Below are 72,089 nucleotides of genomic sequence, written 5' to 3' on the forward strand. Positions count from 1 at the left end.
CCATTAACAGGCATCGCCTGGGAAATATCGGTGAGTTCTCCTTTCCAACTAGATACGACTTCTTGGTGGAGCCGTATCAACAAGTTTCTACTTGGGGAAAGGGGGAACGAGCTTTACGTTTCAGAGTCATGGATTTCATCTGAACTAGGAGTGGCGTAAGTGGTCGAGTGGCGCCGGCCCAGCCTTATTATATTGGCCCAAATGGCCTGGAAGTTCCGCTAAGGCGGTCCATTCCTTAGGAGTTCAGTGTTCGGTTGACAAGTAAATCCGACAGGTTCTCCTCTACATGTAGAAAATGGTGGGGTTGCACTACTACGACTGATCATCGTAAGTGGTCTTCCTGGCGCGGCAAACTCCCGTAATGAGTTCATCATCCAATTGGATATTTCTGCAAAACTACCCATAGCACTTCGATAGAAAGGCTACGGTTGGGCGATTGTTGAGTGTTGGCAAGGTCAAGTTTTTAAAATGATGTTTGCATCAAATGAAGTATCTCGTAACTTCATTTTATTTTGATGATATTTTAAAGATTTAATCTATTCAAATCTGGTCTTGTAGTCTCATCTATGTGATGAACTTTGGAAACTAATTATAACTTGAATGGTGGTAGTTCAAGTAGTATTTGGAAAAGATATAAGTATATTGGAGTATCTTGTAACTTCATCTTTTAAACTTATATCTAGTAAATGATTATCTTATGCATGACAAAGATTTTCAGAAAAATGTTGAGACAAGGTTAGATATATGAGATCACCTTGCAACGATATTTTTATACAGTTATACACTGGAACTCTGTGTGTATTATGCATGGAAGAGGACTTCCAATATTTTGAAAAGTATATATGTATATATATACTGAATATTTTGCGACTTCATCACATTAAGATATCATCTTGGTTCATTTCTTTTGACCAAGACCTTCATGAGTACTATGAGAAGGCTCATATATTGTTAATCATTATACATATTATTTTGGTGGGCTTGCTGCTCACCCTTGCTTTCTTCTTTCATCACACAACATCAGATAGACAAGATGAACAGGACCAAGCTCCCAATTCGCGAGCGGATAGGAAACGTTCCGCAGCTTTCTATAGGCGTTGATGTCGCTGTAGCTGAGGTAGGAACTACCAATAGGCTAGGCTTTCAATTTTTGATGTATCAGATTATGTATATTTATGAATTGTAATAATGGCAAAGAAATGTAAATTTATTCAGAAACCTGTTTAAGGTGTATTGGCATATAATTGTGGAATAAAACGACTTGTGATTATTTTTGGATATTCATCTCTGAGACTATAACTTGTGGTGTGTGTGTTTATTGTGGGGTCACAGTACAGAGTAGTTGATTATTTATTAAGAGTGGGTGTTATTAAGGGAAATGGAACTCGTGACAACCCGGATCCCCGACCCCGGATTTGGGGGTGTTATAGAAGTGGTATCAGAGCTAAGCGTTATAAACCTCAGAGATGATGTGACGTTAAGATAATAAGTTCACTAAGATAATAAGAACTCTTGCCAAGTTCATAGTCGGACTACCTAACGTAGTACTGACAGTTAAAACCCTTATGGGAACCCTTATAAATATCGTGATAGTAGCGCAGTTCGTTATCGTACATGGTAGCGGGACTCCGAACCCTGAGGTTGAGGAGCAACAGCGCGATGATGTTTTATTACTAATTGGAGATCGGATTGTGGATCCGATAGAGTGTCCTAATGCAGGACCGGATGATGTTGATATTGAGGATGTAGCGGTTGAGGATGTTGTCCTAGAAGGGATAGTTGTTGAGGAGGATCCCGTGGAGGATCCTGACAAGAATGAATAAAGGACCACTCAGGAATTGATGACCATGGTTAGGGAAACTACCAGAGGTAGGATTGGTCGGTCACTACCGGAGGTTCGTTCAAGTTTGTAAAGATAGTAGCCCCCTTTAACGCGGCTTACTCGTAAGATTGAGAAGTTCGAATGGACAGAGAAATGCGAGAACAGCTTTCAAGAACTGAAGCAAAGGTTGGTGACGGCCCCTATGCTGGCGTTGCCGGATGGAAAAGGAGATTCTGTAAAGTGTAGTGACGCTTCGCACAAGGGCTTAGGGTGCGTGCTTATGCAGCACGGTAAGGTAATCGCGTACATGTCAAGACAATTAAGGGAATATAAAATTCGATATCCCCATCCATGAGCTTAGGCTCGTGGCAATAGTTTTGCCCTAAAGATTGGAAGCACTACTTGTATCGAGAGAAGTGCGAGATTTACACAAGCCATAAGTGCTCTAGTGCATTTTCGCGTAGAAAGAGCTCAACATGCGCCAGAGAAGGTGGTTAGAGCTAATCAAGGATTACGACTATGAGATTCTTTATCATTCGGGGGAAAGCCAATGTGGTGGCTGATGCCCTTAGTAAAAAAGGAGAGACTCAAGATGATAATGTCTTTGAGAGAGTTTATAAGAGATTTTGAGAAAATGGAAATAGAAGTGAAGGTAACCGGAGCCGGTACCGAAAAGCTGTTTGAGATTGCAATACAGACTGAATTATCGGAAAAGAACATATTGTGCCAGAAAAAGTGATGAATGAAGACAGAGAGCCAACAAATAGATATGAGATTAATACCGAGAAAGATGATAAGGGAATAATGAGGTATCCCTATAGAATTTGGGTTCCAAATGTTCAAGAGCTTAAAGATGAGATCTTAGATGAAAGTCATAGTTCAAGGAATAAGATTAAGGGCAAACCCTGAATGTGATAGTCAGGGAGGACGCCATCAAGATAGAAGGAACCCATAACATAATGAAGTGGAAAATGAGGATTTTAACGTATAAGATAACCCCGAGTATGGGAGAAGGATGAAACATTTCATACCAAGGAAACAGAAAGTCGAGTAAGGAAAGGAGACCGAGACGGTACTCCTATACGGCAATTCATGGACCTGTCTAAAAAGAACTTAGACTATTATCCCCAACCACCACCTTGAGGAAACAATGCGGTAGGAAATTCTTTCATGACCTTTAAGTCGCTAAGCTCTCAGAGTTCCAAGGAACAAGCTGACCCAGTCGAGGCAAGAGCATGGCTAAAGGAAATATAGGAATCATTTGAGATTCTAAATGATTGACGAATCACAAAAGACTGTTTTTATCACTTACCCTCCTAAGAGAGAGACCACCCGCTGGTGAAAGGCCAAGGAAGGCACGAAGCAAGAGATTATAATAAACTGATTAAAGTTCAATCAATTGTTTCGAGAAAGTAATTCCCAAGGTTATGGAGATAGCGTAAAAGCTTTAGAGCCAGAACAAAGGCAGACGAGTATGATGAATTAGGAATCTAAGTTGTAAAAGTTATCAAGATTCATTTTGAGGACACGAATCCGGAATGACGGGATGTTTGAAATCAATGCTTATGTTGTGATTGGTTCGTGAAATAATGATAAGAGAAAGGAAAATAAAAAGAAACTGAAGTGGAAAGGAATATAAAGGCAATAGAGTTTGAGAAATGATAAGGGAGTTGGGTATGAGGAAACCTTAAAGACTCGTAGCAATAGAAATAGGAAAGTATGTAATCATTGGTATGAGGGTGATTCACCATGAGTTAAAGTTGATGGTTGAAGGCATAAGAGATGCATATATTTTATCCCCTTTAAGTTGGGAGGATTCGAGGAAACATTGAGATAGTTCGAAGGATAAACAATGAGACACGGATAGACTGAGGAGACAAGAAAGTAAGAAATTAAGAAAATTGGATGAAGGAAGTGACCTTCAAGAAGGTGAAGTGTAAGACCGGTGGCATGATACCCAGAAAGGGAGACGCCAGATATGAAAGATATCCCAACATTGAGGTGACTGTTGAGATAAACAACAAAAGTAAATAAGGAATTATTAAGAAGAGGTTCACGTTGAACACGACCAATATCTTCCAGAACATCCTTGTTATCATTACCAAATTAGGCAAGAAAAGCGGATAACCATTGTTATCTTATGGAGGCCATATTGATTGACCCCATTTTGAATACAGATGTTATTGTGAAATTAGACATATACTATCGAGGTGGGAATGATTGAATAAGACACCCTTATCAGGGATATATGACTTGATTTATCCATGGAAGGATGCAGGTACCTTTTAAAGGTGGAATTAAGGATAGAACATTGGTAACTTAAAATGAATCCTAGGGGAATGCATAAAGGTTGGCATGTCACCCCTAATAGGGACAGAATGAGTTTTGACAGTATGATTGGGAAAGGGTTAAGGTAACAACAACCTTTAAGGATCAATGGAGAATTTTTTTTCCAGAAGTATATAGACTATGATCCTGGTATTAATAAATGGTATCTTGATATGCCCTGTGCCTAGGGTGTACCTGATGAAGGATTTAAGGATAACCTTAGAGGTTTTACAAGGAAAAAGGTAATATTCAAAATTCTCAAGAATAGAAATATGGATAAAGGAAATATGACATAATTATAATGATGCCAAGTGGGGCACGTGTTAAACCACGAAAAGGTATGGATCGAACCAGTAATGGTCGAAATTGTTCAGGGCAATTAGGACTTAAGATAAAAAGATGTTCTAATTATGATTGAGGGTCAGTTGTGACAGTGATTAACCTCTAAAGACTGAGGCAATAACTTATGGAAAAATGGTGATATTTTTTTTTACCCATCTGATTTTAAGGAAAACATCTTCACTCAAGCAGTGATCGGAAATAGGGTAGAAAATTAGTGAAAGTGGTTAAGACGACATTGATTGTAAGGAAATATTACTATCAGGAAAGGCCAAAGAGGTGGCCGACACTTTAAATGTAAGAGGATAATTATAGGCGCTCGTGCGAGAGGGATACAGTGATGATGGTTAAAGCTATGATGGTTGTATTTTGGGTTGGAAGATTGTCATTCCTTCTGATGACTGTGCAATACCCAACCGTAATAGTAGTTGGTAAAGGTTTAATTCGTGTAATCGCGATGAGCGGGCTATCTATCTCAGAAGATACTATCTTGAGATAAGCCAGGACCATATTTCAAAAAGGACTAAACAAACCTTTGAGTTAAGTCTTCTATTGAAGGCATATGATTAAGAATAGTATTAACCTGCTATCGTTGCATTGATGGAAACTCTTCTGCAATTTTATCTGCTTCATGTCTTGTATGTATGACAGGATCAGGAGTGTTCTTCATGAATCAGGAAGGGTGATTATGTTACCTCCTTAGAAGGATTTGATACGACGTGTATGGACTCCGTATGGTTAGATATTAAGATTTCATGGAACGTGAATGACGACAGTAGGTCAGTAGTGGACCATAGTAAGGCAGCAATGATTCTGCGAGTATTGAGCTGAATACAACCGTGAGAGTTGTATTGGAATGGGTGTTGAGATTGAGTACCACTAATCGGGTCATGGTAGTGTATAAGTTATCATTGATAGACTAATTAAGTAGAGTATCTACCTAGTGAATAGTTATTCTTTCTTATCAATAGAGAGTCGTATTATTATACGAGGAAGGTTGCGGTGCAAGCATAGAATTCTAGTAACGATGATGTATAGAATGAGATCCCAGATTCGATTTTCGATGTCGAGGGAGTTTCAAAGGTGATTGTGTATAAGCTCGAGGAAGAGCATGGGTCCATAGAAGTATGGACGGAATAGCAAATATATAGGCATGTGAAATATGATGCTATAATGCTTGATGTTGATATATATACACATATGTTTTGTTCTCCTATGACAAACCTCTATAATTCAGAGGTAGGTTCCAAGCCAGATATTTTGTGGCAGTATATTTTTTTCATATATACAATTCTCTTCAATTTGTTCTTTTCTCTTCTTTTCATTTTATATAAGTTGAGAAGAACAACCCTTCCAGAAGGGGAGGTATTGCCGAATGACTATCTATCTGTGTGATAGAAGCCGAGTAGGATACCAGCTATTATTTAATTGCTTGTCAAGTACTAAAGGCTGGCCACCTTCTGTACTAACTATGCGATATAACAAGTGTTCATGATCATAGTGATCTCTCAATAAATTCTTTTACTTCTATATGAAGGACCAAGCTTTCAATGATGGAAGCAGCTAAAGGAAGTAGTATCAGTACGGTGGTATTTCGATTCTAACGCGTTCGTGATACTAAGGTTGACGTGGTTATTAAAAGGTTATAGAACGCTAACGAGCAAAAGTATAACCAGTATAATAGTAGGAACGGAAGGTATTAGCGATTATGAACTGGAAAAGAATGGGTAATGAGACGCCAAAGCTATAGTGCTAGAAGCTGTGATAAAATTCCATGCGATAGACTTGAAAGAATTTGGAATGATCACTTAACACGGATTGAGTTTTCTTACGATAATAGATCATATGTCAGTATTGAGATATCGCCTTATGAGATCCTTGAGGGAAGACAATGTCGATCTCCCTTATGTTAGGATGAAGTTGTAGAGCGCAAGATGTTCGGACCCGCAGTAGTCCAAAGGATCAAGGACATAATAGATTTTAATCAGAGGACGTCTGGTAGTAGCCCAAGATGGGAACATGAAGTATGTTGATTTGACACGAAAGGACAAGGAATAGGAAGTGGGGGACCTAGTATTGTTATAGGTATTCCCTTGGAAAGGAAGGATGAGGTTCGGAAAGAAAGGGAAGCTAAGTCCACGAATTGTTGGACCCTTGGATATATTAAGACATATTGGGAAGATAGCATATGAGCTAGCCCTACCCCCGAATATGTAGCAAGTTCATAATGTGTTCCACGTATCAATGTTAAGAAAATGTAATTCGGATGCCAGATAAATAGGGGCATATGAGCGCATAGGCATGCGACCAGACATAACCTATAGAGAGCAACCAGAAAGGGTTATAGATCAAAAAGGGACAAGTGCTTAGGAGAAGGGTTATCAAACTAGTCAGAGTTTGGTGGTAGAACCATAATGTGGGAAATTGACTAGAGAGTTAGAAGGCACAATGCTAGAAAAGCATCCCCAACTGTTTTCTATCTGATTCCGGGACGGAATCCTTTTAAGGAGGGGAGACTGTAATAACTCCCAAAATTTTGAACTTTTTGTAACCCTTGTGAATAGTGTTTTAGCTGAATGAGAAAACTTTTCATGCCACACTATGTAGGGGTTCTGATATGGATATTCTGAGATTTTATTAGTACTTTATATGGGATATAAGTGTATGTAAAGATCGTCAGAATCCAAATCCGAACACTTTGATTTTTCCCGGATATCCAATAGATACGGAAAGAATTGAGTATAAGGTAACAGGATAAAAGGATTTAAATTAAAGGATTATAATAGAGGATCATAAAAAGGAATATAATGTATTGAGAAAGGTTAAGAGAACCTAAGTAATAAGATCCCGGGTATGATCCCTCAAACGATAAACGAAAACGAAAGTTAAGCGAACTGTATAACAGATCAGCGGTCATTAGGCAAACAATTAGGAAGTTAATCAAAGGGATTAGAGAGGATGATGTCACCCAACCAATGAGAAGAGGACAAGGAGGGGAGGATGACATCATGAGGATGACACAAGCATGACATGGGAAGGAAGGAGATGTGGTGGCTTTTTAACCACACAAAATCAAGGGCAACTAGGTAATTTACTAAAACAAACACAAAAATCAAACCAACCAAGCCAAGCAAATCATTTTTCATCAAAATCAAAAAGAAACCAAGGCATTGTTCTTCATGCTCTCGGCCAAAACAGAACCAGCACACTAAAACTGCTGTATCTCCTTCATTTCTCACTCAAATATTGTGTTCTATAGCTCATTGGAAAGGTATTGAGATGGCCTACAACTCTTGTTCACAAGTCTCGTCCAAATAATCATGGTAAGACTCTCATTTTTACAGTTCTTTAAATCGGACTTTTAGAAACTTCAAAGCCTAACTTTGTGTTCTTGATTTCTTTGGAAAGATCAAGCTTGTAGGAGGCTCCCTAAGGCTTCCTAGCAACTTAACACCTCCCAAGGAAGGTATAAACTTCAAACCCTAGCCTTTACTTTATTTGTTAGTAAGCTTAATGGTTGGTTTTGTGAAATGAGAAGCATGGATTGTGATTATTAGTAGTTTGGTTTGATTTGGAAGTGTTTTGGTAATTGAAGCTTGATTATAGTTCATAGGTCTTGATTGTGGTTGTTTGAGTTGAAAACCTTGGAGATTATGGACTGATGTGGTATGGTTTAGGTAAAGTTTTGTTGTATTGATGGTTATGAGTTGGTTGGTGGTTAATTGGAGTAGTTTAAACATTGGTAATCGCGTAAACATAGCCGTCGTAATGTCCGATTTACTTTAGACTGCTTTTGTTCATAACATTAGGACCCGAGAACCCCCTGCTAGATTATGACCATTGCCATTTCTAGATAGCTCATGTTACGAGCTTCGTTTTGATATGTAGTTCGTTCGATTCCGATGCACGGTTTAGGAGAAACGACCGTTTCAAGTAACGGCATTTCGCGAACGAAACTTTTCCCCTCACCTTACTTTGAAACATATGATTAAAGACCAAAAAGGGTTAATTAATGTATGAAGCAATTATGGTAAGAGTGTTAGGCAGTTGGTAAGACACTCGCGAAGGAATCACCTTAAAACTCGTAATGGTTAAATTATTAAAAATGGTGGAGCCGAGGGTACTCGAGTGACTTAAGAGAATCAGTAAGCGCAAAGCGAGCGTTAGAGTCTAAGTTGGTTAATGTATAGATTTACAAGTGACTTTGGCTTAATTCCAACTTACTTGTTGTTTATAGGTTACCAGACTCGTCCTGAGCCATTCGTAACCCCCAGTCGCTCAGGCTAGTTTTCTACCCGTTATACTGTTGTTGTGATGTAAATATATGTATATGCATTATCTTGTGATAAGTGCATGATTGTTATTAGCAAATTTTGCGATATATTGGAGCATGCTGATATGGTATATATGCATGTCTGTTTCGTAATCTTGATATATATCTGTTGATTCAATTGATTCAGTTGATAATACCTATGCTAGAGGATAGCGGTAATTTGCATATACCCTTAGTATAGGGACCCAAAGGTGAAAATATTTTCTAAAACCGGGAGTCGAGGATCCCGAGTAGGTTTTGTATATATGGATATAAATATATATATATATATACTTATATATATATATGGTCATAGTTTTCAAAACTATTAATCGAATAAGGTTTATTCGATAACTTTAGCTTTATTTTATTATTGAATATTATTTCGAATATTATTCGAAGGAGTATGACTCCTTTATATTAAATGAATATTATTTTGAATATTCATTCGAGGACTTATGACTCCTTTTATTTTATTATCTGAATATTATTTGAATATTCATTCGAGGGCTTATGACTCAGTTTATATTATTTAATGAATATTATTTGAATATTCATTTGAGGATCTATGACTCCGATTATTTGCTGAGATATATTCTTTATTTTATTAAAGAATAAGGTGTCAATAATCAAACTTATTTTCGATTATTCAAATAAAGATAGTACTTTCATATAAGTATATCTTTGGTTATTTGATATCCATTTCAAGTATAAGTTTTAATACTTCCACTTCAATTATTTTTATAAAGATTATTCTTTATGGGAATATTATTTAAATAATAATATTCAGTCATTTTCTAAATATTCTGGGGACTGATTTACTTCATTAAATCAGCTTTACTCCAAACACTCTATAAAGTGTTTTCGAGTCTTCAAAATGATTTTTAAAAGTTAGAGCGGATCCCAAAACTCATTTTTATATTTAAGATCTTCCTTTTTAAGGGGATTTAAATACTCGCTCAAAACCTGAGGGATCCGGCTCTGTGGTGTGTTTTATATTCGCAACAAGGTTGCTGCTTTGATAAATGAATTGATTACTTACCCAACACTCGGGAAGTAAAATTCTTGGAACAAGTTAATCCATTAACAGGCATCGCCTGGGAAATATCGGTGAGTTCTCCTTTCCAACTAGATACGACTTCTTGGTGGAGCCGTATCAACAAGTTTCTACTTGGGGAAAGGGGGAACGAGCTTTACGTTTCAGAGTCATGGATTTCATCTGAACTAGGAGTGGCGTAAGTGGTCGAGTGGCGCCGGCCCAGCCTTATTATATTGGCCCAAATGGCCTGGAAGTTCCGCTAAGGCGGTCCATTCCTTAGGAGTTCAGTGTTCGGTTGACAAGTAAATCCGACAGGTTCTCCTCTACATGTAGAAAATGGTGGGGTTGCACTACTACGACTGATCATCGTAAGTGGTCTTCCTGGCGCGGCAAACTCCCGTAATGAGTTCATCATCCAATTGGATATTTCTGCAAAACTACCCAGAGCACTTCGATAGAAAGGCTACGGTTGGGCGATTGTTGAGTGTTGGCAAGGTCAAGTTTTTAAAATGATGTTTGCATCAAATGAAGTATCTCGTAACTTCATTTTATTTTGATGATATTTTAAAAATTTAATCTATTCAAATCTGGTCTTGTAGTCTCATCTATGTGATGAACTTTGGAAACTAATTATAACTTGAATGGTGGTAGTTCAAGTAGTATTTGGAAAAGATATAAGTATATTGGAGTATCTTGTAACTTCATCTTTTAAACTTATATCTAGTAAATGATTATCTTATGCATGACAAAGATTTTCAGAAAAATGTTGAGACAAGGTTAGATATATGAGATCACCTTGCAACGATATTTTTATACAGTTATACACTGGAACTCTGTGTGTATTATGCATGGAAGAGGACTTCCAATATTTTGAAAAGTATATATGTATATATATACTGAATATTTTGCGACTTCATCGCATTAAGATATCATCTTGGTTCATTTCTTTTGACCAAGACCTTCATGAGTACTATGAGAAGGCTCATATATTGTTAATCATTATACATATTATTTTGGTGGGCTTGCTGCTCACCCTTGCTTTCTTCTTTCATCACACAACATCAGATAGACAAGATGAACAGGACCAAGCTCCCAATTCGCGAGCGGATAGGAAACGTTCCGCAGCTTCCTATAGGCGTTGATGTCGCTGTAGCTGAGGTAGGAACTACCAATAGGCTAGGCTTTCAACTTTTGATGTATCAGATTATGTATATTTATGAATTGTAATAATGGCAAAGAAATGTAAATTTATTCAGAAACCTGTTTAAGGTGTATTGGCATATAATTGTGGAATAAAACGACTTGTGATTATTTTTGGATATTCATCTCTGAGACTATAACTTGTGGTGTGTGTGTTTATTGTGGGGTCACAGTACAGAGTAGTTGATTATTTATTAAGAGTGGGTGTTATTAAGGGAAATGGAACTCGTGACAACCCGGATCCCCGACCCCGGATTTGGGGGTGTTACAAGAACCATGGGAAAATTTTGAAGATAAGATAAAGTGGATAACCTGCAAAAAATGGTGGAAAATGCAGTTGACATGAAATAATGAGATGCAATAAATGACCTACATTATTGTATGATTGGACATGTCAACATTTATGTCATTATTGTCAAAGCATGTGAACTTTAATAGATGATATAATGTTTGCATGTAATACAATCATGCAGAAGAAATAACGTGCAAGTCAGTAATGTATGATTGGGAAAGTCATGGTTATTTGAATATTTAAAATATTGTCAAATCAAGTAATTATCAAGTTTTTTATGTTATAAATATAGTGTGTTGTCATCACTGGCACAATGTAGTAATTGAAGATTAATGAGTTACACACTTGGTGATATTAACCGAGCAATTGGTAGGAAATGGTTTTGTGATAACGAGTTTAGGTACCCAATGGATCCGAATGAATGTTACGCAAGAAGTTTAGTAAGCACGATGCATAGGGAGTGGGAACTACGTTATGACGAAGAATAATAAGTCTAAGTTAGCTGTGAAGTGCACGAAGACGGGCTGTAATTGGAGGTTAATGGCTTCGAAAAAGAAGATACATGGATGTTTTGAGATAACTGTTATTAAAGATCAACATGTTTGCATGGTTAATCATCCGTTGCAGGATCACAGAAAATTATCTTCAAGAATGATTTCCAAGATTGTCAAACCAATTTTAAGTTATTTTTTACATAATTCCGTACTAATGTTAGTTGTAAAATGTTAAATATGTTATTTCTTTATATTGCGGGATTAATTTTAGATGTATTTAGTGATTGCCTATCACAAGTCATAGAGACTCCTGAAATAGCAATCAAAATGATCTTGCCATTTGTCATCAACAAATACAATCACCAAGTTAATTACAACAAAGCATGGAGAGGGAAGCAAATAGCAATTGAGGAAGTATATGGAAGCTAGGCTACAACATATGAAAGTCTTCAAATGTTCTTCACAACAATCTTAACAGCTAATCCCGGATCTGCTGTTGAGATTGATGTTGTTCCTCATTATGAAGAATAGGGTTTGCACGCGTATATTTTGGTGTCTCAAAGCAATGATAGATGGGTGGAAACATGCACGACCAGTCATTTTAATTGACGGAACCTTCTTTTAGGGAAAATATAGAGGGAAGATACTTGTTGCTATGAGTGTCGATTCAAACAACTGTAACAACCCAAATCTGGGGTCAAGATTTGGTGTCACTAAACAATCTTTACATGAAATACAATAATATTCAATTAACCCCTTGAATCTGGATCGTTTACAGGTTATGGTATGAAATAAGAATCTAACCTTCTACAATTCACATCAATTACAATACCAGTGCAAATACCTTTATGCTAATGTCCTTGTCATATTTTTCTAACATCTTCGTTCTCTCGCAACGGAGATTTCTCTAACTTCTGCTGTCTAACGAAAGCTATTCACTTTTATCCTTATCTGCTTCTGAAAGAATAAAAATTTACAAAGCAAGAGTGAGCCAAAAATGCCCAGCAAGTATATAATTTGAGTTTCAAACATTAATATCAAAGGAAAATTTCCGGACAAAAATCTTTAACTAATTTAACAATTCTATTTATTTAAAGGAGTTGAATGAATAAACATTGGCTGTTACCAGCCTTTGATTATAAATCCGAAATTGACAAGCGATTCCCAGATTTATCTCCTGAATCAGGGTTTTGTCCGGTTTTTGGAATCATAAAACTTTCGAGAGAGAATATCGTTAATGGAGATCAACAACAAATTAGACTGGACACTAGTTTGCACCTATATCCTGCTGATCAGCCATGATACAGTGCAAATCTATATCTCCCTATATAGATCCAGTCAGGTCCCCAGGCTCTACGACCCATCTCAAGGTGCCGGTCATGTCCCGGTCCTTAGGATTAAGTAAAACTTAATCCCACACATCATCATTATCCATCCCATGGAGTATTTGATGTCAAATCATTTTGAATTCAAAACATCCCAATTCAGGGTTCGCAAATAACCCAAAAGAATGGGTATTTGCTCAAGAGAGCAATCGAATTATAAGAACAATAATGAAAATAACATGCATAATAAGAGTAATTGCAGTGAAATATAAAACATTTAACTATTCAGAACTTAGAATAGGAAGGAAGAAATATTTACAGTATTTTAAAAGAAAGTTCAGGAATACTTGCCTCAATAAGCTTTAACCGCTATTACTAGTTGACTTTGGTTCAATTTGAATGTTCAGCTTTTATCGTCAAACTACTATCCCATTTAGATATGATCTAAACACTCAGGTTCTTCGATTGGAATTCATTGATCTTGACGTCTAATCACTAGATCATTCCTAGTCCGATGTCGATACTCGGGTTTTCCGTCTAGTACCTACAGAGTTGAAATACCCTAATTCAGATAATCGCTTAAGCTCAACTTAATACCACTATCACTTCTACCTATGTGATTTCATAACCCAACTTATATTTATATGTATTCTTAAAATACACATAGCAACTAGGGTTCACATTTTCCAAACTCGGTTCGGTATTTATTTTTGGAAAATACGTATACTTATCATTTTGAAAAACAAGTAATCGATTATTTATAAATTATTCTGTCTCAACCGCAATTAAGTTCGTATAATATAACTATATATAGTTATTCGACGTCTCCGATAATTATAGGTTAAGTTCCCGTATTTTTGGAATTAATTTCCCGAAAATTGGGCAGCGTCTCCTTTGTTTATCGGCCTACCCATCGAAATCAAATCGACGTCAAATTCATAACAACAATCCAATCACAACCAATTACACAAATCCCAAATTCCGATTCGGTTAATTACTATCATTACTTGTATTTTACATTTTTATTCGTATTTTTATTTCACAATTAATTTTACCAACTAATTTTATTTAATTAATAACGTAGGACTCGGATAAAAATCATCTTCACCCAACGTCGGGTCGCCGAGGCTCATCGCCGACGGCGGTAAAATTCGTCGGTGCCCGATAAATTCGGGTTTCCAAACGAATTCCACCGATTAATTATTATAATCCCACCCGAATTTACTTAAATCACGAAACATTAATCAATTAATTCCTGCAGAATTAAAATTATAAAATTTAATCAATTCGAACAACACTGTATCAAGCAACATCATCGAAGCCAAACATGACTCAGGCAGGGTCACCGGAAAATACACCGGTGGCCGTAAAATTGCAACAACAGCAGCCGCAACCACACGCACACACACAGGATTCACACACGCACACGACTCACACACGCGCAACACGCGCACAAAAATGAATCACACACACACACAAAACGCGCACACACACACACATAACCACGTATACATACAAATAACCACACGAAATACACACACGCGGCCTTTGGCCGGAAAAGCCAAGACAAAGGCGAACAAAAGGCAAGAAAACGGCGGAGTAGCTTACCCGAGAGAGAACATACGAACATGAAGCAAAGAAGGGGAGAGCAGGAGGGAGAAAACAGAGATGAGAGGAGAGGAGAAATTGTGAGAGAGAAAAGAAAATCGAGAGAGAGATCAGGGAGAGGTCGAGAGAGATTAGCGAGAGAGATGAAGAGAGGCGGCCGAGTGGAAGAACAGGGGGTGGGGGTTAGGTGTTGTTTATATTTTTTTTTCTTTTTTTTATTCTATTCCCCATTGTTATGGATAAAAAACCAAGGTTATTACTTGCTGTATTTAATACTAAGATTCGGGAGCTCAAGGCCTTTAATGGCTGCTCTCGTGTTTCGTAGCTTAATTCTGCCTTTACGAGATGCCTACGTATCTCTGTGAATTAGAGAATCAAGCCAAAAAACATAGTTCTGATTGGTGGGGGTGAGACCCCTTATATAGATGTTGGGAGTCCTTGAATTGGACTTGGTATAGGAGACTTGGTGGGCAAGTCTCATAGTTAGAATGGACTTTGGAGTCCTAGATAGTAGGAAATTGATTCCTTATCCTTTTAGGTCCCCTTGAGGCTAATCTCCAAGGATTTATATTCTTATCGGGACTCTTTTCAACATCTGTTTTGTCCCTTATTAATTAATTACGAAATTAATTAATAATCAGGGCTTTTGGGCCTTTTTTATTCCATCAGGCCTGATCTGGTCCATCAGGCTTAACCTTTCTGGTCTGAGTATCATATATCTTTTTATTGGGTCTAGCAGCCCACAGCTTGTACAATTAATGAAGTATTTAATAATACAATCATAATTTATTTATCCCTATCATTTGCCCCCCAACTTTTGGAAAACATCGATTAGGTTTCGCAGAAGTTAAGTCTATTCGTTCCCTTACAGGGTTTCATTTTTCCGTAAAGTGTGGAGCGACCTACACATTTACAATGAATTTTCCCTTTTATTCAGGAATTATCTTAATTTCCAGGAATTTTTCCCTTATTTCCGGGATTCTTCCCTTATTTTCTGGATTTTTCCCTAATTTTCTGGGATTTTCCCTAATTTTCTGGGATTTTTCCCTAATTTTCTGGAAATATTAACATTTTTCAGAAAATATTTAAGGAATTTTCTTATTTTTTTTTTTAAATAATCAGAAAAACAGAATTTTTGTTGCTCAATACATCCTAGGCGTTGTTGATCCACGCCTAGGAGACAGTTTCCTAACAACGTCTAGGAAAACTTGCGTCCTGGGCGTTGTTGGAGGCTGATGCTTCCTGGGCGTTGTTGATCCACGCCTAGGAGACGGTTTCCTAACAACGTCTAGGAAACTTGCGTCCTGGGCGTTGTTTAAGACAGATGCTTTCATAGATCCTAGACGTTGTGCACCCACGCCTAGGAGACAGTTTTCTAACAACGTCTAGGAAACTTGCGTCCTGGGCGTTGTTGAAGACAGATGCTTTCATAGATCCTAGACGTTGTGCACCCACGCCTAGGAGATAGTTTTCTAACAACGTCTAGGAAACTTGCGTCCTGGGCGTTGTTGAATACAGATGCTTTCATAGATCCTAGACGTTGTGCACCCACGCCTAGGAGACAGTTTTCTAACAACGTCTAGGGACGATGTATCCTGAGCGTTGTTGAATACAGATGCTTCCTGGGCGTTGTTGTACCACGCCTAGGAGCCACACTTCTAACAACGGCTAGGGACGATGTATCCTGAGCGTTGTTGAGGCTGTTCGAGCCTTGATTCATTCATTGAACTTTGATTTTAAATCTTTTCAAAATTCAAATCTTATGGGCTTCCCGCCTTTTTCTTAGGCCCAGGCCCGTTTGTGCATCTTTGAGCTCCTCTATATAAGAGGTGGAGTGTGAGTTCATTTCTCACACTTCACTTTCACAAAAATTTCTAAATTTCAACTCTGCAATTAGTCTCTCAAGAATCGCCACCTCCAAGCGATTTCCGGCTTTCTACTCCGCCGCTTTTCTGGGCTTATTTTGAAGATTCCGTTTGAATCTTCATCTTCTTTACTTACTTTCAAGAGCTTCCTGGGTTTTTGTCTTCATCCATGGCGGATTCCGATTCATCTCACTCCCATGTCCCCCAAGCTGTTGCCCGTCCCTCTAGGGCCAGCCGAGGTAAAAAATCTCTTGTACATTCCTCAGTTATTTCTCTTAGGGATCTTTTAACCGAATTTGGGCAAGCCTTTCCTAACATGTTATACTTAGATGCATATAATTATCCTTCTAGATTTGGTCCAGATCAAGTAGGTACCATAGCCCGCCTTTTTGGCATTTCCCACCCTTATAGGGCCGAGGCTCCAGGCCCAAATGATAGGGCCTGCTACCCAAAACCTGGGGCCATTCGGGTCTATAAAGAAACCTTCTATGCTGGTTTTCGCCTACCTCCTCATCCTTTTGTTTTTCGCCTTTTGGCTGAGGCCCGAGTCTGTCCGACCCAACTCACACCCAACTCTTGGCGTTTTATTCACTGTTATATGGCCCAATCTCGTAAACACGGTTTTGAGCCAAATGTTTGTGTCTTTCGTTATTTATTTAAATTTGTAAATGCTTCTGAGGACCAAGGATGGGTCAAAATAGTTCATAGATCCTTAGCTCGTTCCTGCTTTATTTCTGGCACCAATCCCGACTCGTATCCAACATGGAAAAGTGAGTGGTTTTATATATTTCTGGATTCCGAGGAGGGTTGGGACCATTTTTTCAGGCCCAACTTCTCAAAAAGTATAGACGGGTCTTTAAGAGACCTAAAATTGGGGATAGATGAGGATGCGGCCATCAAGGCCATTACTGCTGATAACTTGCACCATTGCGCTCTCATCCTTTCAGAGGGTAATTTGCAAGGTGTAGGTCTAAGTGACCTTGGTCCCGAGGGTTTTCTTTCCCCTTTTTGTTCCATTTCCTCCATTCTCTATTTGTCCTTTTTCTTATGTGCTCGTATTTGCCTGCAGCTAGGGCCGCTTTGGACACGATCTTCAAGAAGCGGGAGGCCCGTGCCGCCAAGGGCTCTGCTGTTGAGAGCCACCACGACAAGCGGGTTAGGATTGGTGAGGGCCCTTCAGTCACGGTTCAGGAGGCCGTCCCTACTTTTTTATCCCAGAGGCCTCCTAGCCTTGATGAAGATAACTCTCCCTTCACCGTCACTTGGGGCCTTCAGAGGAGGGACACGGTGGTAGGGAGTTCCGAGGCTACCGCCGTTTGGTCTCAGAGTGTGATCACGCCTCGTGACAGGGCTGAGATCGTCGAGTCTTCTGATGACCTACAGATTGAACGTCTGGGTGCTCAGGCCATGGCTTCTGTAAGCCTCTTCCTTTTTTAACTGTTTTTTTTTTGCTTATTATTACTTACTTACTACATGTTCATGCAGATGAATACCTATCTCCAGGCTGCCCTTCACAATTTGAAGGATGTGAGGACCAGCCTAACTATTGCTGAGAGGGACAGGGATAGGTACCTCAAGGCTTCCGAGGCCAACTTCACTCGTTTTCGTGAGGTAGAGAAGGAGCTGGCGGACGAGAAGGAGAAAGTTCGTAAGCTGGAGCTGGATGCTCAAAGGGCCAGAGCTGAGGTGATAGCTGAGTATAAGGCATCTCAGGACTTTCAGGATGTCCTAAATGCTGAGTACGATGCTAACTTCCCGGAGACCTTTTCTAGCTGTTGGGAGCAGATAGTAGAGGAGATTGGGAAGAAGATTCCGGAGGTGACTCTTACTGCCTATCCAGTCCCTGATATTCCTGGGAAAGAGCCTCTTCTTGATGACATCCCTCTTTCTCCTATTCTTGCTTCTTCTGCTGAGGCCGAAGCTGTTTCTCCTCGAGGTGCTGATCATGTTCCAGTTCCTTCTTCTGCTGCCAATGAAGGAAACATCGATGATGACTTCTTCAAGGATCTTTGAGTATTTTGTTTTTCTTGTTTGGCCCATTGTGGCTTTCTATGTATTGACTTAATCGCATTCAGAACTTATTACCCTTCGGGGCTTGTATTCTATATGTTACTTTTCTTGCCTTTTTCTGTTTTATCTTTACAATCTTAATATGCATTTGAACCTTAAACATCCTTAGATAGAAATAATTTCAAACTCTTTAATATGAAGTCTGGTTTTCCAAAACCTTACATAGCATGGGTTCGACCCTAATCAACAATAACTAGACAATGTAAATTCTACTGGAATATAAAATCCTATGCAAGCAAAGCTTCAAGGTGCTTTTAAACCTACTTGTCAATGACAAGTGAGAATCGTACTTCTCCTATCTTACACATAGTAAACCTTCAGGTTTTGTGCGTGCCAGGTCCTCGGGACTTCAAAACCTTCCATAGTTTCCAGCTTGTAGGTTCCTCTACCCTGAACGCTCTTGACTCTGTACGGCCCTTCCCAATTCGGGGCAAGCTTTCCTTTCTGTCCAACACCAGAAGCCTCTATTTTTCTCAAGACTAGATCTCCTTGTTTAAAAAATCTCTCTTTAACCCTTAGGTTGTAATAGAATGAAGCCTTTTTCTGATATTCTACTATCTTTGCATGTGCCTCATCTCGCACTTCATCGATTAAATCCAGGGCTAACTTCTGCCCTTCTTCATTTTCTTTTTCATCAAAAGCCTGAATCCTTGGAGAGGAATGTGATATCTCCACGGGAACTACTGCTTCTGCCCCATATGCCAACATGAAAGGAGTTGCATCTGTCGTGACTCTACAGGTAGTTCTATAGGCCCATAATATGGAAAGTATCTCATCCACCCAATTATTTCTTGACTTTTCGATCCTCTTCTTTAGTCCATCCAGGATTATCCGATTTGCTACCTCCGCTTGCCCATTGGCTTGCGGGTGAGCCACAGAGGTGAACCGTAACTCAATTTCATTTTCTTCGCAATACTTCTTGAATTCCTCGTTGTTGAATTGTGTTCCATTGTCAGTGACGAGGATACGGGGAATTCCATATCGGCACATAATATTCTCCCACAGGAATTATGCAACCTGCTTAGTTGTGATTTTGGCCAAAGGTTTGGCTTCGATCCACTTGGTGAAATAATCAATGGCTACAATCAGAAACTTCCTTTGTGCTGTGGCCATAGGAAAAGGCCCTAGAATATCCATCCCCCACATAGCAAAGGGAATAGGTGAGTTGATAGAGGTCAGCATCTCGGGGGGTTGTCTGGCGACTGGTGCATGCTTCTGACAGCGATCACACTTCTTTACATATTCTTTGGCATCAGCCATCATTTCTGGCCAATAGAAACCTAAACGAGTTATCTTATGAGCCAAGGCCCTGCCCCCCAAGTGTTGTCCACAAACACCTTCATGCACTTCTTCAAGAGCTAAGCGTGCCTCATCGGGCCTGAGGCACCTCAAGTAAGGAACCACGAATGATCTTTTATATAAGATCCCATCTATCAAAGAGTACCTTAGTGCACGAACAGTTAACTTCCGTGCCTCAATCGCATCGCTTGGCAACCAACCGGTCTGAATGTGAGCCTTGATGGGATCAATCCATGACGTTCCCAAGCCTACGGGAGCCACAAGCTTAACATCTATGCTTCGTGTCTTCAAAACACGGAAGTACACACTTCCTGAACTTTCTTCAATCTCAGATGAAGCAAACTTTGATAGCGCATCCGCTTTAGCATTTTCTTCCCTTGGAATGTGTTCAACATGGCATTCATTAAATTGGGTCATCACAGCCCTTACTAGGTGAACATACTTAGCCATCGTATCATCCCTTGCCTCAAATTCTCCCTTTACCTGGGATATGATCAACTTCGAGTCTCCACGGACCTTTAAATTTTTGACTCTAAGTGTCCCAGCTAGACCAAGGCCAGCAATCAGGGCTTCATACTCTGCCTCATTGTTTGTGGTTGGGAAGTCTAGTTTCATGGCATACTCAATTAAGAATCCATCTGGGCTTTGCAAAACCAACCCTGCTCCACTGGAATTTGTTTTTGATGCTCCATCAAAATAGAGAACCCAATATTCTTTCTCCTTGTCCCCATTGTCGACTCCCTTGTCTTGAGGTATGGTATCTTCCTGCCCCCCGACTTCTTGGTTGGGTATGGTACATTCCACCACGAAGTCAGCTAGTGCCTGGGCTTTTATGGCCGTACGTGGCTTATACTTGAGATCGAACTCTCCCAACTCTATTGCCCACTTAATCAGTCTCCCACTTGCCTTGGGACTGTGAATGATATTTCTCAGTGGCTGATTTGTTAGCACTTCAATTTGGTGAGCTTGAAAATAAGGACGCAGCTTTCTTGAAGCCATTACCAAGGCTAAAGCGAATTTCTCAATGGCTGAATAATTCAACTCAGCACCATGCAAAATTTTGCTGACATAGTATACGGGTTTCTGGACTTTCAGTTCCTCCTTAACCAACACGGCGCTCAAGGCGCTCTCTGAAACAGCCAAGTACAAAAATAAAACTTCATTCAGAACTGGCTTGGCCAACAACGGGGCCTGGCCCATATAATTCTTTAACTCTTCAAATGCCTTCTGATTTTCCTCATTCCATACAAAGTCTTTGATGTTCTTCAGTGACTTGAAAAATGACAAGCACTTGTCTCCTGACTTGGAGATGAATCGTCCTAACGCAGCAACCCTTCTTGTGAGCTTCTGAACATCCTTGACAGTTTTGGGGGGTTCCATGTCCAGGATCGCTTTTATTTTATCGGGATTTGCCTCAATTCCCCTCTTCGAGACCATCAATCCCAAGAATTTTCCAGATCCTACTCCGAAAGCACACTTCGTCGGATTCAACATCATCTTGTGGTACCTCAGAACCTCAAAAGCTTCCCTTAAATGGGCTATATGATCAGTCTTTACTAGACTCTTGACTAACATGTCATCAACATAGACTTCCATAGTCTTACCAATAAGATCCTTAAAAATTCTATTCACCAACCTTTGATAGGTGGCTCCTGCATTCTTGAGACCAAATGCCATAACAAGATAACAATAAACACCAAAGTCAGTGATAAATGATACCTTTGGAATGTCATCCTTATGCATTTTGATCTGGTTGTATCCGCTAAACCCATCCATGAAACTCAGCATCTCATGTCCAGCGGTAGCATCAATCAAAGTATCAATTCTAGGCAGCGGAAAACAGTCTTTGGGGCATGCATCATTCAGATCGGTGAAGTCTATACACATCCTCCACTTTCCATTAGCCTTCTTCACCGTTACAGGGTTTGCTAACCACTCCGGAAATTGAATCTCCTCAATGAATCCAGCCTCTAAGAGCTTTTCCACTTCCTGCTTTATAGCCTCTTGTCTTTCCGGGGCAAAATTTCTTTTCTTTTGTTTCACTGTCTTCCGGCTTGGATCTACGTTTAGCTTGTGAGTAATTAACTCCGGGTCTATGCCTGGCATATCAGCTGCTGACCATGCAAACACATCACTATTTTCTTGCAAAAATTTCACTAACTTCCCTTTAAGGGGCTCCTCTAATGTGGCTCCAATGAAAGTCGTCCTCTCAGGATTCTCGGGGTATAAAGGAACCGAGACCAATTCTTCTGCTGGCCTTCCTCTATTCTCATCATTTTCTCGAACATCCATATCTTCAATAGGAAGAACCTGCCCCCCGACTCCATCTGCCCTCAAAGAGGCCACATAACAGCTTCTAGCCATTTTTTGATCTCCTCTCTCTTCTCCAATCCCGTTTCGGGTGGGAAACTTCATGACTGAATGGTAGGAAGAGGGGACTGCCTTGAAGGCATGTATCCCTGTTCTCCCCATGATAGCATTATAAGTTGAACTAGCCTTTACCACTACGAAATCCAGCATCTGCGTTGCTTGCCTTGGCTCCGTACCTATGGTGGTTGGCAACTTGATTATCCCTTCCACAGGACATTCTACTCCAGCAAATCCATATATCGGCATGTCGGTTGGTGTTAACTGGGAGTCGTTATACCCCATCCTTAGAAAGGTGTCGTGGAGCAAGATATCCACAAAAGCACCATTATCCACAAGGACCCTCTTAACCGGGCTATTTCCTATTATTGGTGTTATGACCAGCGGGTCGTCATGGGGAAACTTCACACCCTCTAGGTCAGAATCATCAAAAGCCAATGTTACTTCTGTCCTGGCCCTCTTCGGGGCTTCTCCAACAATATGCATAACCTCTCTAGTATATGCCTTTCTGGAATTTTTGGACAATCCAGCAGCAGTTGGACCTCCAAAGATCGTGTTTATCACAGGCCCTCGAGGTCTCGGCCCTCCATAAATGGTGTTTATAACTGGTCCTCTAGGCTGGGGGTTTCGCCCCTGATCGTCTTGGTCCCTCCTACGATCTTCAAAGTTCTTCCTTCCATTATTATTTCTGTCCCCTCCATCTCCAGTATACTTGTTCAATCTTCCTTTTCGAATCAAAAATTCAATTTCATCTTTCAATTGCCTACACTCATCGGTGTCATGGCCAACATCTTTGTGAAACCTGCAATACTTGCCCTTATCTAGCTTGGCGGGATCAGCCTTCAAGGGCTTAGGCCAGCGAATATCTCTGTCTTTCTCAATCTCCATCAAAATCTGACTTCTGGGAGCATTCAACTTAGCGTATTCAGTGAACTTTTGGCCAGGTCCTCCCTTCTTGGGGGTTGAATCAGGGTTTTGTTCGGTTCTAGGATATTTGTCCTTAGCAATATACTCCAAATCAGTTTTTCGTTTCTTGCCTCCAGTGGGCTCATTACTTACTACGGTCTTCCTCATACTTTCTTCAACCTTGATATACTTCCCTGCCCTCTCTTGGAGCTGCAACATGCTCTCAGGGGGTCGTTTGGCCAAAGACATCTTGAAAAACTCATGCCTAGTTCCTTGTTGCAGTGCTATCATGGCTACCTTATCATCAAGGTCTGGGACTTTTAAAGCCTCCTTTGTAAAACGATTCAGGTAATCTCTTAAGGATTCCTTAGCTCCCTGCACAAGACTCATAAGAGATGCTGAACTTTTCTCATGGACTCTTCCACTGATGAATTGCTTAATAAAAGCCTGACTTAATTCTCTGAATGATCCAATAGAATTTGGGGGTAGGCGACTGTACCATCTTTGAGCCATACCCGACAGGGTTTGAGGGAAGGCCCGACATTTTATAGCATCATTCACGGGTTGCAGCAGCAGTGCATTAGAGAATGTCCTAACATGATTAGCGGGGTCTCCCGTGCCATCATAGGCTTTGATAGTGGGCATCTTAAATTTCCTTGAGATATGGGCATTCATTATCTCTTCTGTGAAGGGTGGAGTTGGATCATCAGGATCTCCAAGGGGAAGGAGATTGCTCGGATCAGTTCTTGGGACAGCAGCCCTTCTTCTTACCGGACCATCCAGGTCTATGATAGGAGGAGGATTTCTCCCCTAGGAGGTATGTGGGGTCTGGTGGCTTGGTGAGCCTCCAAATCACGCCTCAGCCTTTGGATTTCAGCCTCATGAGCCCTGATCTTTTCCTGCACTTCTTGGGGATTCGCCCCTGGGGTGCTTTGGGGGCGTTGCCTTCCATCGGCTATTGGCTTTTTTCCAGGACGCCTCCTTCTCGGGGCCACTTCATCATTATACAGTATTTGGAAAAGATATAAGTATATTGGAGTATCTTGTAACTTCATCTTTTAAACTTATATCTAGTAAATGATTATCTTATGCATGACAAAGATTTTCAGAAAAATGTTGAGACAAGGTTAGATATATGAGATCACCTTGCAACGATATTTTTATACAGTTATACACTGGAACTCTGTGTGTATTATGCATGGAAGAGGACTTCCAATATTTTGAAAAGTATATATGTATATATATACTGAATATTTTGCGACTTCATCGCATTAAGATATCATCTTGGTTCATTTCTTTTGACCAAAACCTTCATGAGTACTATGAGAAGGCTCATATATTGTTAATCATTATACATATTATTTTGGTGGGCTTGCTGCTCACCCTTGCTTTCTTCTTTCATCACACAACATCAGATAGACAAGATGAACAGGACCAAGCTCCCAATTCGCGAGCGGATAGGAAACGTTCCGCAGCTTCCTATAGGCGTTGATGTCGCTGTAGCTGAGGTAGGAACTACCAATAGGCTAGGCTTTCAACTTTTGATGTATCAGATTATGTATATTTATGAATTGTAATAATGGCAAAGAAATGTAAATTTATTCAGAAACCTGTTTAAGGTGTATTGGCATATAATTGTGGAATAAAACGACTTGTGATTATTTTTGGATATTCATCTCTGAGACTATAACTTGTGGTGTGTGTGTTTATTGTGGGGTCACAGTACAGAGTAGTTGATTATTTATTAAGAGTGGGTGTTATTAAGGGAAATGGAACTCGTGACAACCCGGATCCCCGACCCCGGATTTGGGGGTGTTACAAGAACCATGGGAAAATTTTGAAGATAAGATAAAGTGGATAACCTGCAAAAAATGGTGGAAAATGCAGTTGACATGAAATAATGAGATGCAATAAATGACCTACATTATTGTATGATTGGACATGTCAACATTTATGTCATTATTGTCAAAGCATGTGAACTTTAATAGATGATATAATGTTTGCATGTAATACAATCATGCAGAAGAAATAACGTGCAAGTCAGTAATGTATGATTGGGAAAGTCATGGTTATTTGAATATTTAAAATATTGTCAAATCAAGTAATTATCAAGTTTTTTATGTTATAAATATAGTGTGTTGTCATCACTGGCACAATGTAGTAATTGAAGATTAATGAGTTACACACTTGGTGATATTAACCGAGCAATTGGTAGGAAATGGTTTTGTGATAACGAGTTTAGGTACCCAATGGATCCGAATGAATGTTACGCAAGAAGTTTAGTAAGCACGATGCATAGGGAGTGGGAGCTACGTTATGACGAAGAATAATAAGTCTAAGTTAGCTGTGAAGTGCACGAAGACAGGCTGTAATTGGAGGTTAATGGCTTCGAAAAAGAAGATACATGGATGTTTTGAGATAACTGTTATTAAAGATCAACATGTTTGCATGGTTAATCATCCATTGCAGGATCACAGAAAATTATCTTCAAGAATGATTTCCAAGATTGTCAAACCAATTTTAAGTTATTTTTTACATAATTCCGTACTAATGTTAGTTGTAAAATGTTAAATATGTTATTTCTTTATATTACGGGATTAATTTTAGATGTATTTAGTGATTGCCTATCACAAGTCATAGAGACTCCTGAAATAGCAATCAAAATGATCTTGCCATTTGTCATCAACAAATACAATCACCAAGTTAATTACAACAAAGCATGGAGAGGGAAGCAAATAGCAATTGAGGAAGTATATGGAAGCTAGGCTACAACATATGAAAGTCTTCCAATGTTCTTCACAGCAATCTTAACAGCTAATCCCGGATCTGCTGTTGAGATTGATGTTGTTCCTCATTATGAAGAATAGGGTTTGCACGCGTATATTTTGGTGTCTCAAAGCAATGATAGATGGGTGGAAACATGCACGACCAGTCATTTTAATTGACGGAACCTTCTTTAAGGGAAAATATAGAGGGAAGATACTTGTTGCTATGAGTGTCGATTCAAACAACTGTAACAACCCAAATCTGGGGTCAAGATTTGGTGTCACTAAACAATCTTTACATGAAATACAATAATATTCAATTAACCCCTTGAATCTGGATCGTTTACAGGTTATGGTATGAAACAAGAATCTAACCTTCTACAATTCACATCAACTGCAATACCAGTGCAAATACCTTTATGCTAATGTCCTTGTCATATTTTTCTAACATCTTCGTTCTCTCGCAACGGAGATTTCTCTAACTTCTGCTGTCTAACGAAAGCTATTCACTTTTATCCTTATCTGCTTCTGAAAGAATAAAAATTTACAAAGCAAGAGTGAGCCAAAAATGCCCAGCAAGTATATAATTTGAGTTTCAAACATTAATATCAAAGGAAAATTTCCGGACAAAAATCTTTAACTAATTTAACAATTCTATTTATTTAAAGGAGTTGAACGAATAAACATTGGCTGTTACCAGCCTTTGATTATAAATCTGAAATTGACAAGCGATTCCCAGATTTATCTCCTGAATCAGGGTTTTGTCCGGTTTTTGGAATCATAAAACTTTCGAGAGAGAATATCGTTAATGGAGATCAACAACAAATTAGACTGGACACTAGTTCGCACCTATATCCTGCTGATCAGCCAGGATACAGTGCAAATCTATATCTCCCTATATAGATCCAGTCAGGTCCCCAGGCTCTACGACCCATCTCAAGGCGCCGGTCATGTCCCGGTCCTTAGGATTAAGTAAAACTTAATCCCACACATCATCATTATCCATCCCATGGAGTATTTGATGTCAAATCATTTTGAATTCAAAACATCCCAATTCAGGTTTCGCAAATAACCCAAAAGAATGGGTATTTGCTCAAGAGAGCAATCGAATTATAAGAACAATAATGAAAATAACATGCATAATAAGAGTAATTGCAGTGAAATATAAAACATTTAACTATTCAGAACTTAGAATAGGAAGGAAGAAATATTTACAGTATTTTAAAAGAAAGTTCAGGAATACTTGCCTCGATAAGCTTTAACCGCTATTACTAGTTGACTTTGGTTCAATTTGAATGTTCAGCTTTTATCGTCAAACTACTATCCCATTTAGATATGATCTAAACACTCAGGTTCTTCGATTGGAATTCATTGATCTCGACGTCTAATCACTAGATCATTCCTAGTCCGATGTCGATACTCGGGTTTTCCGTCTAGTACCTACAGAGTTGAAATACCCTAATTCAGATAATCGCTTAAGCTCAACTTAATACCACTATCACTTCTACCTATGTGATTTCATAACCCAACTTATATTTATATGTATTCTTAAAATACACATAGCAACTAGGGTTCACATTTTCCAAACTCGGTTCGGTATTTATTTTTGGAAAATACGTATACTTATCATTTTGAAAAACAAGTAATCGATTATTTATAAATTATTCTGTCTCAACCGCAATTAAGTTCGTATAATATAACTATATATAGTTATTCGACGTCTCCGATAATTATAGGTTAAGTTCCCGTATTTTTGGAATTAATTTCCCGAAAATTGGGCAGCGTCTCCTTTGTTTATCGGCCTACCCATCGAAATCAAATCGACGTCAAATTCATAACAACAATCCAATCACAACCAATTACACAAATCCCAAATTCCGATTCGGTTAATTACTATCATTACTTGTATTTTACATTTTTATTCGTATTTTTATTTCACAATTAATTTTACCAACTAATTTTATTTAATTAATAACGTAGGACTCGGATAAAAATCATCTTCACCCAACGTCGGGTCGCCGAGGCTCATCGCCGACGGCGGTAAAATTCGTCGGTGCCCGATAAATTCGGGTTTCCAAACGAATTCCACCGATTAATTATTATAATCCCACCCGAATTTACTTAAATCACGAAACATTAATCAATTAATTCCTGCAGAATTAAAATTATAAAATTTAATCAATTCGAACAACACTGTATCAAGCAACATCATCGAAGCCAAACATGACTCAGGCAGGGTCACCGGAAAATACACCGGTGGCCGTAAAATTGCAACAACAGCAGCCGCAACCACACGCACACACACAGGATTCACACACGCACACGACTCACACACGCGCAACACGCGCACAAAAATGAATCACACACACACACAAAACGCGCACACACACACACATAACCACGTATACATACAAATAACCACACGAAATACACACACGCGGCCTTTGGCCGGAAAAGCCAAGACAAAGGCGAACAAAAGGCAAGAAAACGGCGGAGTAGCTTACCCGAGAGAGAACATACGAACATGAAGCAAAGAAGGGGAGAGCAGGAGGGAGAAAACAGAGATGAGAGGAGAGGAGAAATTGTGAGAGAGAAAAGAAAATCGAGAGAGAGATCAGGGAGAGGTCGAGAGAGATTAGCGAGAGAGATGAAGAGAGGCGGCCGAGTGGAAGAACAGGAGGTGGGGGTTAGGTGTTGTTTATATTTTTTTTTTCTTTTTTTTATTCTATTCCCCATTGTTATGGATAAAAAACCAAGGTTATTACTTGCTGTATTTAATACTAAGATTCGGGAGCTCAAGGCCTTTAATGGCTGCTCTCGTGTTTCGTAGCTTAATTCTGCCTTTACGAGATGCCTACGTATCTCTGTGAATTAGAGAATCAAGCCAAAAAACGTAGTTCTGATTGGTGGGGGTGAGACCCCTTATATAGATGTTGGGAGTCCTTGAATTGGACTTGGTATAGGAGACTTGGTGGGCAAGTCTCATAGTTAGAATGGACTTTGGAGTCCTAGATAGTAGGAAATTGATTCCTTATCCTTTTAGGTCCCCTTGAGGCTAATCTCCAAGGATTTATATTCTTATCGGGACTCTTTTCAACATCTGTTTTGTCCCTTATTAATTAATTACGAAATTAATTAATAATCAGGGCTTTTGGGCCTTTTTTATTCCATCAGGCCTGATCTGGTCCTTCAGGCTTAACCTTTCTGGTCTGAGTATCATATATCTTTTTATTGGGTCTAGCAGCCCACAGCTTGTACAATTAATGCAGTATTTAATAATACAATCATAATTTATTTATCCCTATCATTTGCCCCCCAACTTTTGGGAAACATCGATTAGGTTTCGCAGAAGTTAAGTCTATTCGTTCCCTTACAGGGTTTCATTTTTCCGTAAAGTGTGGAGCGACCTACACATTTACAATGAATTTTCCCTTTTATTCAGGAATTATCTTAATTTCCAGGAATTTTTCCCTTATTTCCGGGATTCTTCCCTTATTTTCTGGATTTTTCCCTAATTTTCTGGGATTTTCCCTAATTTTCTGGGATTTTTCCCTAATTTTCTGGAAATATTAACATTTTTCAGAAAATATTTAAGGAATTTTCTTATTTTTTTTTTAAATAATCAGAAAAACAGAATTTTTGTTGCTCAATACATCCTAGGCGTTGTTGATCCACGCCTAGGAGACAGTTTCCTAACAACGTCTAGGAAAACTTGCGTCCTGGGCGTTGTTGGAGGCTGATGCTTCCTGGACGTTGTTGATCCACGCCTAGGAGACGGTTTCCTAACAACGTCTAGGAAACTTGCATCCTGGGCGTTGTTTAAGACAGATGCTTTCATAGATCCTAGACGTTGTGCACCCACGCCTAGGAGACAGTTTTCTAACAACGTCTAGGAAACTTGCGTCCTGGGCGTTGTTGAAGACAGATGCTTTCATAGATCCTAGATGTTGTGCACCCACGCCTAGGAGACAGTTTTCTAACAACGTCTAGGAAACTTGCGTCCTAGGCGTTGTTGAATACAGATGCTTTCATAGATCCTAGACGTTGTGCACCCACGCCTAGGAGACAGTTTTCTAACAACGTCTAGGGACGATGTATCCTGAGCGTTGTTGAATACAGATGCTTCATGGGCGTTGTTGTACCACGCCTAGGAGCCACACTTCTAACAACGGCTAGGGACGATGTATCCTGAGCGTTGTTGAGGCTGTTCGAGCCTTGATTCATTCATTGAACTTTGATTTAAATCTTTTCAAAATTCAAATCTTATGGGCTTCCCTCCTTTTTCTTAGGCCCAGGCCCGTTTGTGCATCTTTGAGCTCCTCTATATAAGAGGTGGAGTGTGAGTTCATTTCTCACACTTCACTTTCACAAAAATTTCTAAATTTCAACTCTGCAATTAGTCTCTCAAGAATCGCCACCTCCAAGCGATTTCCGGCTTTCTACTCCGCCGCTTTTCTGGGCTTATTTTGAAGATTCCGTTTGAATCTTCATCTTCTTTACTTACTTTCAAGAGCTTCCTGGGTTTTTGTCTTCATCCATGGCGGATTCCGATTCATCTCACTTCCATGTCCCCCAAGCTGTTGCCCGTCCCTCTAGGGCCAGCCGAGGTAAAAAATCTCTTGTACATTCCTCAGTTATTTCTCTTAGGGATCTTTTAACCGAATTTGGGCAAGCCTTTCCTAACATGTTACACTTAGATGCATATAATTATCCTTCTAGATTTGGTCCAGATCAAGTAGGTACCATAGCCCGCCTTTTTGGCATTTCCCACCCTTATAGGGCCGAGGCTCCAGGCCCAAATGATAGGGCCTGCTACCCAAAACCTGGGGCCATTCGGGTCTATAAGGAAACCTTCTATGCTGGTTTTCGCCTACCTCCTCATCCTTTTGTTTTTCGCCTTTTGGCTGAGGCCCGAGTCTGTCCGACCCAACTCACACCCAACTCTTGGCGTTTTATTCACTGTTATATGGCCCAATCTCGTAAACACGGTTTTGAGCCAAATGTTTGTGTCTTTCGTTATTTATTTAAATTTGTAAATGCTTCTGAGGACCAAGGATGGGTCAAAATAGTTCATAGATCCTTGGCTCGTTCCTGCTTTATTTCTGGCACCAATCCCGACTCGTATCCAACATGGAAAAGTGAGTGGTTTTATATATTTCTGGATTCCGAGGAGGGTTGGGACCATTTTTTCAGGCCCAACTTCTCAAAAAGTATAGACGAGTCTTTAAGAGACCTAAAATTGGGGATAGATGAGGATGCGGCCATCAAGGCCATTACTGCTGATAACTTGCACCATTGCGCTCTCATCCTTTCAAAGGGTAATTTGCAAGGTGTAGGTCTAAGTGACCTTGGTCCCGAGGGTATTTCTTTCCCCTTTTTGTTCCATTTCCTCCATTCTCTATTTGTCCTTTTTCTTATGTGCTCGTATTTGCCTGCAGCTAGGGCCGCTTTGGACACGATCTTCAAGAAGCGGGAGGCCCGTGCCGCCAAGGGCTCTGCTGTTGAGAGCCACCGCGACAAGCGGGTTAGGATTGGTGACGGCCCTTCAGTCACGGTTCAGGAGGCCGTCCCTACTTTTTTATCCCAGAGGCCTCCTAGCCTTGATGAAGATAACTCTCCCTTCACCGTCACTTGGGGCCTTCAGAGGAGGGACACGGTGGTAGGGAGTTCCGAGGCTGCCGCCGTTTGGTCTCAAAGTGTGATCACGCCTCGTGACAGGGCTGAGATCGTCGAGTCTTCTGATGACCTACAGATTGAACGTCTGGGTGCTCAGGCCGTGGCTTCTTTAAGCCTCTTCCTTTTTTAACTATTTTTTTTTGCTTATTATTACTTACTTACTACATGTTCATGCAGATGAATACCTATCTCCAGGCTGCCCTTCACAATTTGAAGGATGTGAGGACCAACCTAACTATTGCTGAGAGGGACAGGGATAGGTACCTCAAGGCTTCCGAGGCCAACTTCACTCGTTTTCGTGAGGTAGAGAAGGAGCTGGCGGACGAGAAGGAGAAAGTTCGTAAGCTGGAGCTGGATGCTCAAAGGGCCCGAGCTGAGGTGATAGCTGAGTATAAGGCATCTCAGGACTTTCAGGATGTCCTAAATGCTGAGTACGATGCTAACTTCCCGGAGACCTTTTCTAGCTGTTGGGAGCAGATAGTAGAGGAGATTGGGAAGAAGATTCCGGAGGTGACTCTTACTGCCTATCCAGTCCCTGATATTCCTGGGAAAGAGCCTCTTCTTGATGACATCCCTCTTTCTCCTATTCTTGCTTCTTCTGCTGAGGCCGAAGCTGTTTCTCCTCGAGGTGCTGATCATGTTCCAGTTCCTTCTTCTGCTGCCAATGAAGGAAACATCGATGATGACTTCTTCAAGGATCTTTGAGTATTTTGTTTTTCTTGTTTGGCCCATTGTGGCTTTCTATGTATTGACTTAATCGCATTCAGAACTTATTACCCTTCGGGGCTTGTATTCTATATGTTGCTTTTCTTGCCTTTTTCTGTTTTATCTTTACAATCTTAATATGCATTTGAACCTTAAACATCCTTAGATAGAAATAATTTCAAACTCTTTAATATGAAGTCTGGTTTTCCAAAACCTTACATAGCATGGGTTCGACCCTAATCAACAATAACTAGACAATGTAAATTCTACTGGAATATAAAATCCTATGCAAGCAAAGCTTCAAGGTGCTTTTAAACCTACTTGTCAATGACAAGTGAGAATCGTACTTCTCCTATCTTACACATAGTAAACCTTCAGGTTTTGTGCGTGCCAGGTCCTCGGGACTTCAAAACCTTCCATAGTTTCCAGCTTGTAGGTTCCTCTACCCTGAACGCTCTTGACTCTGTACGGCCCTTCCCAATTCGGGGCAAGCTTTCCTTTCTGTCCAACACCAGAAGCCTCTATTTTTCTCAAGACTAGATCTCCTTGTTTAAAAAATCTCTCTTTAACCCTTAGGTTGTAATAGAATGAAGCCTTTTTCTGATATTCTACTATCTTTGCATGTGCCTCATCTCGCACTTCATCGATTAAATCCAGGGCTAACTTCTGCCCTTCTTCATTTTCTTTTTCATCAAAAGCCTGAATCCTTGGAGAGGAATGTGATATCTCCACGGGAACTACTGCTTCTGCCCCATATGCCAACATGAAAGGAGTTGCATCTGTCGTGACTCTATAGGTAGTTCTATAGGCCCATAATATGGAAAGTATCTCATCCACCCAATTATTTCTTGACTTTTCGATCCTCTTCTTTAGTCCATCCAGGATTATCCGATTTGCTACCTCCGCTTGCCCATTGGCTTGCGGGTGAGCCACAGAGGTGAACCGTAACTCAATTTCATTTTCTTCGCAATACTTCTTGAATTCCTCGTTGTTGAATTGTGTTCCATTGTCAGTGACGAGGATACGGGGAATTCCATATCGGCACATAATATTCTCCCACAGGAATTGTGCAACCTGCTTAGTTGTGATTTTGGCCAAAGGTTTGGCTTCGATCCACTTGGTGAAATAATCAATGGCTACAATCAGAAACTTCCTTTGTGCTGTGGCCATAGGAAAAGGCCCTAGAATATCCATCCCCCACATAGCAAAGGGAATAGGTGAGTTGATAGAGGTCAGCATCTCGGGGGGTTGTCTGGCGACTGGTGCATGCTTCTGACAGCGATCACACTTCTTTACATATTCTTTGGCATCAGCCATCATTTCTGGCCAATAGAAACCTAAACGAGTTATCTTATGAGCCAAGGCCCTGCCCCCCAAGTGTTGTCCACAAACACCTTCATGCACTTCTTCAAGAGCTAAGCGTGCCTCATCGGGCCTGAGGCACCTCAAGTAAGGAACCACGAAAGATCTTTTATATAAGATCCCATCTATCAAAGAGTACCTTAGTGCTCGAACAGTTAACTTCCGTGCCTCAATCGCATCGCTTGGCAACCAACCGGTCTGAATGTGAGCCTTGATGGGATCAATCCATGACGTTCCCAAGCCTACGGGAGCCATAAGCTTAACATCTATGCTTCGTGTCTTCAAAACACGGAAGTACACACTTCCTGAACTTTCTTCAATCTCAGATGAAGCAAACTTTGATAGCACATCCGCTTTAGCATTTTCTTCCCTTGGAATGTGTTCAACATGGCATTCATTAAATTGGGTCATCACAGCCCTTACTAGGCGAACATACTTAGCCATCGTATCATCCCTTGCCTCAAATTCTCCCTTTACCTGGGATATGATCAACTTCGAGTCTCCACGGACCTTTAAATTTTTGACTCTAAGTGTCCCAGCTAGACCAAGGCCAGCAATCAGGGCTTCATACTCTGCCTCATTATTTGTGGTTGGGAAGTCTAGTTTCATGGCATACTCAATTAAGAATCCATCTGGGCTTTGCAAAACCAACCCTGCTCCACTGGAATTTGTTTTTGATGCTCCATCAAAATAGAGAACCCAATATTCTTTCTCCTTGTCCCCATTGTCGACTCCCTTGTCTTGAGGTATGGTATCTTCCTGCCCCCCGACTTCTTGGTTGGGTATGGTACATTCCACCACGAAGTCAGCTAGTGCCTGGGCTTTTATGGCCGTACGTGGCTTATACTTGAGATCGAACTCTCCCAACTCTATTGCCCACTTAATCAGTCTCCCACTTGCCTTGGGACTGTGAATGATATTTCTCAGTGGCTGATTTGTTAGCACTTCAATTTGGTGAGCTTGAAAATAAGGACGCAGCTTTCTTGAAGCCATTACCAAGGCTAAAGCGAATTTCTCAATGGCTGAATAATTCAACTCAGCACCATGCAAAATTTTGCTGACATAGTATACGGGTTTCTGGACTTTCAGTTCCTCCTTAACCAACACGGCGCTCAAGGCGCTCTCTGAAACAGCCAAGTACAAAAATAAAACTTCATTCAGAACTGGCTTGGCCAACAACGGGGCCTGGCCCATATAATTCTTTAACTCTTCAAATGCCTTCTGATTTTCCTCATTCCATACAAAGTCTTTGATGTTCTTCAGTGACTTGAAAAATGACAAGCACTTGTCTCCTGACTTGGAGATGAATCGTCCTAACGCAGCAACCCTTCCTGTGAGCTTCTGAACATCCTTGACAGTTTTGGGGGGTTCCATGTCCAGGATCGCCTTTATTTTATCGGGATTTGCCTCAATTCCCCTCTTCGAGACCATCAATCCCAAGAATTTTCCAGATCCTACTCCGAAAGCACACTTCGTCGGATTCAACATCATCTTGTGGTACCTCAGAACCTCAAAAGCTTCCCTTAAATGGGCTATATGATCAGTCTTTACTAGACTCTTGACTAACATGTCATCAACATAGACTTCCATAGTCTTACCAATAAGATCCTTAAAAATTCTATTCACCAACCTTTGATAGGTGGCTCCTGCATTCTTGAGACCAAACGCCATAACAAGATAACAATAAACACCAAAGTCAGTGATAAATGATACCTTTGGAATGTCATCCTTATGCATTTTGATCTGGTTGTATCCGCTAAACCCATCCATGAAACTCAGCATCTCATGTCCAGCGGTAGCATCAATCAAAGTATCAATTCTAGGCAGCGGAAAACAGTCTTTGGGGCATGCATCATTCAGATCGGTGAAGTCTATACACATCCTCCACTTTCCATTAGCCTTCTTCACCGTTACAGGGTTTGCTAACCACTCCGGAAATTGAATCTCCTCAATGAATCCAGCCTCTAAGAGCTTTTCCACTTCCTGCTTTATAGCCTCTTGTCTTTCCGGGGCAAAATTTCTTTTCTTTTGTTTCACTGTCTTCCGGCTTGGATCTACGTTTAGCTTGTGAGTAATTAACTCCGGGTCTATGCCTGGCATATCAGCTGCTGACCATGCAAACACATCACTATTTTCTTGCAAAAATTTCACTAACTTCCCTTTAAGGGGCTCCTCTAATGTGGCTCCAATGAAAGTCGTCCTCTCAGGATTCTCGGGGTATAAAGGAACCGAGACCAATTCTTCTGCTGGCCTTCCTCTATTCTCATCATTTTCTCGAACATCCATATCTTCAATACGAAGAACCTGCCCCCCGACTCCATCTGCCCTCAAAGAGGCCACATAACAGCTTCTAGCCATTTTTTGATCTCCTCTCTCTTCTCCAATCCCGTTTCGGGTGGGAAACTTCATGACTGAATGGTAGGAAGAGGGGACTGCCTTGAAAGCATGTATCCCTGTTCTCCCCATGATAGCATTATAAGTTGAACTAGCCTTTACCACTACGAAATCCAGCATCTGCGTTGCTTGCCTTGGCTCCGTACCTATGGTGGTTGGCAACTTGATTATCCCTTCCACAGGACATTCTACTCCAGCAAATCCATATATCGGCATGTCGGTTGGTGTTAACTGGGAGTCGTTATACCCCATCCTTAGAAAGGTGTCGTGGAGCAAGATATCCACAGAAGCACCATTATCCACAAGGACCCTCTTAACCGGGCTATTTCCTATTATTGGTGTTATGACCAGCGGGTCGTCATGGGGAAACTTCACACCCTCTAGGTCGGAATCATCAAAAGCCAATGTTACTTCTGTCCTGGCCCTCTTCGGGGCTTCTCCAACAATATGCATAACCTCTCTAGTATATGCCTTTCTGGAATTTTTGGACAATCCAGCAGCAGTTGGACCTCCAAAGATCGTGTTTATCACAGGCCCTCGAGGTCTCGGCCCTCCATAAATGGTGTTTATAACTGGTCCTCTAGGCTGGGGGTTTCGCCCCTGATCGTCTTGGTCCCTCCTACGATCTTCAAAGTTCTTCCTTCCATTATTATTTCTGTCCCCTCCATCTCCAGTATACTTGTTCAATCTTCCTTTTCGAATCAAAAACTCAATTTCATCTTTCAATTGCCTACACTCATCGGTGTCATGGCCAACATCTTTGTGAAACCTGCAATACTTGCCCTTATCTAGCTTGGCGGGATCAGCCTTCAAGGGCTTAGGCCAGCGAATATCTCTGTCTTTCTCAATCTCCATCAAAATCTGACTTCTGGGAGCATTCAACTTAGCGTATTCAGTGAACTTTTGGCCAGGTCCTCCCTTCTTGGGGTTGAATCAGGGTTTTGTTCGGTTCTAGGATATTTGTCCTTAGCAATATACTCCAAATCAGTTTTTCGTTTCTTGCCTCCAGTGGGCTCATTACTTACTACGGTCTTCCTCATACTTTCTTCAACCTTGATATACTTCCCTGCCCTCTCTTGGAGCTGCAACATGCTCTCAGGGGGTCGTTTGGCCAAAGACATCTTGAAAAACTCATCCCTAGTTCCTTGTTGCAGTGCTATCATGGCTACCTTATCATCAAGGTCTGGGACTTTTAAAGCCTCCTTTGTAAAACGATTCAGGTAATCTCTTAAGGATTCCTTAGCTCCCTGCACAAGACTCATAAGAGATGCTGAACTTTTCTCATGGACTCTTCCACTGATGAATTGCTTAATAAAAGCCTGACTTAATTCTCTGAATGATCCAATAGAATTTGGGGGTAGGCGACTGTACCATCTTTGAGCCATACCCGACAGGGTTTGAGGGAAGGCCTGACATTTTATAGCATCATTCACGGGTTGCAGCAGCAGTGCATTAGAGAATGTCCTAACATGATTAGCGGGGTCTCCCGTGCCATCATAGGCTTTGATAGTGGGCATCTTAAATTTCCTTGAGATATGGGCATTCATTATCTCTTCTGTGAAGGGTGGAGTTGGATCATCAGGATCTCCAAGGGGAAGGAGATTGCTCGGATCAGTTCTTGGGACAGCAGCCCTTCTTCTTACCGGACCATCCAGGTCTATGATAGGAGGAGGATTTCTCCCCCTAGGAGGTATGTGGGGTCTGGTGGCTTGGTGAGCCTCCAAATCATGCCTCATCCTTTGGATTTCAGCCTCATGAGCCCTGATCTTTTCCTGCACTTCTTGGGGATTCGCCCCTGGGGTGCTTTGGGGGCGTTGCCTTCCATCGGCTATTGGCTTTTTTCCAGGACGCCTCCTTCTCGGGGCCACTTCATCATTATACAGTATTTGGAAAAGATATAAGTATATTGGAGTATCTTGTAACTTCATCTTTTAAACTTATATCTAGTAAATGATTATCTTATGCATGACAAAGATTTTCAGAAAAATGTTGAGACAAGGTTAGATATATGAGATCACCTTGCAACGATATTTTTATACAGTTATACACTGGAACTCTGTGTGTATTATGCATGGAAGAGGACTTCCAATATTTTGAAAAGTATATATGTATATATATACTGAATATTTTGCGACTTCATCGCATTAAGATATCATCTTGGTTCATTTCTTTTGACCAAGACCTTCATGAGTACTATGAGAAGGCTCATATATTGTTAATCATTATACATATTATTTTGGTGGGCTTGCTGCTCACCCTTGCTTTCTTCTTTCATCACACAACATCAGATAGACAAGATGAACAGGACCAAGCTCCCAATTCGCGAGCGGATAGGAAACGTTCCGCAGCTTCCTATAGGCGTTGATGTCGCTGTAGCTGAGGTAGGAACTACCAATAGGCTAGGCTTTCAACTTTTGATGTATCAGATTATGTATATTTATGAATTGTAATAATGGCAAAGAAATGTAAATTTATTCAGAAACCTGTTTAAGGTGTATTGGCATATAATTGTGGAATAAAACGACTTGTGATTATTTTTGGATATTCATCTCTGAGACTATAACTTGTGGTGTGTGTGTTTATTGTGGGGTCACAGTACAGAGTAGTTGATTATTTATTAAGAGTGGGTGTTATTAAGGGAAATGGAACTCGTGACAACCCGGATCCCCGACCCCGGATTTGGGGGTGTTACAAGAACCATGGGAAAATTTTGAAGATAAGATAAAGTGGATAACCTGCAAAAAATGGTGGAAAATGCAGTTGACATGAAATAATGAGATGCAATAAATGACCTACATTATTGTATGATTGGACATGTCAACATTTATGTCATTATTGTCAAAGCATGTGAACTTTAATAGATGATATAATGTTTGCATGTAATACAATCATGCAGAAGAAATAACGTGCAAGTCAGTAATGTATGATTGGGAAAGTCATGGTTATTTGAATATTTAAAATATTGTCAAATCAAGTAATTATCAAGTTTTTTATGTTATAAATATAGTGTGTTGTCATCACTGGCACAATGTAGTAATTGAAGATTAATGAGTTACACACTTGGTGATATTAACCGAGCAATTGGTAGGAAATGGTTTTGTGATAACGAGTTTAGGTACCCAATGGATCCGAATGAATGTTACGCAAGAAGTTTAGTAAGCACGATGCATAGGGAGTGGGAACTACGTTATGACGAAGAATAATAAGTCTAAGTTAGCTGTGAAGTGCACGAAGACGGGCTGTAATTGGAGGTTAATGGCTTCGAAAAAGAAGATACATGGATGTTTTGAGATAACTGTTATTAAAGATCAACATGTTTGCATGGTTAATCATCCGTTGCAGGATCACAGAAAATTATCTTCAAGAATGATTTCCAAGATTGTCAAACCAATTTTAAGTTATTTTTTACATAATTCCGTACTAATGTTAGTTGTAAAATGTTAAATATGTTATTTCTTTATATCACGGGATTAATTTTAGATGAATTTAGTGATCGCCTATCACAAGTCATAGAGACTCCTGAAATAGCAATCAAAATGATCTTGCCATTTGTCATCAGCAAATACAATCACCAAGTTAATTACAACAAAGCATGGAGAGGGAAGCAAATAGCAATTGAGGAAGTATATGGAAGCTAGGCTACAACATATGAAAGTCTTCCAATGTTCTTCACAGCAATCTTAACAGCTAATCCCGGATCTGCTGTTGAGATTGATGTTGTTCCTCATTATGAAGAATAGGGTTTGCACGCGTATATTTTGGTGTCTCAAAGCAATGATAGATGGGTGGAAACATGCACGACCAGTCATTTTAATTGACGGAACCTTCTTTAAGGGAAAATATAGAGGGAAGATACTTGTTGCTATGAGTGTCGATTCAAACAACTGTAACAACCCAAATCTGGGGTCAAGATTTGGTGTCACTAAACAATCTTTACATGAAATACAATAATATTCAATTAACCCCTTGAATCTGGATCGTTTACAGGTTATGGTATGAAACAAGAATCTAACCTTCTACAATTCACATCAACTACAATACCAGTGCAAATACCTTTATGCTAATGTCCTTGTCATATTTTTCTAACATCTTCGTTCTCTCGCAACGGAGATTTCTCTAACTTCTGCTGTCTAACGAAAGCTATTCACTTTTATCCTTATCTGCTTCATCATCCGAAGATTCGGAGTCTCTCTCAGTGTATGGACCAGAAAATTCCCGATCCTCAGGGATAGGATCCAAACCTCGTATGTAGGGGGGCGACCGCCCTCATGCTTCGCTTCGCCCAGCATATCCGCTTCCTCCAACCTCAGGGTGAAGGGGCATCCCATAAGGGGGGTTAGTAGTAACAACAGTTGAATATTCATACCCGACGGGTCGAGAATTCACAGGTATATGTACTTGCTGAACTTGAGGATTCGTACCTTGAATAGTCGTGGGAGTTGTCCCTTGTGGCTGAGGATGAGTTGCCCCTGTCTGGGCTTCCCCCTGAGTAGATGCATAAGTTGAATGGGGAGGAACCTCCACGGTTGATGAAATCACCTGGGTTGTCTCTGATGGTGTTCCTTCCTCTAGAGCTCCAATTGTTCTCCGTGTTCTCGCCATGGTTGTTGTTGCGTTCCCCACAGTCGGCGCCAAATGTTATGGATAAAAAACCAAGGTTATTACTTGCTGTATTTAATACTAAGATTCGGGAGCTCAAGGCCTTTAATGGCTGCTCTCGTGTTTCGTAGCTTAATTCTGCCTTTACGAGATGCCTACGTATCTCTGTGAATTAGAGAATCAAGCCAAAAAACGTAGTTCTGATTGGTGGGGGTGAGACCCCTTATATAGATGTTGGGAGTCCTTGAATTGGACTTGGTATAGGAGACTTGGTGGGCAAGTCTCATAGTTAGAATGGACTTTGGAGTCCTAGATAGTAGGAAATTGATTCCTTATCCTTTTAGGTCCCCTTGAGGCTAATCTCCAAGGATTTATATTCTTATCGGGACTCTTTTCAACATCTGTTTTGTCCCTTATTAATTAATTACAAAATTAATTAATAATCAGGGCTTTTGGGCCTTTTTTATTCCATCAGGCCTGATCTGGTCCATCAGGCTTAACCTTTCTGGTCTGAGTATCATATATCTTTTTATTGGGTCTAGCAGCCCACAGCTTGTACAATTAATGCAGTATTTAATAATACAATCATAATTTATTTATCCCTATCACCCATATTATTCCTTTTTTGTACCGTAATTTAAGAATTAAATGAGGGTTTAATGGGTAAAATATTTCGAAATTTACGAAAATAATTTCTTTAAAATTCTGAACTAATTAGGAGTTGATAAAATCAAATTTGCAATTTTTTTAAATCATTTTTATAACGCACATTGGACCCGCATTTTACAATTTAACAGTTAAATAAACGCCAGAAAATTGCTGAAATAATTTTAAAATTCTCGAAATATTTAAAAGTTAATAAAATAAAAATTTCATAATTTTTGAAATATTCTAGAATTAAATACTGATTTTACAATTAAGTGCAATTCAGAAAATCATAATATATTGATTCCTAAATTTTTTAAATTCCCAAAAATAATTAATAGAATTATAAAGCAACAAAAATAATTTTAGAGATTATTTTAGCATTTATAAGAATAAATATTCACTAAAATCATTTTAAAAGCAAAACAATTCGTACAACTCAATAATTAACTATACAATTAATCTTTGTACCCAACAGATCACACATAATTTGTAATAAAGCAAAGTATAGCTGACAGACTCATCAAGTATTTTATTTATTTAATAATTCGATAATTATATTTACAGATCACATCCAAAAATAGGTTACTTAGCCGCTAAGTAACTATGTTGGATATATTTGAGATGTCATGTCTAAAATGTTTCATGTTTAGTTTTCAGATCTTAACAAACAGGAAATATCAGTTCTTATTGGAATCAGGACTTACTGGAAGTCAGGACTTAAGGATATCAAGACTTAGATTATCAGAAGATAATATCAGAAGATGGATATCAGAACTTAAGTACTGGAGGACTAACAGTTAAGGAAGGAAGCTGATTTACGGGAAAGAAGATCGAGACTAATTTAGAAGAAGATATGCATGGAAAGAGTTAGAGGACTAGAAGAATTGTATAAGATATCTGATTGATATATTTTAGGAGACAGAATTATATTCCATATCAATTAGAAGTTATCTTGTAACTGTGTGTCTATATAAACACAGACATAGGTTTATACTATATGTGTTACGATCATCGAGAAGATCATACATTGTAACCTAGCAGCTCTCGTGATATTTGTTCATCACTGAGAGAGGACAATTCCATTGTAATAGAGTTTATTATATCGAATACATTTGTTTTCTGTTACTTGTGTTCTAAATCGATTTGATTATATTCTACACTGTATTCAACCCTCTTCTTCAGTGTTGTGTGACCTAACAAGTGGTATCAGAGCCTATCTGTTAACACACATATAGTAAAGATCCAAAACAATCATGTCTGAAGAAGCAGAAAATCCAACCAAGCCCGCCAAAACTGAAGAAACTCCAAAGACTCAAACCCACAGTCGATATGAGACTATTAGGGTTCCCATGCTGAGACCTTCTAAGTATCCCATATGGAAAGTGAAGATGGCTATGTTTATGGAAGCTACAGATCTAGAATACCTTGACAGAATTTATGAAGGACCGCATAAGCCAACCAAGCTCTCTGTTGTAGTTGCAGATCAGCCAGCAAAGACCATACCAAAGGAGAAAAGTGAATACACGGCTAAAGATATCTCATCTATTGTCAAGTATGCAAAGGTAAGGCATTTGCTGCATAGTGCCATTGATAATGTCATGTCAAACCGGGTAATTCAATGCAAGACTACAAAGGAGATATGGGATGCTTTGGAAACAAGGTGTCAAGGAACTGAAGCAATCAAGAAAAACAGGAGGACTATACTTACTCAAGAGTATGAGCACTTTGACTCAAAAAGTGATGAGTCATTACCTGACTTATATGACAGGTTTGTCAAACTCTTGAATGAGGTGGACAAGGAATATGATATTGAAGATTCAAATCTAAAATTCCTTTTAGCTCTTCCTAAAAGTTGGGATTTGAAACCTACTATTATAAGAGACAACTATGTTCTTGATGAAACTACTCTTGATGAAATTTATGGTATGCTCAAGACTTATGAAATTGAGATGGATCAAAGAAGCAAGAGACATGGGAGAAAGTCAAGGACAGTTGCTCTTAAGGCTGAGGAGGAATTCCCCAAAGTGGTTGTCTCAAATAAAGGCAAAGGAAAGGCTCTCATCATAAAATCTGATTCAGAATCATCAAGTTCTGATGATGATGATTCGGAAACTGAAAGTCTACCTGAAGTAGATGCTGATGAGGAGATGATAAAGCTGTGTGCTCTTATGGTGAAGGGTAACACAAAGATTGCCTATAGGAAATTCAGAAAGGGAAAGAAGTTTTTCAGGATAGGTAGAAGTTCTGATAAGAAGGGCTTCAGAAAATCTGAAGGCACAGGAGGAAAGTCTAACAGAGGAGATTACTCAAATGTCAAATGCTACAATTATGGTGAGAAAGGCCACATATCTCCTGACTGCAAGAAAGGAAAGATTGACAAAGGCAAGGCTCTTGTCACAAAGAAGAAAAGTTGGACAAACACTTCGGATTCTGAAGATGAGGAGAACGATGCCTTGATGGCAAATGATGATAGCAATTCTGATGCTGCTGAGTTAAAGGTACCTCAAATAACTTATGCCTTTCATACTGATGATATTACTGAGTTGAGATTATATCTTAAAACCATGTTTATTAGTTATAGAGATCAAACTTTAACATGTGAAAGATTAACTTCTGAAAATCTTGCTTTTAAAAAGAGGAATAATTATTTAGGAAAAGAGTTAGTCATGTTCCAGCAAACTCAGAAAGAAAGAGATGATGCCTTTTATGTTAGAGATGAATTGCTGAAAATGAATAAATCTCTAAAAACTGAGTTAGAAAAGGACAGAGAGATTATTAGAAAAGGAGAGAGAGATTATCAGGACTTGGACTAACTCTGGTAGAGCAATTTAGGATATACTAAGTAGTGGAAATTGGAAAGAGGGCTTAGGTTATGGAGATGATAAAAATCAAAAAGGAACTAAACAAGTTAAGCCAATTATTGTTAAATAGACTACTAAGCCAAAGGTAAATCCTGTTAAATTTGTAGCTAAAACTGTAAAGTCTGATTCTGAAAAGATGAAAGATATTGAGACATAAGTGATAATAGAGTCAACTTCTGACAAATTAGAACAGGATAAACCAATTGAAGTTAACATAGGCTTAATGACAAAGAAGCAGCTTAAACATAAGCTAAAAGAAATTACCAGTGTGAACAAGGTAAAGGAAGCTAGGAAAAATAGGAATGGAAAGGAAGGTGTGAATAAAAGCAACAATTATATGCCTGTTCCTAATGCTCCTAGAAAGAAATGCTATAACTGTGGAAACTCTAACCATCTTGCTTCTTTTTGCAGGAAGAATAAGAATATAAACTCTTTACCTCCTAAGTCAGAAGTTAAGAGTCAGTCTATTAGGTTTAAGCCACAAAATCCTTGTTTTCATTGTGGTTGTATATGGCATTCCATTTATACTTGTAAGGAATATCATAGTTTGTACTATGATTATTATCAGATAAAACCTTCTTTGAAGAAAGTTACTTTAATTCCTTCTAGTGTAAAGTATGATGCAAAGTCTGATACTGTAAAATCTGATAAGAAAAATATTAGCATAAACTCTGATGTTAAATCCGCTACAAATGTTAACAAACTTAATAAGGCCAAAGGATCCAAGCAAGTCTGGGTCCTTAAAACTAACCATTAGTGGTCTTTGTGATTGCAGGGCAACAAAAAGAACATCCTAGTTATGGATGGTGGATGTTCAGGACATATGACTGGAAATAAAGCCCTGCTATCAGACTTTGTGGAGAAAGCTAGCCCAGGAGTTTCTTATGGAGATGGCAACATTGGAAAAACTCTGGGATATGGCAAGATCAATTTTGGGAAATTCATCATTGAATCAGTAGCTCTAGTCTTAGGAATTAAACACAATCTGTTGAGTATAAGTTAAATATGTGACAGAGGTTATCATATGGATTTCTTTGAAGAACATTGTGAAGTTATAAGTAATTCTACAGGAAAAGTGGTTCTGAAAGGTTACAGGCATAGTAACATTTATGAAGCCAGACTTTCAACAAGTACTGATGGTTGTGCTATCTGTCTATTGAGTAGAGCATCAATTGAAGAAAGCTGGAATTGGCACAAGAAACTCTCTCATTTAAATTTCAGCAGTATAAATGAGCTTGTAAAGAAAGATCTTGTGAGAGGACTACCAAAAACAGTATTTTCTCCTAATAGCCTTTGTGATTCATGTCAGAAGGCAAAAAAAAAGAAAATCTTCTTTTAAGAGCAAAACTGAGTCATCAATTCTTGAGCCTTATCACCTACTACATGTTGATCTATTTGGTCCAGTCAATGTAATGTCTATTGCAAAGAAGGAATATGCTATGGTTATAGTGGATGAGTTCACAAGGTACACTTGGATGTACTTCTTGCACAAGAAGAATGAAACTGCATTTACTCTAACTGATCATGTCAGACAGCTGGATAAGTTGGTCAAAGATTATGTTAAAATAATAAGGAGTGATAATGGCACTGAGTTCAAGAATTCGATTATGGAAGAGTTCTGCAAAGAGCATGGAATCAAGTAGGAATTTTCTGCACCTGGAACTCCACAGCAAAATGGAGTTGTAGAAAGAAAGAACAGGACTCTGATTGAAGCTACACAAACTATGCTTATTTTATTCAAAATGCTACACTCATAAACAAGCATGGAAAAACACCATATGAGATGGTGAAGAAAAAGAAGCCAAATCTGAAATACTTTCATATATTTGGTTGCAAGTGTTTTGTTCTTAAGACTCATCCTGAACAGCTGTCAAAATTTGATCTAAAAGCTGATGAAGGAATCTTTGTTGGATATCCACTTTCCACAAAAGCCTTCAGAGTCTACAATTTAAGAAAAAGGGTTGTCATGGAATCTATCAATGTCTCTTTTGATGATAAGAAGATTAATGGACTTGAAGATTTCGATGATCATGATCAGCTGAGATTTGAGAACGAAGATTTAAATTCTGATTCTGGAAATTCTGATGACTTAAATCCTGATCCTGTAAGTTCTACTGGATTATGTTCTGATGTCATTGAAACTGTGGTAACAACTCCAAAGGAAAATGGACCTGTCCAGGGGGAGAAAGCTGAAGATCCTACCACATCTCAAGACTCTCGAGAAGCATCAGAACCTGTCACTGACTCTTCAAGTTCTGATTCATCTAGTTCTAATGAGCCAAGTACTCATAATTCTGGAAGCTGTGATTCTTCAACACCTGAAAAATCAAAATCAAATTGTGAAGTCTCAGAGAGCATAACTACAGGGGGAGCATCAGAAAATGCTAATGGAGATATCATGGATCATGGGGGAGGATCCAGTTCTAGAGATCAACTTCCATCTGCAAGGAAATGGACTAAAGCACACACACCTGATTTAATCATTGGAGATCCTGAAGCAGGTGTCAGAACTAGAACTCCAACTTCAAATGAATGTCTCTATCATTCCTTTCTATCTCAGACTAAACCAAAGAAAGTGGAAGAAGCTCTTCAAGATGCTGATTGGGTGCAAGCAATGCATGAAGAGTTAAATGAATTTGAAAGAAATAAAGTCTTCACCCTAGTGCCAAGACCAAAGAACAGATCTGTTGTAAGCACAAAATAGGTATTCAGAAATAAAACTGACTGTGATGGCATAATTACAAAGAACAAAGCAAGACTGGTTGCTAAAGGCTACTCTCAACAATAGGGTATTGATTATGATGAAACATTTGCACCAATTGCTAGATTAGAAGTCATAAGGATATTTTTGGCTTATGCTGCTCACAAGAAGTTTAAAGTCTTTCAAATGGATGTGAAAAGTGCTTTTCTCAATGGAGAATTGGAAGAAGAGGTATATGTTGAACAACCTCCAGGCTTTGTAGATCCTAAATTTCCCAATCATGTCTACAGGCTTGATAAAGCCCTTTATGGCCTTAAGCAAGCTCCAAGAGCATGGTATGAGATTTTAGCTCAATTCCTTCTGGAAAGTGGATTTCACAGAGGCATAATTGACAAGACTTTATTCTACCTCAACCATGGAAACGACTTGCTTTTGGTACAGATATATGTTGATGATATCATATTTGGTTCTACAAATTCCAAACTTTTTGAGAAGTTTGCAAAGCTAATGCAGTTAAGATATCAAATGAGTATGATGGGAGAACTCAGCTATTTTCTGGGCCTTCAAGTCAAGCAAAATGATGAAGGCACTTTTATCTGTCAATCCAAGTACACCGGAAATTTACTGAAGAAATTTGAAATGCAAGATTGTTCAACTGCATCCACTCCCATGGCCACTGCAACCAAGTTCGATAAGGATACTGGTAAATCAGTAGATATTACTAACTACAGAAGTATGATTGGCTCCTTACTCCGTGGCGCCCTCCAAACCCGGGTCAGAAGTTTGGGGTCCATAATACAAACACAATATATTAACCCGTATAAGAAATATTATTTATAATGACCCTGCTTCACAAAACCACGGATCACAACAGGTTAAAGTATGAAAATAAGCCATAACCTTAATTTATTACATCGTACCAAATCCCAACTAATTTAACTTACAAATGATAATAAAATCATTTTTACAATCTAACTATCTCTTTACCGGATGAAACTTCTGCTAGCTCGATCCAACTCGACTGGAACCTTAGCTCGCACTTTGGACTGAGGAACTTCACTATCATCCATATTCTTTTCAACTGTAAAATATATAAAAGAATCGCAAGGGTGAGCTAACGAGCTCAGCAAGTCATGATAACGATAACTGAAGTTAAATAATGATCAAATGAGATGATTCAAAGGAATCAAGTTTCTTTTTAACTAATCCTTAGAATTGGATATTCATTTTAAGTTTTAAAAACCAAGGTTAGGCTGTTGATCAGTCATGCACTAACCCCGAGCAAGCACACAACACTGCTCTAATTACTGGATCCAAGTACACATTGGCCTAACTTGACCATTGGTATGGTCTGACCACGAATCTGGTCCACATATATATAAAAACTATCCAATCCTAAAGCAGTTCAATAGGATAAACGATATAGTTCAATAAAGCAAGTTCATAATCAATGATAGTTAAACACTTGAATAAAAAGATAAGGAGGCTTATGGATATCTCAAGGGAATTTCAGGGTATGTATAAAAAATGGTTTTCAATTTGTACCAGCATCCGGTATTAGGTCAGAAATGATTTTTCAAAGTATAGTTCTTTGATGGTATAAAGAATGGTTGCAGTATAAAAGTTTCTGTATTTTCAAACAATTTTCTTCCAGTGTTTGCTAGTTATATATTTGGGGTGTAGTATCATATTTGTGTAGTTTGGTGTCTGGGGATCAACAAAAGATGGTTTATAAAGAATAAAGCTTATGCCTCAAGATCAAGACAAATCAGGGTACAAGGTTAAATGGTTTAAAGCACTTGCATTATAAAACAGGAGTTATGTTTAATAATAGCCACATGTTATGAAATAGTTCAAAAATATTGGTAATATATCTTGAAGAAAAGTTCAGAAATACTTGCCTTACAAGGCTTTACAACTATTACTGATCAACTCTGAGCCGTTCTGCTGCTCATGCTCTAACGTCCAACCACTAGATCCCATTGGATTCGACTTCGATATTCAGGTCCTTCTGTTGAAACTCTACTGAGATCGTCAACTGACCACTAAGTTATCTTTTAGTCCATCGTCCACTTTCAGATTTCCGACTATAACCTACAGGGTCGAAATACCTTACGTTAGATGTCTAGGTATGCTTGACATATCCTCGATACTAATTCTTACCCAACGATATTCAAATCCAACTCGTAACACATACAGTATTGCAATACAGGCATCAGTTAGGGTTCACGTTCTCGAAAATCGATTCAGTATTTGTTTTCAGAAAGTATGTATACTTGTTATCGTATGAAATTAGGGTTATTAGTTTTAGCAAAATGTTTCACTACAAGGTACAATTCAGGTTTTATATAAAACTTACGTTTATGTATATACTTATACTCGCTCGACGTCCCGAGTACGTGCCCGTATTTTCGTAGTTCGATTTCCCAAAAATCGGGCAGCGTCTCCTTTGTTTATCGAAATATCCGTCGAATATAATCGACGTCAACCCAATGACAATTAAGTTCACAACAACCACCAATTAAACTCAACAATCAATCCAATCACAATTTATTCACTAACTTACGTACCTAGCTTTTAATATATATAAAAAAAATCACATTCTCGTTTCAAAAATGATTTTACGAACGAATTTATTTATCTTAAAATATTAAGACTCAGAATAAAGATCACAGTCCACCGTCGGCTCGCCGAGGCTTATCGCCGACGGTGGCAAAATTCGTTGGTGCCTGATTATTTTCGGGTTTTCTCACGAATTTCACCGATTAAATATGATAATATTTCCTGCACGGAAAAATATTTCACAAATATCCCTCAATTAATTTTCCTGCAGAAATAGATAAAACCGAATTAAACTAACAGAACCAACAACACATACTCAACAGCAATACGCACACACGCGCGTGTACATCACACGCACACCCAAAACCGAAAAAGTAATACAGCAACAGCCGAAAATCAGAGAAACGCAGGCGGCACAACAATACACATACGGTACCACACACATAACAAACCCCCCCCCATTCGACTGATATATACACACAACATGTATATATACATACAGATATAATCAAGTAAAACGGAACTAAGAAAAGTCGGAACCAATCGAAAATAGAAAAGAAAACATAGGCGACACCAACAACAGTTCACACTACCACCACCAAAATCCACATCGATATGCTCAGCCTCGCCGGAGAGAAAACACGGTGGTGAGGGGCTAATCGGCAGACACAGGGGCGGAGCATAGGCGGAGTGCGGCGGGGAAGGAGAAACAGTCGGGGTAGTGGGGTGAAAAGAGAACGAAGGGGTGTTAAGAAATAAATAAAAAAAATTTGCTTTTGGAAAATGTAGCTGTACTGATTTGCATAAAAATTCAACACGTAGCTTCCTAATTCACAGTTATCTGCCACGTAGCTTTTGAGATGATTATGAAGATTTAAAGACCGTTTGTTGCTCTGAAATTCGAGGTTACCGGGTCGAGATGCACATAGAAATATTTCCAAAAGTTACGAAAATAGTTTTAAAATATTATAAATATCTCGGAGTTCACAAAAACATAAATTTCATAATTTAAAATAACTTCTGAAATGCAGTATATATCCGTATTTCACATTTAACGAACCGAGGTGTACTTAAAACAGATTCAGAAAATCATGAAAATAGTCTTAAAATATTACAAAAATCCCGAAGTTAATAAAAACATGAATTTTGGGATTTTAAACGATTTTTAAAATGCACTTTATATCCGCTTTTATCAATGAAGCGAAACAACAAGCGCGTGAAATTAATCCCGAAAATTTCCGAAATAATTTTAAAATTCTCGAAATATTCCAAACTTAAATAAATATGAGTTTCATAATTTTTGAAGATGAAAACAATCCAATACGACTCCATAATTAATCACATAAACGACCCAGTATATTATAAATTACATATATATAATAATCAACCAACACATAGCGATTAAAACCAATACACATATTTTATTTAATATTTTCCGTAATAATCACATATCTAACTGTAAGTAGACCTGATATCATGTATGCTACCTGTCTTTGTGCAAGATTTATGGCTGATCCAAGAGAACCTCTCTTAATAGCTGTGAAAAGAATTTTTAAGTACCTTAAGGGTACAGCTGATCTAGGATTGTGGCATCCTAGGGAATCAGATTTTAAGCTAATTGGTTACTCAGATGCAGATTTTGCAGGATGCAAAATAGACAGGAAAAGCACTAGTGGAAGCTGCGAATTTCTTGGAGGCAGATTGGTTTCTTGGTTTAGCAAGAAATAGAAGTCAATTTCCACATCAACCGCAGAAGCATAATATATTGCTGCAGGAAGTTGTTGTGCACAGATTCTTTGGATGAAGAATCAGTTACTGGATTATGGGTTAGAATTTTTTAAAATCCCTATTTACTGTGATAATCAAAGTGCAATTGCTATGACAGGTAATCCGGTTCAACACTCAATGACAAAGCACATCAGCATTAGGTACCATTTCATAAGGGAACATGTGGATGAAGGTACAGTGGAATTGCATTTTATTCCAATAGATCAACAACTAGCAGACATCTTCACAAAACCCCTATGTGAAGCTACTTTTATAAGATTGGTAAATGAACTTGGAATGGTTTCAGGTTCTTTCTCTAAATCTGCTTAGTTTTTGTTCTCATATATCAGACTTTAGGATCAGTGTTTACAGATTGTATTATCTATATGTAATCTGTGCTTAATTTGAAAATTCATTAAATGCTGATTGTTATCTGATGTGGATCTATATACTCTGATAAGTGTTTTGAATCTTCTGTGACTATTCAATCCAATGAGGATAACTGTGCTAGATGCTGACCTAGTAGTCTTTAACATACTAGAAGTCCCATGTTTGAATTAGTTGTTTATGTGGAAACTCATTAACACAAGCAGATTCTGATATTGAGCTTAGTCAAGTTTACTTTGTGCATCTTATTACTAAGTCACAAACTAGATTCTTGTTTCTTATCTGTCGAATTCTGATGTCAGTAAATCTTAAGAATGAACTAAGTGCTGATAAGCCTCACTTATCAAAAGAAAAGAAAAGAATAAAAGTCAGGTACTCCTTTGAGATCTAGAGTAAATATGTGGAAAGGAAGACCCAAATGCATTGTTTGTATTAAGTAATATGCATTAGAAAAGCAAAAAATTTCTTGGTGACTTTTCACGCTCTATGATTATTGGAGAAATACTCTGATAACAGTATAAATTATGATAAGCAGTCGTGACTCACTTACACTGAGAAGACACTATAAAAAGGAATTTCAAAAGATGCATAAAATGAGCACAAACAGTTGAGGTGGACTCTTGCATAAATTTGTTCTATAGTAGACATCATGACTGATGACAGATTTTAAGCATTTTTCTTAGTTTGCCTTATTTCTAAGATGTACTAAAGTTTATAAGACTTTAATCTTTATCTGATATTTTACTGAATGCACACACACTTTCACTCCATATGAATGATGAAAATTACTATGGTTATTAAGTTGTTGTTGACAAACAATTAAGTGTCATTTGCATAAATTCTGAGGACAAGTTCTGATGGAAGTTCTGATGATTAAACTCGGAAGAAAACAAGTCAGTATTTGTATGAAGAATTACAGAACAAGATATTCACTTTTTGAGTACATAAGCCATGTTCTGATGACTATTAACATTTGATTTAAGTGAAGTTCTGATATTAAATCCTGATGGAATCCTTGATGCTTACGTGGCATTATTCTTTACTTGACTTATTTGTGATAAAATCTGAAACAGTCCTATCTAAATCAGAGTATATTTGGGTAAGATAAAAACAGTCATAATCATTCCGGGTTAGTGGTAAACGTGTATGTCTTGAAAAACTGCATGTGCATAGTAATTGTTAATTATTTCACATGCCCATTAACTCATGTTTTAACCTTTTACTGACTGTTATTATTACACCTTGGTCCAGGGAGATGAGGCATCATTATTTTTACTCTCAATAGTTAAACAGTCATCGAGTCCCTTGGTCTTTTATTGGCTATTTAAACCGACTACTCATCAAAGCCAAAGTCATCTTTTATTTTCTCACAAACTCACTCTCTTTTTATTCTCATAAACAAAAATGGTTCGTTTCAACTTGTTCATGAACTATGAAACTTTCAATATAGAGTTGAGTTGTGATGACTGGCAACAGGAGTGGCATATCACCGTGTTAGGGCGAAAACACGCGCTAATAACACACGCAAGTATACGCGTTCGCAAGTAATATAGAATACTTTCTAGTTCGTTCCCACAGAGACTCAGACTAATTATGTTCAATTAAACTCACTCACCAATGTATGATTATTTCTCATTGTTAAGACAATAACACTTAGATTTTGATTAACTAATTATCAACTACAATTAACTACTAAAAGTAACAACTTAATTAACACTTCGAATTAACAATATTAAAACACTCATGAGATCACAACTTCATTACTACTTCCTTCAATAGTCATTGTTATTACCCTTAACATGCAACAGTTGTAATAACCCCCAAAATTTTCAACTTTTTGTAACCCTTGTGAATAGTGTTTTAGCTGAATGAGAAAACTTTTCATGCCACACTATGTAGGGGTTCTATTATGGATATTCTGAGATTTTATTAGTACTCTATATGGTATATGAGTGTATGTAAAGATCGTCAGAATCCAATTACGAACACTTTGGTTTTTCCCGGAAATCCACTAGATACGGAGAGAATTGAGTATAAGGTAACAGGATAAAAAGGATTTAAATTAAAGGATTATAATAGAGGATCATAAAAAGGAATATAATGTATTGAGAAAGGTTAAGGGAACCTAAGTAATAAGATCCCGGGTATGATCCTTCAAACGATAAATGAAAACGAAAGTTAAGCGAACCGTATAACAGATCAGTGGTCATTAGGAAAACAATTAGGAAGTTAATCAAAGGGATTAGAGAGAGTGATGTCACCCAACCAATGAGAAGAGGACAAGGAGGGAAGGATGACATCATCACATGACATGGGCATGACATGGGAAGGAAGGAGATGTGGTGGCTTTTTAACCACACAAAATCAAGGGCAACAAGGTAATTAACTAAATCAAACACAAAACTAATCAACCAAGCCAAGCAAATCACTTTCATCAAAATCAAAAAAAAAAAAAGAAACCAAGGCATTGTTCTTCATGCTCTCGGCTTTTTAACATTTTAAAGGCAAGGAATTTCAAAATCAAAGATCCAAGCCTCCTAAATTGGTAAGATAATTCCCTAATCATCTTTATGCTTAGTTAGGGCTATATCATGAATTTAAGCCATCAATTCCTTCTCAATATTCTTCATTTAATCAAAGAAGAAGACAATGAATAGTGTTTTCAAATTTTTAACTTGAAATTTTTCTTGTTTTCCTTGAAGATCCAAGCATTCCTAAGACTTCTCAAAGCTTCTTAAGGCGTCCTAGCTCCTCCCACCACTTCAAGGAAGGTATATCATCTCCAAACCCTAGATTCCTATGTATTATAAGATGATTTTGATTAGTAGGGTGATATTGTAGCTTGATGTTTGTGATTTAGAGTTTGGGATTGAAATGGTATTGAATCGGGTTGGTAAATCTTGTTGTTTTGGTTAAAAGAATGTAGTATAGTTAAATTCAAGCTTAGGCATAAGTATGAATGTTAAAATTGAATTGGTTAGGGTTGTTATGATGTGATAAGGATGGATGTTGGTTGTATGTTGGATTGAGGTTGAATTGGGTTGGTTTTGAATGGTTTTAAATTGGGAAATCGCGTAAACATAGCCGTCATAACGTCCGATTTTCTTTAGACTGTTTTTGTGCATAACATTAGGACCCGAGAACCCCCTGCTATATTATGACCATTGCCATGTTTAGATAGTTCGTGTTACGAGCTTCGTTTTGATATGTAGTTCGTTCGATTCCGATGCACGGTTTAGGAGAAACGACCATTTGAAGTAACGGCATTTCGCGAACGAAACTTTTCCCCTCGCCTTACTTTGAAACATAGGTTAAAGACCAAAAAGGGTTAATTAAGGTATGAAACATTTATTTTAAGTGTGTTAGGCAGTTGGTAAGACACTCGCGAAGGAATCGCCTTAAAACTCGTAAAGGTTAAATTATTAAAAATGGTGGAGCCGAGGGTACCGGGGTGACTTAAGCAAATCAGTAAGCGCAAAACAAGCGTTAGAGTCTAAGTTAGTTAAAGTATAGATTTACAAGTAACTTTGGTTTAATTCCAACTTACTTGTTGTTTATAGGTTACCAAACTCGTCCCGAGCCTTTTATCACCCCAAGTCGCTCAGGCAAGTTTTTCTACCCGTTATACTGTTGTTGTGATGTATATGTGTATATGCATTATCTTGCGATAGATGCATGTTGGTTAATTAGCAAATGTTGTTATATATTGAAGCATGCTGCTATGGTATATATATATGCATGCCTGTTTCGTATTATTTCCATATATAATTGTTGATAATACCTATGCTAGAGGATAGCGGTAATTTGCATATACCCTTAGTATAGGGACCCAAAGGTGAAAACATTTTCTAAAACCGGGAGTCGAGGATCCCGAGTAGATTCCGTATATGTATATATATATATATATATTTGTATATATATATGGTCATAGTTTTCAAAACTATTAATCGAATAAGGTTTATTCGATAACTTTATTTTATTTTATGAATATTATTTGAATATTCATTCAAGGGCTTATGACTCTTTATATTATTTATTGAATATTATTTCGAATATTATTCGAGGGCTTATGACTCTTTTATATTATTATTGGATATTACTTGGATATTAATTTGAGGATGTATGACTCCTTTATTTTATAAATATTATTTATAATATTCATTCGAGGTATTATGACTCCGCTTATTACTTATTAATATTCTTTATTGTAATATTCTTTATTATATTAAAGAATAAGGTGTCGATAATCAAACTTATTTTTGATTATTCAAATAAAGATAATACTTTCGTATAAGTATATCTTTGGTTATTTAATACTCGTTTCAAGTATAAGTTTTAATACTTCTACTTCAATTATTTTTATAAAGATTATTCTTTATGGAAATATTATTTAAATAATAATATTCAGGCATTTTCTAAATATACTGGGGACTGATTTACTTCATTAAATCAGCTTTACTCCAAACACTCTTTAAAGTGTTTTCGAGTCTTCAAAATGATTTTTAAAAGTTAGAGCGTTTCCCGAAACTCATTTTATATTTAAGATCTTCCTTTTTAAGGGGATTTAAATACTCGCTCAAAACCTGAGGGATCCGGCTCTGTGGTGTATTTTATATTCGCAACAAGGTTGCAGTTTTGGTAAATGAATTGATTACTTACCCAACGTTCGGGAAGTAAGTCCATCTTATGCAACATGGGCTCAGTGGGCGTCCATGATAGTGTAAGTGGCTCAGTGGGAGTCCATCAAATGCATAAGTGGCTGAGTGGCAGTCCAGCATAAGGTCCTATTACGACCAGGGTGATGCCCAGTGGGGAATTCGTCCATCTACTAGTAGAAAAGGTTACTTATTGGTATCTTTGCCTGATCAGCGAGATACCTGGTTTATGCCAAAATTCTTTTCCTTTCCCAAAATTTATTGGATGTTTCAAACTCTGTTCATACTTTACATGACAGAGGTTTTCAGGAAATGTATAAAGAAGATGTATATATGGATATATATATATACATATCAGAACTTAATAAAGTATATCATAACTTCATTTCCTTTAATAATATTTCAAAGGTTTAATCTATTCAAATCTTGTCTTGTAGTCTCATCTATGTGATGAACTAGTAAAAGCTCATTATACTTTGAACAATGGTAGTTCAAGTAGCTTTATAAATGATATAAGTGTAGTGAAGTATTTGGTAACTTCATCCCTTATTTTTACTTATATCTAGTAAGTAATTATCTTACACTTGATAAAAGATTCTAGTAAGTATTCATTTAGATACTTATATTATTGTTATCACTTTATACTATCTTGCGAGCTATAAGGCTCACTCTTGCTTTATTTCTTCATCACACAACAACAGTGAGGAAAGATGGCCAGACTCCAGCAGACCCAGCGCAAGCGCGTGGGAAGCGTCCCGCGTCTTCCCGATGATGTTGTAGCTGCTATAGCTGCAGAGGTAGATCTATTGTAGATCAGACCATCTACTCTTGAGAATCAATTATGTATAATTATAACTTGTGGCAGATAATGACAATTAACTGTAAATTTATCAAGTAATCATTTTGGGTTGTAATAACTTTGAAATTGTGGATTCAAAGACTTGTACTTATTTCAATTGCATCTCTGAGACTATAACGGGTTGTGGTGTGTGTTAGTGTGGGGTCACAGCATAAAGTTATTTTTATTAATTAAGTGAAGTGATATTGTGGAAAGAAAGACCGTGACGACCCGGATCCCCGACCCCGGATCTGGGGGTGTTACAGAAATGGTATCAGAGCCAAGCGTTATAAACCTCAGAGATGATGCGTCGATATAATAACAAACTCACAAAGATAATAAGAACTCTTGCCAAGTTCATGGTCGGACTACTTAAAGTAGTGCTGACAGTTAAAACCCTTACGGGAACCCTTATAAGTATCATGATAGTAACTTAGCTCGTTTAATGTGTAGGCGCCTGAGATAGAGGACCCTGAGATGTTCGAGCGTGAGCATGATGAGGCACTGCTAGATGTTGAGGATCAGGAGGAGCCTGAGATGGAGGAGGATGAGGAGGACCCCTCAGAGGAGTCAGAGACGGAGGTCATTGCTATTTCAGATGAGGAGGACCCCTCAGAGGAGTCAGAGACAGAGGTTATTGCTATTCCAGATGAGGAGGACCCGGATGAGGTCCCTGTAGCTGAGGAGTGTGTTGGACCTATGGTAGTGTATGCTGGTACCCCATTACCCACACTTCCGGTGGTCAGAGACCCTACCCCTCCACCACTATCCTGGATTCACGATGATGACAGCTCAGAGACCCATACTTCCGAGCCTAGGCAGATTGAAGAGGCACCCTCAGCGGCTCCGGATTCACCACCTCTTGACCCTGCCCACAGGCAGTCTTCGTTAGCTCATGGATATGTTCAGGATGTTCTGAGGACCCGAGTGGCTGTTGCCGAGGCCCGACTGGATAAGGCCAGGAGGGAGTTGGATGCGGAGAGGGCGGGTAGGCGTACCCGAGCTTATGAGACTAGGGCTTCTATACCCCGATCCTTGAGGAGGGAGCTTACGGGGATAGAGCTCACATCCCGAGCGAGGCTCAGATCGCTCCAGGGGGACAGGCATGGTAGGATCTCCAGGCGGCAGGCCGACTATATCTTCCGTCGTGCGATGGAAAGGGTATGGGAGCTGACCCGCTCCGGTTTATGATTCAGGATTGACGATGGAATAGTCTAGTTGTCTAGTTAGCCGAGGCCTTAGTAAGAGCCAATTTTCCGGGATAGTTGACTTGTATATAGCATCCCTTTTTCTGACTAGACAGATAGACTCTTGTGTATCACTTTTGTAATAACCCCAAAAATTTTCAACTTTTTGTAACCCTTGTGAATAGTGTTTTAGCTGAATGAAGAAACTTTTCACGCCACACTATGTAGGGGTTCTGTTATGGATATTCTGGGATATTATTAGTACTCTATGTAGTATATAAGTGTATGTAAAGATCGTCAGAATCCAATTCCGAACACTTTGGTTTTTCCCGGAAATCCACAAGATACGGAGAGAATTGAGTATAAGGTAACAGGATAAAAAGGATTTAAATTAAAGGATTATAATAGAGGATCATAAAAAGGAATATAATGTATTGAGAAAGGTTAAAGGAACCTAAGTAATAAGATCCCGGGTATGATCCTTCAAACGATAAACGAGAACGAAAGTTAAGCGAACCGTATAACAGATCAGCGGTCATTAGGCAAACGATTAAGACGTTAATCAAAGGGATTAGTGGGAATGATATCATCCAACCAATAGAAAGAGGACAAGGAAGGGAGGATGACATCATGAGGATGACATAGGCATGACATGGGAAGGAAGGAGGTGTGGTGGCTTTGTAACCACACAAATTCAAGGGAAAAAAGGTAATTGACTAAAGCAAGCACAAAAACCAAGCAACCAAGCCAAGCAAAAATCATTTTCATCAAAAATCAAAAAGCAACCAAGGCTTTGTTCTTGAAGCTCTCGGCTTTTTACTATTCATAAGGCAAGAACAATTCAAAACTCAAGATCCAAGCTTCCTAAATTGGTAAGATAATTCCCTAATCATCTTCATGCTTAGTTAGGACTATATCATGAGTTTAAGCCATTAATTCCTTCTCAATCTTCTTCATTTAATCAAAGAAGAAGACTATGAATAGTGTTTTCAAGTTTTTTAACTTGAAGTTTTCTTGTTTTTCTTGAAGATCCAAGCTTTCCTAAGACTTCTCAAAGCTTCTTAAGGCTTCCTAGCTCATCCCACCACTTCAAGGAAGGTATACCATCTCCAAACCCTAGATCCCTATGTATTATAAGATGATTTTAATTGGTAGGATGATATTGTAGCTTGTTGTTGTGATTTAGAGTTTGGGATTTGGAATGGTAGTGAAATGGAATGGTAAATGTTGTGGTTTTGATTAAAAGAACTTAAGTATGGTTAAATTAAGCTTAGGCATAAGTATAAATGATTAAATTGAATTGGTTGGGGTTGTTATGATGTGATGAGGATGGATGTTGGTTGTATGTTGGATTTGAGGTTGGTTTGTGGTTGGTTTTGAATGGTTAAAATTGGGAAATCGCGTAAACATAGCCGTCGTAACGTCCGATTTTCTTTGGACTGTTTTTGTGCATAACATTAGGACCCGAGAACCCCCTGCTAGATTATGACCACTACCATGTTTAGATAGCTCATGTTACGAGCTTCGTTTTGATATGTAGTTCGTTCGATTCTGATGCACGGTTTAGGAGAAACGACCGTTTCAAGTAACGGCGTTTCGCGAACGAAACTTTTTCCCTCGCCTTACTTTGAAACATAGGTTAAAGACCAAAAAGGGTTAATTAATGTATGAAACATTTATGGTAAGTGTGTTAGGCAGTTGGTAAGACACTTGCGAAGGAATCGCTTTAAAACTCATAAAGGTTAAATTATTAAAAATGGTGGAGCCGCGGGTACCCGAGTGACTTAAGCAAATCAGTGAGCGCAAAACAAGCGTTAGAGTCTAAGTTAGTTAAAGTATAGATTTACAAGTGATTTTGGTTTAATTCCAACTTACTTGTTGTTTATAGGTTACCAGACTCGTCCCGAGCCTTTCTCACCCCCAAGTCGCTCAGGCAAGTATTCTATCCGTTATACTGTTGTTGTGATGTATACATTTGTATATGCATGATCTTGCGATAAATGCATGTTGGTTAAATTAGCAAATTCTTGCGATATATTGTAGCATGTGATATGGTATATATGCATGCCTGTTTCATATTCTTGAAATATATATCTGTTGGTTCAGTTGATAATACCTATGCTAGAGAATAGCGGTAACTTGCATATACCCTTAGTATAGGGACCCAAAGGTGAAAATATTTTCTAAAAACCGGGAGTCGAAGATCCCGAGTAATCGTGTATATATGGATATGGATATATATATATATATATTTATATATATATATATATATGCATATAGTTTTCCAAACTATTAATCGAATAAGGTTTATTCGATAACTTTAGCTTTATTTTATTATTGAATATTATTTTGAATATTCATTCGAGGGCTTATGACTCTTTTATATTATTTATTGAATATTATTTTGAATATTCATTCGAGGGCTTATGACTCTTTTATATTATTTATTGAATATTATTTTGAATATTCATTCGAGGGCTTATGACTCTTTTATATTATTTATTGAATATTATTTTGAATGTTCATTCGAGGGCTTATGACTCTTTTATATTATTTATTGAATATTATTTGAATATTCATTCGAAGGCTTATGACTCAGTTTATATTATTTAATGAATATTATTTGAATATTCATTTGAGGATCTATGACTCCGATTATTTGCTGAAATATATTCTTTATTTTATTAAAGAATAAGGTGTTAATAATCAAACTTATTTTCGATTATTCAAATAAAGATAATACTTTCATATAAGTATATCTTTGGTTATTTAATACTCGTTTCAAGTATAAGTTTTAATACTTCTACTTCAATTATTTTTATAAAGATTATTCTTTATGGGAATATTATTTAAATAATAATATTCAGTCATTTTCTAAATATTCTGGGGACTGATTTACTTCATTAAATCAGCTTTACTCCAAACACTCTATAAAGTGTTTTCGAGTCTTCAAAATGATTTTTAAAGTCAGAGCGGATTCCAAAACTCATTTTTATATTTAAGATCTTCCTTTTTAAGGGGATTTAAATACTCGCTCAAAACCTGGGGAATCCGGCTCTGTGGTGTATTTTATATTCGCAACGAGGTTGCAGTTTTGGTAAATGAATTGATTACTTGCCCAACGTTCGGGAAGTAAGCCCATCTAATTGAGTCGGCATAAGCGACAGGCCGGGGTACGGTCTATGAAAGTGTAAGTGGCTGGGTGGCAGTCCATCAACGCGTGAGGGGCCGGGTAACGGTCTAGCGCGAGGTCCTAATGCGGCCAGGGTGATGACCGGTGAGGAATTCATCCATCTACAGTAGAAAAGGTTACTTTTTGGTATCTTTGCCTGATCAGCAAGATATCTGGTTTATGCCAAAATTCTTTTCCTTTCCAAAATTCATTGGATGTTTCAAACTCTGTTCATACTTCATATAACAGAGGTTCCAGGAAATGTTTAAAGAGATATATATATGTGGATATATATATATCGGGACTAAATAAAGTATCTCATAACTTTTTCATTCAATAATATTTCAAAGATTGAATCTATTCAAGTCTTAACTTGTGGTCTCATCTATGGGATGTTTTTCTTAAAACTTATAATACTTTGAACGGTGGTAGTTCAAGTAGCTTTATAAATGATATAAGCGTGGTGAAGTATTGGTAACTTCATTCCTTGTTTTTACTTATATCTAGTAAGTAATTATCTTACACATGATAGAGATTCTATTAAGTATCCATTTAGATACTTATATTATTGTTATCACTATGTATTATCTTGCGAGCTGTAAGGCTCACTCTTGCTTTATTTCTTCATCACACAACAACAGTTAGGAGAGATGGCCAGACTCCAGCAGACCCAGCGCAAGCGCGTAGGAAGCGTCCCGCGTCTTCCCGATGACGTTGTAGCTGCTATAGCTGCAGAGGTAGATCCATTGTAGTTCAGACCATCTACTCTTGAGAATCAATTATGTATAATTATAACTTGTGGCAGATAATGGCAATTAACTGTAAATTTATCAAGTAATCATTTTGGGTTGTAATAACTTTTAAATGGTGGATTCAAAGACTTGTACTTATTTCAATTTCATCTCTGAGACTATAACGGGTTGTGGTGTGTGTTAGTATGGGGTCACAACATGAGGTTATTTATTATTAATTAAGTGAAGTGATATTGTGGAAAGAAAGACCGTGACAACCCGGATCCCCGACCCCGGATCTGGGGGTGTTACAGAAATGGTATCAGAGCTAAGCATTATAAACCTCAGAGATGATGCGTCGATATAATAACAAACTCACAAAGATAATAAGAACTCTTGCCAAGTTCATGGTCGGACTACTTAAAGTAGTGCTGACAGTTAAAACCCTTACGGGAACCCTTATAAGTATCATGATAGTAACTTAGCTCGTTTAATGTGTAGGCGCCTGAGATAGAGGACCCTGAGATGTTCGAGCGTGAGCATGATGAGGCATTGCTAGATGTTGAGGATCAGGAGGAGCCTGAGATGGAGGATGATGAGGAGGACCCCTCAGAGGAGCCTGAGATGGAGGTCATTGCTATTTCAGATGAGGAGGACCCCTCAGAGGAGTCAGAGACAGAGGTTATTGCTATTCCAGATGAGGAGGACCCGGATGAGGTCCCAGTAGCTGAGGAGCGTGTTGGACCTATGGTAGTGTATGCTCGTATCCCTTTACCCACACTTCCGGTGGTCAGAGCCCCTACCCCTCCACCACTATCCTGGATTCCTGATGATGACAGCTCAGAGACCCATACTTCCGAGCCTAGGCAGACCGAGGAGGCACCCTCAGCGGCTCCGGATTCACCACCTCTTGACCCTGCCCACAGGCAGTCTTCGTTAGCTCATGGATATGTTCAGGATGTATTGAGGACCCGAGTGGCTGTTGCCGAGGGCCGACTAGATGAGGCCAGGAGGGAGTTGGATGCAGAGAGGGCGGGTAGGCGTACCCGAGCTTATGAGACTAGGGCTTCTATACCCCGATCCTTGAGCAGGGAACTTACGGGGATAGAGCTCACGTCCCGAGCGAGACTCAGATCTCTCCAGGGGGACAGGCATGGTAGGATCTCCAGGCGGCAGGCCGACTATATCTTCCGTCGTGCGATGGAAAGGGTTTGGGAGCTGACCCGCTCCGGTGTGTGATTCAGGATTGATGATGGAATAGTCTAGTTGTCTAGTTAGCCGAGGCCTTAGTAAGAGCCAATTTTCCGGGATAGTTGACTTGTATATAGCATCCCTTTTCTGACTAGACAGATAGACTCTTGTGTATCACTTTTGGGACAGATGACTGTAGCACTGTTGTACTTTTGACCAGATCAAACTATGTATTCTCGCATTATGTATATATTTGTTTCCTTTCAGTTCAGTTCCATAGTGACGGGATCACTGTTTTATCATTATTATTACTGCACTTCGTATTAGAACTTTCTTAAAATAATAGAATTGCGATATACGTTCTCCCCATTATAAGAGCTGTGCAAGGCACAATGTTGTATATGATTGTGACCTAACGTTGAATTTTCCCAATAATTGTTTTTTATTATTATCAGAATCATGCCGCCAAGAAAGATTGGAACTAGGGCGAACCCTGGATCTGAGGACCAGGGAAGCCATAATCAGGACAATAGAAACCAAGGAACACAGTGAAGAGGAAGATGAGGATTATGTGGAATAGGATGACTCCCTGTATGAAGAGGAAGAGGAAACGTATGATGTTGAGGGATTTGAGATAGAGGCTGAAGAAGGAGAAACCGAGGTTGAGCAACCAGTACAAAACCCAGGCATGGATCCCATGAGCCAGTTCATGCAACTCCTAAGGCAGAATTTGGAACGTCAACCCAACCCACCCCCTCAAGGAAGTAACAATGCAGTGGCAAACTCTTTCAGGGCTTTTAAGTCCCTTAAGCCCCCTGAGTTCCACGGATCAGCCGACCCAGTTGAGGCAAGGGCATGGTTAAAGGAAATGGAGAAATCTTTTGAGATTTTGAGTACCGAGGAGGCACTAGAAGACTGTATTTGCTACCTACCTTCTGAAAGGAGAAGCTAACTACTGGTGGGAGGCCAAGAAAAATATGGAGACAGACTGCTATTATAACCTGGGAGAGATTTAGTCAGTTGTTTCTGGGGAAGTATTTCCCGAGGTTTATGGAAAACCAGATGAAGCTCAAGTTCTTGGAGCTAAAGCAGAATAACTTGTCTGTAGCAGAGTACGAAGCGAAATTTACTGAGTTATCAAGGTTTGTGCCGGAGTTTGTGAGCACCGAGGAAACGAAAGCTAGGAGGTTTCAGCAGGGACTGAAACCGTGGATTCAGAATAGGGTGGCAATCCTTGAGCTTACGGACTATGCCACTCTGGTGCAAAAGGCAACGATTGTAGAAGTTGGAAGTGAACAGATGCAGAAGGAAAGAGAGAAGAAAGGAATAAAGAGGAAAAGTTTGAGCATGGGTGGAGGTTCCGCAGGAAGGAGCTTCCCAACTAGATTTAATCGAGGAGCAGTGTCCCTACCAGGAAGGAACACTGGGTTTAAGCGGCCAATGAGTGTGAGTGTGAGCCAGGGCGGCCAGAAGTCAAGAATGTCCTATTCCAACCAGTCTCGACCCCCATTGCCAGCCTGTAACATATGTGGAAGGAATCACACTGGTGAGTGTAAAGGAAAGGCCTGTAACCTTGTTTTAAGTGCGGTCGGGAAGGCCACTACTCAAATAAGTGCCCATCATCAGCCCCTGCCGTCAGTTCCAACCGCCACTTGTCATCGAGTGCCGACACCCGAGTCATTGGAAGAGGGAATGCCCAATGAACAAACCAGCAGCTTCGGGAGCAAGCAGGGCTGCTTCCAATAAGCCACCTACTGCGAGGACTTTCAACATGACAGTCCAGGATGCTATGAAAGATTCAGATGTGATAGCAGGTACCCTTTCTCTAAATTCAGTCAGTGCAAATGTTTTATTTGATTCGGGAGCAACTAAATCTTTTATATCAAAGGACCTTGCGCGTAAGTTAAGACTTAAGGCTGAACCCTTGATAGAACCCTTACAAGTAGAAATAGCCAATCATGAAATTATTCCTGTTAACCAGATTCACCCCGCCTGTGAGATAGGCATAGGGGAGCAATCTTTCAGTGTTGATCTGATTCCTTTTAAATTAGGGGAGTTCGATGTGATTTTGGGAATGGACTGGCTATCTAGCAACGATGCTCAGATAGACTGTAAAGGGAAGAAAGTTAAGTTAAATATCCCCGGGAAGAAAGAAGTTATATTTAGAGGAAAGAGGCAGACGCAGAAATTTTTGACTATGGCCCAGGCCAAAAGGATGCTACGAAAAGGAAGTGAGGCTTACCTAGCCTATGTGGTGGACACGCAGAAGGAGGTGCCCAACTTACAAGATATTCCAGTAGTCAACGAATTTGAAGATGTATTCCCCCAAGACCTTCCGGGATTACCACCCGATAGAGTGATTGAATTTGCTATTGAGTTGGCCCCAGGGACGGCGCCAGTTTCAAAGGCACCTTACCAGTTAGCCCCATTAGAAATGAAGGAATTAGCTATCCAATTGCAGGAACTCTTGGATAAGGGTATGATAAGACCCAGTGTGTCTCCGTGGGGAGCACCAGTTTTATTTGTTAAGAAGAAAGATGGGAGCATGAGGTTGTGCATAGACTATCGAGAGTTGAACAAGCTAACCATAAAGAACAGGTACCCATTACCTAGAATAGACGATCTGTTCAACCAGCTAAAGGATGCTGTTTATTTTTCCAAGATCGACCTGAGAACTGGATATTACCAACTAAAGATTAAACCCGAAGATATTTCCAAGACAGCGTTCCGTACCAGGTATGGGCATTATGAGTTCTTGGTAATGTCCTTTGGATTAACCAACGCCCCAGCGGCTTTCATGGATTTAATGAATAGAGTATTTAAGAAGTACTTGGACAAGTGTGTGATAGTTTTTATCGATGATATTTTGATCTACTCAAGGACTGAGGCAGAACATGCAGAGCATTTGAGGATAGCTCTAGGAATACTCAGAGAGGAGCAGTTATATGCCAAATTCTCGAAGTGTGAATTCTGGCGGAATGAAGTACAGTTTTTAGGACATGTGATCAATAAAGAAGGAGTATTGGTCGACCCCTCCAAGATAGAGGCGGTCTCAAATTGGGAAAGGCCAACCACACCCACAGAGGTAAGGAGTTTCATAGGATTGGCCGGCTACTATCGTAGATTTGTTCAGGACTTTGCGAAGATCGCAGCCCCTTTGACACGACTTACTCGTAAGACAGAGAAGTTTGAATGGACGGAGAAATGCGAGAACAGTTTTCAGGAATTAAAGAAAAGGTTGATAACGGCTCCGGTATTGGCATTACCGGACGGAAAAGGAGATTTTGTGATATATAGTGACGCGTCGCACAAAGGATTAGGATGTGTGCTTATGCAGCACGGTAAAGTTATTGCGTATGCGTCGAGACAACTGAAGGAATACGAGGTTAGATATCCTACTCATGACCTTGAGCTCGCGGCAATAGTATTTGCTTTAAAAATTTGGAGGCACTACTTGTATGGAGAGAAGTGCGAGATTTTCACAGACCATAAGAGCCTCAAGTACATATTTACGCAGAAAGAGCTCAACATGCGCCAGAGGAAATGGTTAGAACTAATCAAGGACTATGATTGTGAGATTCTCTATCATCCAGGGAATGCCAATGTGGTGGCTGATGCCCTTAGTAGAAAGGAGAGACTCAGAATGATAACGATTTCAGAAGAGTTGATAAGGGATTTTGAGAGAATGGAAATAGAAGTAAAGGTAACCGGAACCAGAGCTGAAAAGCTTTTTGAGATCTCAATGCAGCCAGAGTTATTGGAAAAGATCAGATTGTGCCAGGAGAAAATAATGAATGAAGGCAGAGAGTCAATGACTGGAGAGGAGATCCATACTGAGAAAGATGATAAAGGGATAATGAGGTACTCCTACCGAATTTGGGTTCCGAATGTTCAAGAACTTAAAGATGAGATTTTGGATGAAAGCCATAGTTCAAGGTATTCCATTCACCCGGGAAGTACAAAGATGTATAGGGATTTGAAGGAATATTACTGGTGGCCCAACATGAAGAGGGACGTAGCAGAATGGGTAAACAAGTGTTTGACTTGCCAAAGAGTAAAGGCAGAGCACCAGAGACCCAGTGGACTTTTGCGACCCCTGGAGATTCCCGAATGGAAATGGGAACATATAGCGATGGATTTTATTGTAGGCTTGCCAAGGACGAAAGCAAATCACGACGCCATTTGGGTAATTATAGACCGACTGACAAAGTCAATTCATTTCATTCCTATCAATGAGAGATACACAGTCGATAGACTGGTGGACATTTACCTTAAGGAAATAGTGACACGACATGGAGTCCCAGCGTCCATTGTCTCAGACCGAGACCCTAGGTTCAACTCCAGATTTTGGAGGAGCTTTCAGGAATGTGCGGGGACCAAGTTAAATATGAGTACCGCGTACCATCCCCAGGCGGATGGACAGAGTGAAAGGACCATCCAGACACTAGAGGATATGTTGAGAGTCTGTGCAATAGACCTTAAAGGAAGTTGGGATGATCACTTGCCGTTGATCGAGTTTTCTTATAACAATAGCTTTCATGCTAGCATCGCAATGCCGCCTTATGAGGCCCTGTACGGAAGAAGGTGTCGATCTCCCTTGTACTGGGATGAAGTAGGAGAGCGGAAGATGCTCGGACCCGAAGTGGTCCAAAGGACCAAAGATATAGTGGATCTTATCAGAGGGCGACTTGTAGCAGCCCAAGACAGACAAAAGAAATATGCAGACCTAGCCCGAAAGGACAAGGAATATGAAGTAGGGGACTTAGTACAGTTGAAAGTATCCCCTTGGAAGGGATTAATGAGGTTCGGAAAGAAAGGAAAACTAAGCCCAAGATACATTGGACCTTTTGAGATATTAAGACGGATTAGAAAGTTAGCTTACGAGCTAGCCCTACCCCCTAATTTGCAACAAGTTCATAATGTGTTCCATGTGTCAATGCTAAGGAGGTATCATCGGGATGCCAGACACATAGTGGAGTACGAGCAGGTGGATATGCAGCCAGATCTAACTTACGTGGAGAAGCCAGTAAGGATTATGGATAAGAAGGAGCAGGTGCTTTGGAACAAAGTGATCAAGCTAGTCAGAGTACTATGGCAGAATCACAACGTGGAAGAATCAACTTGGGAACTAGAGAGCACAATGCTAGAAAAGTACCCCCATTTGTTTTCTGTTTGATTCCGGGACGGAATCCTTTTAAGGAGGGGAGACTGTAATAACCCCAAAATTTTCAACTTTTTGTAACCCTTGTGAATAGTGTTTTAGCTGAATGAGAAAACTTTTCACGCCACACTATGTAGGGGTTCTGTTATGGATATTCTGGGATATTATTAGTACTCTATGAAGTATATAAGTGTATGTAAAGATCGTCAGAATCCAATTCCGAACACTTTGGTTTTTCCCGGAAATCCACAAGATACGGAGAGAATTGAGTATAAGGTAACAGGATAAAAAGGATTTAAATTAAAGGATTATAATAGAGGATCATAAAAAGGAATATAATGTATTGAGAAAGGTTAAAGGAACCTAAGTAATAAGATCCCGGGTATGATCCTTCAAACGATAAACGAGAACGAAAGTTAAGCGAACCGTATAACAGATCAGCGGTCATTAGGCAAACGATTAGGAAGTTAATCAAAGGGATTAGTGGGAATGATGTCATCCAACCAATAGAAAGAGGACAAGGAAGGGAGGATGACATCATGAGGATGACATAAGCATGACATGGGAAGGAAGGAGGTGTGGTAGCTTTGTAACCACACAAATTCAAGGGCAAAAAGGTAATTGACTAAATCAAATACAAAAACCAAGCAACCAAGCCAAGTAAAATCATTTTCATCAAAAATCAAAAAGCAACCAAGGCTTTGTTCTTGAAGCTCTCGGCTTTTCACTATTCAAAAGGCAAGAAGAATTTCAAAACTCAAGATCCAAGCCTCCTAAATTGGTAAGATAATTCCCTAATCATCTTCATGCTTAGTTAGGACTATATCATGAGTTTAAGCCATTAATTCCTTCTCAATCTTCTTCATTTAATCAAAGAATAAGACAATGAATAGTGTTTTCAAGTTTTTAACTTGAAATTTTTCTTGTTTTTCTTGAAGATCCAAGCATTCTTAAGACTTCTCAAAGCTTCTTAAGGCTTCCTAGCTCCTCCCACCACTTCAAGGAAGGTATACCACCTCTAAACCCTAGGTTCCTATATATTATAATATGATTTTGATTAGTAAGATGATATTGTAGCTTGTTGTTATGATTTAGAGTTTGGGATTTGGAATGGTAGTGAAATGGAATGGTTATTGTTGTGGTTTTGATTTAAAAGAACTTAAGTGTGATTAAAGTTAAGTTTAGGCATAAGTATGAATGATTAAATTGAATTGGTTGGGATTGTTATGATGTGATAAGGATGGGTGTTGGTTGTATGTTGGATTTGAGGTTGGTTTGTGGTTGGTTTTGAATGGTTTAAAATTTGGAAATCGCGTAAACATAGCCGTCGTAACGTCCGATTTTCTTTGGACTGTTTTTGTGCATGGCATTAGGACCCGAGAACCCCCTGCTAGAATATGACCACTGCCATGTTTAGATAGCTCATGTTACGAGCTTCGTTTTGATATGTAGTTCGTTCGATTCCGATGCACGGTTTAGGAGAAACGACCGTTTCAAGTAACGGCGTTTCGCGAACGAAACTTTTTCCCTCGCCTTACTTTGAAACATAGGTTAAAGACCAAAAAGGGTTAATTAATGTATGAAACATTTATGGTAAGTGTGTTAGGCAGTTGGTAAGACACTCGCGAAGAAATCGCTTTAAAACTCGTAAAGGTTAAATTATTAAAAATGGTGGAGCCGAGGGTACCCGAGTGACTTAAGCAAATCAGTGAGCGCAAATCAAGCGTTAGAGTCTAAGTTAGTTAAAGTATAGATTTACAAGTGATTTTGGTTTAATTCCAACTTACTTGTTGTTTATAGGTTACCAGACTCGTCCCGAGCTTTTTATCACCCCAAGTCGCTCAGGCAAGTATTCTATCCGTTATACTGTTGTTGTGATGTATACATTTGTATATGCATGATCTTGCGATAAATGCATATTTGTTATTAGCAAATTCTTGCGATATATTGTTGCATGTGATATGGTATATATGCATGCCTGTTTCATATTCTTGAGTTATATATCTGTTGGTTCAAATGTTTATAGTTGCATAATACTTATGCTAGAGGATAGCGGTAACTTGCATATACCCTTAGTATAGGGACCCAAAGGTGAAAATATTTTCTAAAACCGGGAGTCGAGGATCCCGAGTAGATTTTGTATATATGGATATGGATATATATATATATATATATATTTATTTATATATATGGTCATAGTTTTCAAAACTATTAATCGAATAAGGTTTATTCGATAACTTTAACTTATTTTATTATTGAATATTATTTGAATATTCATTCGAGGGCTTATGACCCTTTTATTTATTTATCTGAATATTATTTGAATATTCATTCGAGGGCTTATGACTCTTTTATATTATTTATTGAATATTATTTGAATATTCATTCGAGGGCTTATGACCCTTTTATTTATTTATCTGAATATTATTTGAATATTCATTCGAGGGCTTATGACTCTTTTATATTATTTATTGAATATTATTTGAATATTCATTCGAGGGCTTATGACTCAGTTTATATTATTTAATGAATATTATTTGAATATTCATTTGAGGATCTATGACTCCGATTATCTGCTGAGGTATATTCTTTATTTTATTAAAGAATAAGGTGTCAATAATCAAACTTATTTTCGATTATTCAAATAAAGATAATACTTTCATATAAGTATATCTTGGTTATTTAATACTCGTTTCAAGTATAAGTTTTAATACTTCTACTTCAATTATTTTTATAAAGATTATTCTTTATGGGAATATTATTTAAATAATAATATTCAGTCATTTTCTAAATATTCTGGGGACTGATTTACTTCATTAAATCAGCTTTACTCCAAACACTCTATAAAGTGTTTTCGAGTCTTCAAAATGATTTTTAAAGTTAGAGCGGATCCCAAAACTCATTTTTATATTTAAGATCTTCCTTTTTAAGGGGATTTAAATACTCGCTCAAAACCTGGGGAATCCGGCTCTGTGGTGTATTTTATATTCGCAACGAGGTTGCAGTTTTGGTAAATGAATTGATTACTTGCCCAATGTTCGGGAAGTAAGCCCATCTAATTGAGTCGGCATAAGCGACAGGCCGGGGTATGGTCTATTATTGTGTAAGTGGCTGGGTGGCAGTCCATCAACGCGTAAGAGGCCGGGTGGCGGTCCAGCACAAGGTCCTTATGAGGCCAGGGTGATGACCGGTGGGGGATTCATCCATCTACTAGTAGAAAAGGTTACTTATTGGTATCTTTGCCTGATCAGCAAGATATCTGGTTTATGCCAAAATTCTTTTCCTTTCCAAAATTCATTGGATGTTTCAAACTCTGTTCATACTTTACATAACAGAGGTTCCAGGAAATGTTTAAAGAGATATCTATGTGGATATATATATATATCGGGACTAAATAAAGTATCTCATAACTTTTTCATTCAATAATATTTCAAAGATTGAATCTATTCAAGTCTTAACTT

The sequence above is a fragment of the Apium graveolens genome, chromosome 9, assembly GCF_009905375.1.
Source record: "Apium graveolens cultivar Ventura chromosome 9, ASM990537v1, whole genome shotgun sequence".
NCBI lineage: Eukaryota > Viridiplantae > Streptophyta > Magnoliopsida > Apiales > Apiaceae > Apium > Apium graveolens.